The sequence below is a fragment of the Barbatula barbatula genome (assembly GCF_947034865.1).
Source record: "Barbatula barbatula genome assembly, chromosome: 24".
NCBI lineage: Eukaryota > Metazoa > Chordata > Actinopteri > Cypriniformes > Nemacheilidae > Barbatula > Barbatula barbatula.
In genome coordinates, this window is record NC_136787.1 from 11,170,840 (window position 1) to 11,225,059 (window position 54,220).

Genomic DNA, 54,220 nt, shown 5'->3' on the forward strand with positions numbered 1-54,220 from the left:
TAGAATAGAGCAGAGCAGAGTAGTATTGTGTATAATATAGGATATTTATTGTCATTGTACACAGTACAACATATTTGGTTGCAAACCTAACACTTAACAGTTTAAAACAAAAATTTGCAATGTAAATATAATAAACGCAACGACACAACATACACATTAACAGGCACAACGCACGATTTAGACAAACGTTTTGCACATTTAATTGTTTAGTTCAGTATTACACAATGTGAATTGTTAAGTAGTATTGCACATTTTAAATGGTTTAGCACAATATTGCATATTCACATTTTATATCCATATTTTAAAACTGCATAGCTATTTTTCCCTGGAAAAAGTCTGTATCTGCATATTATAAAAATCTGTCTAAACATCTATAATATGACTAAAATGGATAAGATAATTTTGTTCTTTTTTTGTTACATTTTAATAATGTTTTGTTTATTTAGCTACACTTGTTGCAGCATGATACTGTCGCCCTCTACTGGCTGCCTCCATGTATTATCACAGTTCCGTTTTCTCAAAAACGCAAAAAGGAAATGTAAGCAGAAGGAAAGTGAACCCTCTACTTAATCTGTACATCCTGTGTATGTATATGCTGTGAAATGGCTGAGGCCACTTTTTCATACGATCAGTTCTGTTTTTCAGTGTGTCTGGATCTGCTGAAGGATCCAGTGGCAATTCCATGTGGACACAGTTACTGTATGAGCTGTATTACAGGTTGTTGGGATCAAGACGAAGAGAAGGGAATCTACAGCAGCTGCCCTCTGTGCAGAGAGACCTTCAATCCAAGACCTGTTTTGAACAAAAACACAATTTTGGCAGAAATTGTGGAGAAAGTTAAGACGACAAAGCCTGTTACTGCTGAGTGCTATGCTGGAAGTGGAGATGTGGAGTGCAATGTCTGCACTGGAAGAAAATATAAAGCTGTGAAGTCCTGCTTGGTGTGTTTGAACTCATACTGTGAACATCACCTGGAACAACATGAAAATCTCTTCGGAGATAAAAGGCACGGTTTGATGGATGCAACTGTAGGACTGAAGAAGCTGATCTGCTGTGAGCATGACAGACCGCAGGAGGTTTTCTGTCGGACTGACCAACTATATATTTGTTTCATGTGTATGATGGAAAAACACAAAAATCATGACACTGAAAGAGCTTCAGAAGAGAGGACAAAGAAACAGGTACTGTATGTGAAAGCAGATATTGTTTTGCTTAAGGCAAACTATTGATTGTTGTTGAAAAGTGTAGGCCTACAATATACAAATTCTAATATACAGTAGCTATAGTATGAAAGTATTATTTTGCCAAATAAGTAACAGTATTTGAAAATATACAAACTATTATTTGTTGAGTCGATTCAAGGAGAGAATCCGGCAAAGGGAAAACAAGTTGAAGGAGTTGAAAGATGACATGGAGAGTTTTGAGACAATATAAAAAACCATTCTGCTGGCAGTTGGAACGTCTGTGGAATGTCTGTTTTAGGATGAGACACACGTTCCAGGATGAGACACACGTTCCAGTCTGTCTGAAGTCTGAACCCCTCTTTATGTAAGGAAAGTGTCTTGTAACAACTTTCTTTGTTTGACATAACAGCACACTGCACAGGCAGCAGTGGAGGAAAGTGAGAAGATTTTTACCGAACTGATCCGCTCCATTGAGAGAAGCCGCTCTAAGGTGACACAGCTGATCAGAGATCAAGAAAAGGCTGCCATTAGTCAAGCTGAAGGACTTTTGGAGCGACTGAAGCAGGAGATCGAGGATTTAAAGAGAAGAAATGATGAGCTGGACCAGCTTTCACACACAGATAATCATGTCTATTTTCTACAGAACATCAAGGTCTTGCTGCACATGTTTCATTTGTGGTTGACTCATTGGTTGTTTGAACAAAATTGCTAAATTTATAATTTTGTGACTTTTATGTCTTTGTTAACTTTGTGTCTCTGTAGAGTTTCCCGCTTCTCTCTGTCCTCCCTGAATCCACAGACTTAGGGAATATTACTGTCCGTTCTCATATGTCTTTTGATGGTGTGTCGAAAAGCATCTGTCTGCTGAAAGGGAAAATTGAAGATTTCTGCAAAGACGAGATAAAAATATATCTTTAATAGGTAAAATATTTATCATTTTTAATTATTTTGTTCATGTAAATGTGTGAATTGTTGTATACATTGGGTGAATTTGCTGTTTAAAACATCACACATTAAAAATCTGATTGTTTCCATAGCAAGGGACATCCATATCATTACTGCCCCTGACCCCAAGACCAGGGAGGAGTTCTTGAAATGTAAGTCTTAAAAAGTTATTAAATACTGTATTGCCTTGTTTAATAGATGGGGCTCAAAAATGAATATTTGAGCTGTGTTAACTGAAAATAACTTGCGCTGGCATATCAGGGCCATTGTTTTGTCTCAAAATGCACACAGGTAATGTTTTTTTCAATGGCATTTTTATAAAAAGGGACTTAAATATCCTATTTTTACTTAGGAACAGTCCTAGCTTAAGCTAAGCCTTGTTTATGAATCCAGGCTTTTTCTTATATTAAATAAAAATGTAGCAGTGCTCGTAAATTCTCAGGGACCGGAGCAATGTTGAGACATTCCAACACTCACATGCAGACACACCCGTGTGCATATATTGAAAATGAAATATTGACCTCCAAATATAGTTAAGTTACTTAAAACTGTAGAAATGAACAGTGATGACGTATCAGCCACTGGTGGAACGTTCTTACAAACTCAACCCCATATTTCATAACATAAAAAACAGCTAAAATATTTATTTTTCATGTGATTTATTTTTTACTTGATGGGAGCACTCTATATTTGAAAGAACACTTTTCTAATGTATTCAATTTTTGAATTTAGTTTTTCTCTCTAATTATTCTGTTCTTTAATCCATGAAACATAATTTAAAGATAACACTTTTTTGACACAGGAATTGTATTGTTTAACGTCTTAATCGTGTTTATTTTTTTTAGATTCCTGTCAGCTTAGTCTGGATCCAAACACAGCACATAAAAACCTCCGTCTGTCTAAGAGTAACACAATGGTTACAAACACTGGCACAGACCAGCGGCATCCTGTGTAGAGAGAGTGTCTGTGGACGCTGTTATTGGGAGCCTGAGTGGAGTGGAAGTGATTTAAGTTGGGTGGGCATATCAGTGGCATATAAGAGCAATGGCAGGAAGGAAGAGTGTGCAAAGTGTGTGTTTGGGTGTAATAATCAGTCCTGGAGATTATCATGCTCTTTTTTCAACTCGTTTCGATTCTGGCACGAAAACAAGCACACTGATATCTCTGGAATTTCCTCGAAGATAGGTGTGTATGTGGACCACAGTTCAGGAACATTAGCCTTCTACAGTGTTGCTGAAACAATGACCCTCATCCACATAGTCAAGACCACATTTACTTAGCCGCTGTATCCTGGTTTTAGGGTTACTGAAGGATCATCAGTTAAACTGTGTGATCCAACCAAATAGATGACACCAAGATTATAAATAAAGCACAGAATAGTTCACCCAAAAAAGGTCTCTATTGACCTGACCACCTACTGTGGAAAGTCATTTTTGGAGTGAACTATGGGTGAAGCACATGATAAATCAATGGTAGTGGGATGTCTTTTATTTTCTAAGTATTAACCCACTTGTCAAACATTACCAGAGTCAAACATTTTCAATCTCTACCTAATAACTGTTGTTTTGTAAGAAGAAGAATATTGAAAAGGTTTTGGCAATGTTGAATTATCGTTTAATGTTCAGTCTGATATAAAAATAAATTCTGTGCATCTACATCTGTAAATAAAACATTTGCCTCTCATGGTGTGACTGATAGGATTTTATTTTTAAATTCCACTGTACCAATGTCTCCTGCTAAAAAAACAGTAGAATCCTGCTCAAATAATAAAGAGAAAACGCAATGTTTATAATGGGGATTGTACTGGTTTTAACGTAAGCTATAATGGTGTGAACTGGTATTTTATTTGGCCATTTAACCCTATTTTAAAACACACCACAACAAGGAATGTTGTGACGATTTAAAGCAGGGGTCTCCAACCTTTTTGTAAGCGAGGGCTACCAAAATAAATATCTCAAATCCTCTAGAGGGCTACTTGTTGATAAAATCCTTTAAACTTTAAACACGTAAAGCCTTATTTTTACGCTAACAGAACCAAATTCGTTTTTCTTTCAGATATTTTTGCACTTGAATATATTAAAGCTTATAACACTTGCTAATAATAAACTTTCATGACGATGTAGCACTTGGCTGATCGGTAGTCGCAGATTTGTCAACTGTCTTGAGCATTATTGGTGAGCCCTGTGTTTAGCGGGCACTTTTCAGAGTTTATGCGGCCTACCAGGTGCCCACTGGCACCACGTTGGAGACCACTGGTCTAAATGAACAATACTAATGGTCCATAATGGCATTTAATGGAAGCCATACTGCTGTGATGGTTTCTAGCGTATCTTTCAGCAAGAACAAAAATAACACAGTGAGCATTCACCAAAATACTAGTAAGTGTAGAAAAGCATCTGTCTTTGCCACCACTGTCCTCCCAGCCAAAATGACAGAAATGCTGTTCGAGGCGAAACCTGTAGGAGGCAGTAACGCGTTCTCGTTGGCGTTTAGCAACCCCAAGCACTCGCAGAACGACGTACATAAACGCTTCCGGCAACGGCAAAATGGTGGATTTGTCATTATATTTGGCGCCTTGCAAACATTGCCAAATTAGCTCGCTAACGCTATCCTAGATGCGCTTTATATTACACCACTATGTTTAAGAAAGCTAAAAGGTGCAATTTCAGGCGGCGGAACGACTCTGAGGATGAGGAAAAAGAGGATAATCAGCAGTCCGGTGGGCCTGTAGCGGAGGACTCGGCGAAACCCACCGCCTGCGCCGCTCCCGGAGTAAACGTGCTTCACAACCACGGTAACGGGTTTCAGTCCGGTCTGGTAAAACCGAACAAAGAAAAGGAGAAGATCAAAAAGAAGGAGAACCGCGAGGAACCGAAAGCCAGTCTGCTGAGCTTTCAGGACGATGACGGTACGATATATGCGTAGTTGTATCAAATAACAACTTATAGTAACTTTGTTGAAATTGATGCTTGGACCACGATTTAAATGTCATGGCACGTTTTTTGCGTTTTAATAGTTTGTCATTATGGTGTTTTTATTCTGATTGCCATGTCGGGGTGTTTACATCCAATGCACTTGGAGTTTGTACATGGATACGTAAATGGTCGTATTAACGTCATCTATACCTCATAAAATGCACATGACGTTCAAATGAGGACATTGGGTAAATGTATGGATGAATAAAAACGTGCAATAACACGAATGAGTTGAATACCACCTACTAAATATGGTAGTGTTTTTGACGAAATTGCCTTAAGATCAGTTGATGTAATTTGTTTAGACATTTTAGGTGATACTTGTATATAATGAGCACAGATAGTCTAAACGTATTTATCCATTTATCATCCAACTTTAAGTTAAGTTTAATGTCAGAGTTATTAGACATTACGCTTTCATTTAATCCTCTTTTCTGTCTTACACATCTAACTATCTTAGATGACTCCGAGGTGTTCCGTGTGAAGAAATCCTACCACAGCAAAAAGATTGTCAAGCAACTGAAGAAAGAATACCAAGAGGATTTGGAAAAGACCAATGTCGTACCAGAAAAAAGCAGACGCCTTGATGGTACAATGTTTTGTTCATTATATCATATGGGCTGTATAAATCATGAATGGGGCTCTACATATTGAAAGGACAGCAAATGTCTGCAAATTTTAATCCGAATCAGTTTAGCAAATATTATTGTAAGTATTAGACTTTCGACGAGCCCCTGGGAGAACTACAACCCTTGGTAATCTAATCCGCTGGAACATTGTGGATTGCAATTCTTGCTAAAAACTTTACAAAGCTTTGTGCCATTGCCCCCTGTTTTCTTTGTTCTAGGTGGACCGGCTCAGAATCTGGCATTTAAAGACGAGCCGTTGGAAGCCAGCAGTGTGCAGGGAGAAGAGGAAATGGAGGTGGACAGCAATGAAGAACAGGAAGAGGACAGTGATCAAAAGGGTGCAGGTGGAGCGTTCAGTCAGACTCTGTCCGCCCTCAGTTCCCTCAGACCAGGTGAGCAGAGCCATCACCATCAACATCTTGAGACCTGTAGAGCAAGTTGCAGATGTCAGCATGATTGTGCTTCATTTTTATTGTTCAACGCATAAAGGGAAATCATACGTGTTACTCCTACTTAGGGGTATTGTGTTCAAACATTGAATGTTGTCAAACATTGCATGCGGTCATAAATCACAATCGTTTTATATTCCAAACAAAGATTATATTTAACGGGCGTATGAAATTCTGAGGAAACTGATTCATTTGAAGTACGTGAGATGTCATGTTTACACCAATAATACATCTCATACGTTCCCGCAGGTGAGATCCCAGATGCCGCGTTTATCCACGCCGCTCGCAAGCGTAGGCAGATGGTTCGAGAGCTCGGGGGTGACACCCCATTGGTGGAGAGCGAGGTGACAAACAAACGTCTCGTTCACGAGGATGAACAAGGCGGCAGCGACGATGAAGATGAGAAGAGAATTGTCTTCAGTGGCGTCAATCAGAAGAGTCAGAGGCAGAAAATAGCAGAAGAGATTGGTCAGGAACTCTAAATAATAAACAAGACTTAGGAAAAGATGTTTCTTGAACCATAGTCTGACCTTCGTGTTTGTGGATGTGTGTGTGTCACCTGTTTCAGGTGTTGACTGCAGCGATGATGAAGCTCTAGATGATGCTCAAGATGAAGAAGTGAGTCGATGGGTGCAGGAACAGATCAGGAAGGGCATCAGCATCCCTCAGGTGAAATATAATGCACCAGAAAGACTAGTTTTGTTATTTTTTAAATGTTGAATGGTTTGGAAAACATACCCATAATGTCATGTTAATCTTCAGATCTGATTTTGATTTCTGTTATGTAATTTAGGTTCAATCCACCCAAGAGGACACGACCATGTATTACCAAGGCGGTTATGATGCACAGCAGTATGGAGCTTCCTACGCCATGCCGTATACCTACGCAGCCGCCATTGTTGGAACAGATGGCAGCAAGGCACTAAAACCAGAAACTTCAATACCTTATGCGATTCCTTCTAGTGACCTGACCCCCATAACCACAGATCTGGTAAAGAAACGTCTGAAGGACAGGTACGGTCTGAGCTACCCTCGTATCGGCGGTTACTGTAACCCTTCGGTCTCCCAGTTCAGAACTGTCCAGTTTGTTAACGTTGTATTGATGGGAATGCAACAATATTTGATAGGATTATTCATAAATGTTTGTTTTGAAGCCTGATGGGATTTGGAAATGACCTGATGCCTTCTGTAAAACTTTACTGTTCACATAATGAAGATAAATTGTAAGGTGGACGTCCGGCATTCAATTCAATTCAACTTTATTTATATAGCGCTTTCACAATTTGCATTGTTCCAAAGCAGCTTTACAGGGGAAAAAATTAAAAATAAAAACCCAGAAAAAGGGTAAAACACGCTACATGGTGTTTTATATAGTAAATTACATTATTCTAGTAAATAATATCTAATGTCAGCATCTCCTGGTGGTTTATTTAGGCATAAGATCATGTGAAGATGAACCAAGAACACAATACAAAATGAAGGATCTTAGCTCTCTTTATGTTAATGTGCTATTCAACCTGCTAAACTCTGCACCATTTATTTGTTTTCGGACTCCATTAATCTTCATTCTAATTGCTTAGACGACCGTCATTTAGCTCTGGTTTAACATAGCTGACACCTGCAGTCAGGACACGTGCGACCCCAGTAACTCCCTCCTAATTCGCTAATAATTCATAATTTTTTATTCCCCTGTGCACCAGGCTGAACTTCATGCGTCAGGGGTACAGTTCCAGTGCCCGGCGCTTCGAGCACATCCATGAGGAGCTGGAGAACTCTAAAAAGACCATCCAGCTCCTGGAGGGCTCCTCGCAGGAGGCCGCAGACAAATATAAATTCTTGCAAGAAATGCGAGGGTATGTTGGAGACTTGCTTGAGTGTTTCAGTGAAAAGGTGAGAATGAGATCATGATATATGCTTACACACTTTGTTTTGGTGTTTTATTTTTATTTACCTGATTTGATTTACTGTTCATGTTGTTTTTTTATATTGCCAATGTAGATTGCATTGTGATTTGCCTTTTCTCATGTTGTTTATGTTTCAGTAAGGTTTACACACTATGGACTTAAAAATGTCATTCTTTTCTAACTGCACTAGGAAGGAATTTTTTGATTTAGTAAAATTTGTATTTTCATCGCTAAGACATATTCCATACCCTGGTTATGGTATAATGTCCCAATGTCCCATCTCTTTTTCTCACAGCTGATGGAAAATAAAGCATCAATAACAATAACAGCAAGAGATGGGCTTTCTATCTGGCCAATGGTCTCTTATATTTAAACGCTTTGATTCTAAACGCCTGATTTCTTTCAGAAAAAGAAGTGCTATGTACACAATTCCTGGTGTCTTTGGTGGGGCATGGAGAACAGAATACTAAAAAGCCAGTCTTATAACCTTATAAAAAGTATTAATCTCTGTGAAAAGTTTATTCACCTTATAGTTTTTACATACAGTTTTGTGAAGGGGATCAGGGTTAAGGGATCAGAGTTCTCCCATGCCACATCAGTACCGTCATACCCCGTTATGGTTTTCCGGACCCTCTGTCTGTGTTTCAGCTGTCACAAAAACCATCATATTTTTCAGGTGCCTGTTATTCTGGAGCTAGAGGCTGCCATGCACCAGTTACTACGGCAACAGGCATTACGGCTCGTCCAGAGAAGACAGGATGATATTAAAGATGAATCATCGGAGTTTTCCAGCCTTTCAAGTCAGTCCATCTTGAAGGTTTTTATTTTTTATTTGAATGGCCTCATTGTCCCCCTCCCCCCGTTTCCTTTAGCTGCAGTGACTTTAGTATATACAATTACAGTTAAGTGTATATGGGAACAATTGGTACAATGATTTGTCCTATGTGTGGATGTCGGTCAAATGAAAATAAAATCGCTAAATGATAAACCGTGTTTACGTTGAATGTAATCATTGCTAGGATGCTGAACCGGTAAGTTAGGAGAATTTCCAACTGTACAGAGATCAAGAAATACTTAAATACAAACTCGAATTTCAAAAATGCTCTATACTTTTTCTATGTGAGTGAGCAATTGTGCATTAGTAAATGTTGATTCATGGCTGAAAATGTTATTTTAGCTGCATGTTAACAGCAGTTTTTTCCATTTCAGGTAAGGCTGTTATGGCCCCTAACTTGGACTCATTCGGACGAGATCGCGCGGCTTATCAAGAGCTTGCCAAGCAGAGAAGGATAGCCGAAAGAGAAGCCAGACGGTATGCGCCTACATGTTTCTTCGTTTGAATGACCAACGAATGGCCAGTATTCAATTTCATGTAATTCGGTTAATGGTCCAGTGTATGAAATTCTGCACCATCTAGCAGTGAGGTTGCAAATTTCTACCAATGGCTCACTACACCCCTGCCATTCAAATCACTATGGTGGCTGACACAGTGCGTTTCGTAGGCGTTATCCTAGTCCTCTGTAGATTTAGAAATAGAGAAGTTATATAATGTTCAAGAAAGGACACCTTAACAATATGCAAATAGCGTCATAACAAACAACATTATCGTTTCTGTAATTACATTGTTTGCGGACAGAACTCGGCGTAGGCAAGCGCGAGAGCAGAGCGGCAAGAGAGCCGAGCATAAGGAGGGACTGTCCAGTGACGACGAGCAGACATCTACTGACATCACTAGCTTCAACCTTGAGAAAGGTAACCACTCTAGTACACTATATATACAACATCTGATTTGAACTTGTATAAAGGGACAGGTACAGTATTGTTTCTTTGTGGTCTCTCTTCCAGAACGTATATTAAAAGAATCAAAGAAGGTGTTTGAAGATGTTGTGGAGGATTTCCACTCTCTGGACAGCATAAAGACGCACTTCGAAACCTGGAAGAAGCTGTATTTTACGTGCTACAGGGATGCTTATATCGGTCTCTGTCTGCCCAAACTCTTCAGCCCTCTCATTCGACTGCAGCTCATATCATGGTCTCCATTTGAGGTGAGGGAGATGCCTTGTGAACTAACTTATCTTGCCTTAAATTACATCTTTGTATCTTTGTGCTGCTAATAGAATGCTTTAGCTACTAAAAATAAGGGGCTAAAATGTCACTTTTATTTCTTCTGTGTAGGTGGAGTGTCCGAACTTTGAAAACATGCTGTGGTTTGAGTCATTGCTGTTCTACGGCTGTGATGAGCAGAGTGCTATGAAGCAAGAGGAAGATGTAGATAACAGTCTTCTGCCTGCTATTGTAGAAAGGATCATCCTTCCCACACTTGCAGGTCAGTACGCTCCAAAGGGTTCAGTACAATTCATTCATGAAGACAATTTACCTTCCAAATGTGATTTTTGACCTTTCTGTTGGTCTCACAGTGTTGACAGATCAGGTGTGGGATCCGCTTTCTAGCAGTCAGACGTCTAGACTGGTGGCTTTCATGCGGAGGGTGATCAAAGACTATCCTACCGTGCTGCATGGCGACAACCGCAACACGCAGGTCCGTGAACAAATGTGTAATATCTGTTTTGGTTAGACATAAAAATCCTGCCTCCAAACTATTGGTTGATTTTTATTTTTTACATATTTTGGCATTTTAGGATAGCAACAAGTTTTAGTGTCTGTTTCATTATTTTAGGAGCTGTTGAGGATCATAGTCATGCGAATACGACGGACCCTCGATGATGACATTTTCGTACCTCTGTTTCCAAAAAAGTAACTATAAAATAGCCGTTTCACGTAATGCAGAACGTCTGTTGTATTTTATATGGATATTTAATGTTCACCACTTCTTGTTTTCTCTAATCTGTGTGAATTTCAATTCTTTCTTGTTTTTTATTAGTGTGATGGAGAACAAGAACTCTGCTCCATACCTCTTCGCCCAGAGGCAGTTTTGGTCTTGTGTGAAGGTATGACTAGTGTTTTATGCACTTGAGACATTCTGATGTTGTTCATTGCCTAAATTAGTTGCCATGCACGAATCTGTTTACATTATGGTTCTCTCGCTTTCTCTCACTCCCGCTCTCTTGTGCTCAGTTACTGGGCAATATCCTAATGTGGGATGGGATCCTGTCTCAGACGGCTCTGAAGGAGCTCGCTGTGGACAGCACACTGAACAGATACATCCTCTCAGCCCTGCAGTCCACAGACGTCACAGAGGAATGTGTGGAGAAATGTCGCAAGGTAACAAACTTCTTTACACATTTAAATATTTTCCTTTCCTTAGTTTATTGCTAATATATTTAATCTTCTCAATTGTGACATGCTTATATAAAATATAATGAGATGTTTTGGGGTTAAATGTTCTTAAATATAATATGTAATTTGATCATGGCAATTTACTCCTCTCTACTGCCCCCAGGTGGTCGAGAGTTTTCCCATTCTGTGGTTCAGCAGTATGAAGGGTCAGCAGACTATTCCTCAGCTGGAGAACTTTTGCAGATACATAAAACACGTGGCCAGCTCGGTTTATCGCAGCTGTGTGGCAGGAACGGACATAGAGAAAAGGAACGCCAGGTAAGAAGAGGCCACATGGTGATATAACAGAAATAAGTCAAGAATGTGACAGCATAACATTATATCATGAGTGCACTCACTATGACATGGTATTCTATCCTTTACTTTAACTAATGAAGTTATGTTTCTTATAGGGAAGACATAAAGGAGATGGTTAGGCTTCTGGGACGACTCAACGCTTTAGACCATGTGATCGAAGTTGCATCAGAACATGGCATAAAAGATATAAAAAGTCTTTTAGAGACCAAATGACCGTCAGGGCATGGTAACTAACGTGGGACTGAATGATCACTCGCCCCTTTTTCACATTGAACACTTAGCCTGTAAATATTGTGAATATTGTACATTTTGGCATCCATCTTCGAGTCGAATTCTGTGGATTTTGTCCATCTGCGAATGAAACCAAAACACACCACAGTCTTGGAATCCGGTGAAAACGTCATTGGTTTTCTAGTGTTTGCCCTGGGTTTGTGCACTTTGGTGTTTTAAGAGTTCCGAAATCCCTTACCTGTGGAGACCTCTCCATTTTTTACTTTTTTTAACAGACAAGATTGTCTAACGGATGTTTTAAATTGTGACCTCTGTCAGACCGTTACCTGCACATTACATACAAATTGTTTTTTTGGAGAGCAGGTTCCTAACAGCCGTTTTAAACTGATCAAGAAACATGTGTAGCCTTGGATAAATGATCCAGCATCTGTGTTCATCTTAAACAGTTTTTGACCTGTCAAACGTTTTGACGTGCCAACCTCATCCCTAAACAAATGTATATATACTGCCAAACAACAAAGACCACAGGCTGCAGTAAAGAATGTATATCCTTAGTTTTTTTTCTGGACCCTTAAATGTGTCATTACATAAATAAAAGGTGTTAATAGATATTCAAGAACAATTTTTTTCCTCGTATGTAAATTTTTTGTGGAAAAATCTGAGACCATGTTTGATAAGTAAGATCCGAAAACTGTTTAAAACCGCATTGTTTTTAGGTCACTAATCATACAACCATTGTAACTAAATTGTTCTGCTGAATAAATTTGTAAATTTACACATTTTTTTCATTTTAAACATGAAGCAACAGTTTTTCAGGACCCTTAAATGTGTCATTACATAAATAAAAGGTGTTAATAGATATTCAAGAACAATATTTGTCCTATTAGGTTAAATTTTTTGAGAAAAATCTGGGACCGTGTTTGATGAGTAAGATACGTAAACTATTTAAAACCGCATGGTTGTTTGATTAGTGACCTAAAACAATTGTAACTAAATTGTTCTACTGATAACATTTATAACGAAAAAAATGTGTAACATTTTGAAGCAACAGTTTCTTTTACAAGGACGAGGTCTTGGACTTTTAGATACCACTGTATATTTCCAGGTATAAAGCCAAATTGAATGTAAAATACACAAACACATATGATACCGAAAATGCACATGTAAATATTTACTTATATTTGTACATGCAGTTTGCATATAAAACACTTTCTAGTCGTGAACATTTTTACATAATGCATTAATAGGATCTAACAGCGAACAATAGGTTACAGCATTTATTCATCTTTATTAATGTTAGTTGATGCCAATACAATTCATATTTTTACTGTGCATTAGTAAATGCTGAAAAAACATACGATTATTAAAGGCTGTATAGGGATTATTTTTGTCAGTTCATGTTAGATAATTAACTAATGTTTACAAATACAACTTTCTTGTAAAGTGTTTAAGGGACAGTTCATGGAAAAAATAGAAACATCTATTACCATTTACACACTCAAGTTGTTCCAAACCTGTGTAAACTGTGTTGTTGTGCTGAACACAAAGATATTTGGAAGATTGTTTGAAAACTAAACAGTTCTGGTGCACTGTTGACATCCGTAAAAACAGAAAAGTCAATGGTACCCCAGAACTGTTTAGTGTCTTCTTATGTGTTCAGGGTGAGAAAATGAAGACATAGTTTTCACTTTATCCCTTTAACAATTTTCCACCTGGATTTTATCCTAAGGGAGAGCAAGGCGTTTGTATGTAAAGTGTCACTAAACGGGTTTTAAGCCATAGGTCCTTCTTAAAAAGAGAGCAAAGCCTTCAAGAAATGTGATTTTGGATGCTGGTGGTCCTCTTATCCACGAATTGCTCTTTTCACACGTTTTATTGTCATATTCCATGTGTTGTGCGATGCAGATTTGTAGTCCACTCTCACTTTGTCAATCGTGTAACCTCAAATCTGAAGTCTGAAAGTCAGGCGGAGCATTACAGACTTGACTGAAACCCGATCCACGCACCTACACATCACACATGACCGCACACACAACACCTGTCAGGAGATTCAGCCCACAACCTCCCGAAAGCGTCAGTCGCTGCACGCATCTATCTGAGGAAGTTTTCCTACAGTAAGAGTATCACTGGATCTACTGCATCCCGCTCGCAGCCATCAGCTGAAAGGTAAGACCAACATCAACTCTTGTCGAAGCTTTGTTTTAAACCTAAGTGCATTGTTTTTCTATTGTGCGATAGCAACTTAAAGGTCCCGGTTCGATTCTAGGATCGCGCAAACTAGTGAACCGTAAATATCCAATGCACTTTGGATAAAAACGCAAACGCTTGTTTGTCTTTTTAAAGCGCGAGCGAGCAGGCGGCACATGTGCTCGGTTAACGGGGCAGGAAAACGAGGACGGGGCGCACGGGGTCTCCTCCGGATTTGTTGTGATCGCGGAATTAAATAGCGTAGAGTTGCTTTTCAAGTGTTTAAAACGATTTTAGGGTTTGTTTATGACGTTAAGAGTCGCGAGAGGCGCGATTTCAGTGCGTCGGGTCGCGTTGAGCTCTGGCGCGGGCGTTACGGGCGTGTGTTTTGACCACTTTTGAGTGTGTTATGAGTACTCTCTGTCCTCTTTTGCATGGCTGTATAGACAGTGCATTTATATACTACTGTATGTCGTATTAATACTACGTGCTATGTTTGTTTGCATCTAATATTATTAAAATATGTATTTAATTATACACACAACTATGTACTTTGTATATTAACTGCTTGTTGCTTAAGCTTTTAGGTTTTTTTTACAGGCATTCATCAGGTAAATGTATTTATAAATAAGCCAGAGTCCCTCTCTCTCCTAGTAACGTTATCTAGGCTAGTGATCTAAAAGAGACTTCATGTCATAAGAGCTGTAGAGACTTGTTAAAGACTTTTATTACCAGCGCTCAAAATAGTGAAAGATTTTCAGGCAAGACTGAAGCCTGTTATGTAATTTATATTAGATGTGTCTTAGTTTTGTATCTTAATTGATAAAGTAAAAGAGACTGTATATGTAAATGAAATTCCTCGATCGTTCATTGCAAAACAAAGCCCTGTTCCATCAACACTGACCGTCTTTTCTGGAACGCAAGTTATATTATAAAGTGTATTTATATATAAACAATGCAGGTGCTTTACCACCAGGAATCCTTTTCTGTTGAATGGGGCCAGTCGGGGCGTCTTTCTCCTGTAAATGTATGTGAGCTGTCCCTTCTTTAGACCGGGTGGGTTTTGAAACGAAGGGCACTTTAATGCTCGAGATTGTTTTGGTTAATCCTGCTTGTAGGATTCATCGATTTAACTGTTTTTGGATGAACCTTTTTGACGGACACACGTTGTTTCGTGTTGATCGCAGTTGCTTGTGTCATACAGAACAGGTCTGATGATCCTGGATGGTTTATGTTGTTATGTTGTGCGTTTGCCATCTGATTTAGATCTCAATCTAAATCCGCCTCCCGTGCTAAAATTATTTTGTATGTGGGTGTGTGTTTGTTAATGCATCCTACCCCTCCTTGCTGGTCCATGTAATAATATTATTATAGTCCTGTACAGACCTTGCGATTGTCCTTTATTTGATGGTGGTTTCTGTGGTTAACCAACTTACCACCAGTTTTAGATTTGTTTACATCAAACCCCAAAATAATCACATAAGTCTCGCACTGTAGAAGCATATTGGTATGCACAAATATGCATTGTTCATTGGGCGAAACCATAGGGTGTTTAAAATAGAAAGATGTGTTTTTGTTATTTACCTTTTATTGTGATTCTTGACTTGCCTCAAAATGATAAAATTGAGCCATATGCATGGATGTTTGACCCCAATGTATAAAATGTGTCACATATAATAAGTGACAACCCAACTATAGCTTAAATAAACCTCCATTGTTTATAAGTGATAGCTTAACGGTTTCAAGCCTGAACTGTTGAACACCATGGGGATATTCCAGAAAACTGGTTATGTGACATACCCGGGTAACTGTAAATTAGCTGATAACCTCAACGTTCGGTTCCAAAAATGGAGATAAGTTTCAGGGTATGTATGTAACCATAGCAACATACTCTCTGAAGATAACCTGCTCCGGACCTTTAAAAAATAAAAAAATCTTTATTTGATGCATTGGGTCAAATATAGGGTTTGAGAGGTAGATTTAAAACTCAAAGGTTGCAAGTTTGATTCCTGGGCCGGCAGGTTTACAAGGCTTTATACGGTTACCCCAGTGGGATCACATATGGCATGCTGTTCAGATATTTCAATTCTTATTATACATTTAAATCTATTTACATAAAGTAATTTTCCTTAATTCCTTAAAACATTTTTTTACAGAATAATCCGGCAGAAAATCACCAGTACATTTTCCTTCATTTCACGGACATTTCCGTTAATGCAATGCAGTTAACCAACTGTAAAAATGAATACAGAAAATTCCTTCATATCAATACAGTATACTGTGTCCTATTGTTTTCAGATTTATTTTCAGTGTAGGTATATATTAATGGAAATAAATGGCTGCCTGGCAGTGAAGGCCAGTTTGGGTAACTATCATCTGCTGTGTGATTTATTAAGATCCATCACAAGGTTTATAATCCATTATTAATGCTTATAAACTATTACTTACTTGAACTCCTTTTTGATTTTTGCTAATTGAGCAAAGCTGATAGATGAGCCAAGAAAAATGTCAGTCATATTACTCTCTCTGTACATGGATTTATTGTGAAAATCACAATATGCACAGTCCAGGATTAGTGTCAATCCAAACAGAAAGTTATTTTACGTTTGGATTTACACTGTGGGGAGTTTGTGTTTTTGGGAAGGTCAATGGCCATTCCACAGGTGTTAAACTGGCTCTATTCCGACAATAGACTGCTAAAACCCGTCTGTCCTGTGTGCTGTCCTTTCTGAATTGTCAAGAAGAAAATAGATTTAAACCAATCTGGTTTGAGGCAATTATTGATGTATGCATTGAGTGTATTGTTTTACGTCTTTGTTTACAATAGCAAAACTTTGTAATGTCAATGTAAATCCTGGTCATGGAATCCTGTGTTGACATTTCCTATTAAAAATGTAGGTTTGGGCTGGCTGTTTGACTGAATAGCCAATAGTAAATCTGTTTAGATCACATTGGGGGTGGAAGGTTTCTATAGTGTTTGAATACATATCTGTGTGGTTAAAGATGAGTCATCAATATTTTTGGTCTGTTTTCCAGTAAAGGATAGATCTGTATTCTGTAAAAGTGTAAAGGAGTACAGTTATAAAAGGGGTAACAATAAACTCGTCTCACGATTTAATGTTAGAATGTTAATGATACACAACAATTAAAATCGCAATATTTTGAAAAATGAAAATGTTAAAAGGAAACTGAAACATGAAACGGAATTTTAACTCGAAGACTACACCTAAAGTACTAAACTAAATCCTAACATTGAACTTCTTAAAGCAGTGAAAAATTGAATATTATGTGATGGGTTAACCATTGGGATTTTAAAGAACTTTAAACTGATTTCATAGTAATAAAATCTGTGATGCATAGGCTTATATCATGCCATGATATATCTTTAAACCCCTAACATAAATAGCCAGTGTTTAAGTTTGACCAAAAATCACGAAATTCTAAGAAAAACAATCTATAGGAGTTGTTGTTTCTCGCAAAAGCTTGTGACACCTTGGCATGCTTGTGGTTTTGTTCGTAACTTGTTTTTGCCATCTTGTTTACAGTTGTACCAATAGAGGTCTGACAGTGGGGGTATTGTCACACCAGCAACTGGCCTCACACGTCTTAAGTAAGTTTTTTACATTTCTTCCTAATACCATAATCCATGAATGTTTGTCACATTCTAACATGTTCCAAAAACGGTCAGCAGTCACAAGTTTATGGGCGAAGAACACCGCCTTAAAACCGCCAGGTACATTGTACCCACTGTAAACGTGCTGCAGTTGAACAGACTTTGGCAAAAACACGTCAACAAAACGTGTCCATTTTCTTTCTGGATAGAGTCCTTGATCTGATTTTCTATTCAAACACTGTTTCTGGAAGCATCTTGTCATGCAGTTATGATACACTAAACGCTGTGATGTCAGAATCTGTATTGATAGTGTAGGTTCAGTTTCTCTGGTGTAATATTTCACAGTTCACATGCTGGTATAATTTCATTGCAGTAATGAACTGTTTATTAAAGGGAAAATATAGGGATAAGAAAGTAAAACCACAGATGAGACTGAGATCAATTTAATATCTAAATTGTTTCTCACAAGAGATTTAATGGACAGCAGATGGAAATTTTTGCTCACCCAAAATAAACATTTTGTCATCATTTATTTACCCTCATGTCATTCAAAATGTCTTTCTTCTTGGAAACACAAAAGAAGATATGTCTCGGTGATTTTGTTTTCATACAATGGAAGTCAATGGGGCCAATGTTTTTTGGTTTCCAACATTCCCCAAAATATCTTCTTTTGTGTTCATACATTTCTTCTGAGAAAGAGACCCAGTAATCTCACATACATCTCCATTGGAGTTTCAAAAGATATCTCAACAATGCCGCAAAATAAGTTAACTTTACAAAGTCTGAAATCAAAAGTCTATATTGTAGAAGATTTCAATATGATTTCTCATCAAATCTACCCACACCAAAATTGCGTAATCTACATTCATTTTACAGCTCTATATACTAAAGTATTGTATTATTTGTTTACATTTTTGTAATTCTCCTAAGCAATTTAGAAACATCTGAGACTATGCTGATGCTTAAATGAAACATAACTGAGAACTCCATCAAATCTCATGAGCTAAGAAAGAAACCTCTGAGCTGAAAGTTCTCATCTAGGCAAGCGTCCCTGAGCTTAATCTTTACTCGTCGGTACCATAAGCATAACAGAAAGCTGTGCAACTATTGGCGCCACCGACCACACCCCCACTCTGCCCACCTGCTTAATTTAGACAGATACACGGCATGTGCGTGTCTATGGTCACCTCACTCGTGAAAGCCAGCGTGCCTGAACGAGCTGGATTGCGAAGATGATGCCAACCCTAACCTTGCTCAACCATATTGGCAGAAGCTATTGGGATTTATTTAGATGTGATTTTTCCACGTCAAACATGAGTACATACCTGGCTGGCACTTGAGTGATGTCCTCAGAGAGGAAAATTTATTTATGTTCACTTTCACATCTGAGGAGTATCTTTAGTTTTTTCATAATTTGATAGTTAACTTTGTACATGAAGTTGCATATGAGAAATAAAATCTGATGGAAATGGCTGTAGTTCAGATAATTTGGTGATCTTTTAAAATAGTTCACTATATTTATTATTTTCTGCAATGTTTCACTTTCAACTTAGTTATATTATTGAGTTGTTGTTCTGAAAGAGTAGTTAACGGAATTTACTTGAAACTGTGATTTAGCAATCATTTCTCCATCACATGTGAATGTTAAAACCATTTGTGGTCTTGCCGTGTACCGCATCATGGAAGAGAGACCTCTCAACACGTCTTGCGTCACTCCAGTAGAGCGGTTCAGACCAGCTCACTAACCAGAATTCACAGAATGCTGGGATATCTGAATGAGGTCCAACTGGCGAGCTTGTGGTTAGATTACGTATGACTTTGATTAACCTTTGGAAATGAATCAAAGATGGGAATCATTTCAGAAGTTACCAGACTTTTCCAGGTAAGAAGAATCCCTTTGGTACCACATTTAACTTGTATGCGACTTGATTTACGTTTTAATTCAAATTATTTAATGAATCCTTTTTTTTCAAAGATAGTGTAACAAGTTCAATGAAAGGAAGGAAGGAGGCGGGAACCGGCGAACATAAAACAACTTTTAATTAATAAATAAAAACTTAAATAGACAGCCGGCAGCCCCCTCACGGTCGAATGCCGGCAACACACACAAACCACAACTAAAAGCCAGGCCCGGTCCTCTCTCACTGACGGTCCTGTCGCTCGTCTTCTTATGCTCCCGATCTCCTCCGTGATACGAGACCGGTGCGCGTACAGCTGACGCTCCTTATCACTCATGCCTCGATTCCTGGCTCTCGTCCCGCCTACCTCACTACATATAGTAATCTCTATAAATCATCTCTTGATAATACACATCATCTCACAAAAGACCCTTGCAGGCAAGATGTTACGGCATTATGTAGACATTTTCACGCAAAGTGACTTTCCAGGAATACAGAAAGTCATTTTGTCAGCTTGTGTGGGAACTCACGATCATTTTTGTGTAGTTAGTACACATGCAGCTTTAATTTAATGACCTCATAATAACTGAGAAAATGCATGGAAAATATTTTTCGAAATGAGGTCAAACCAGTCGCAAAAGATTCAGATATACATATACTTTTATAAGGTCTTTATAACTTGCTGTCTACTAATTTCCTTTGAACATGCTTTCTTTATGTATGTGTTGGGAATTATGAGAAAAGCATGTGTTTACAGTTTCAGCAACAGGTTTGTTCCAGTGAGGCCCTCATGCCATTCTTGTGTGATTTAGATGTCAACAGTTGAACGTGCAGCGCTGCTCGTGTGACTCTGTGAACTTGCTTCCATATGTGTTTGCATTGTGTGATCCATGTTTGAGATCTAAGACATCCGATAGCCCCCTTAGCACCATGGGAGAAGAAGAAAAGGTCGTCACCTCCTCGTCTGTGGAACTTTCCATTTAAGTGTGGCATGGCAGGAAGTGCGTTCCCTGTGCTGTTTAGAGGGGAACTGGGAAAGTAAACTGGGCCATGAATTACAGCAAGAACTTAATTTATGTGCTTCCACACAGTGTGCAGAAGAGTAGCTTCTAGACGAACACGCTAGTCATAATTGTTAAGCTACAATACATTTTCTAACGAAAATATGTATTTCATATGTATTTCTTAAGTCATATGAACAAGGATAACAGAAGTGAAATCTTTACAACTTCAGTAACTGTCCTTTTATTTTAAACATATTTTCATTAGTGAACTGAAATAAAATGAACTGGTTTCCTACGTATTTAACTCATTTGAACACAAACTTTTTTTCTTAACGCTGAATTATGTAATCCATTACACCAAACACTAATATTTACTCGTCACATATTCTTCAAATGTATTTTTGATGTTCTAAAATGAATCCAGAATGTGCTACATAGTATCTGCAGTACAATCTCAATAGGCAATAATATTAGTTGCTTCACTCTTAGAAAGATTTATTATTACCAGTGTAACAACTTGGAGCCTTTGAATATACGCCGTTCTCCCACAGCCTGCGAACACCACACCCTCTCATTCTATAGCAATGGGGAACATTCAGATTCAAATTCATACGTCGACGTCCAAAAAGGAGAAGCACTTCAGGCTATCCGTTCAGGGTACATTAACAAATATGAAAAAATGCAAAGTGCAATCTTGCACTTAATAGACGCACTTAACAATGCTCACCCGTACTGCTGTCGGTTTGCCGAAATTGTTACGTTTTCTTACTTTTACCATTACTCTTACTATTACTTTGTGAAAAATCCCCTTAGTGCAATGAGAGAGGAAGTGACCTAGCTGGCTGAGATTCTAGCGGAAGTACGGCATCATCCCGTGTGCATGTACCCCACTGCATGTATTTTTGCCTTTCGGGTTTTGCTCTGGATTACGCAACACGTCAGTTTGTGTGTGTGTGTGTGTGTGTGTGTGAGCATGATAGATTGGCCTCCCGAGTGGGCCTCTCCAACTCTGCCACCAGTCACACTTTATGGATTTCTGTTGCTCAACAGTTGGGAAAAGCTTGCAGTGTTTTAAAAGAGAACTGGAGACTGATTCATGACAGGGAAGTTGTTGGATACTGCCGCCCATTTGTACGTACATTAGAGAACAAGGACTGTTTTCAGTCTTGTCCTTTGGGAATCGCAATGTGGTTTTCATTCAAGAGTGTTTCGGTTGAGGTTTAGAATACAGTCCTGTTTTCTCATGGATTGTTTTATCCTTAGACTCAGTAAATCAGTGCTCTCTCTATTTTCAGTTCTACCGGGTAACTCTCATCCTCTCTACAAATATGGTGTTTTGTGTCGTAAAGCTGAAGGAAACATTTTTGACATGCCTTAACACATAACCTGTCTAGAGGAAAATGCCTTGCCATATGACTGGTATAGTGTGCAGATTCATCCGTTGAAAGGACTTTTGTGAATAAATTACAAATAAAGGCTCAATAAATGTCTTATCTGACAGATGTTTGGACATTATTTCAGTGTTATTTTAAATGTTACACAATCATTTTGCAATGTTCTTAGTAGTAAGACTTTTGTTCATGACCAGGAAATTTGATTATAGTAAATAGACTCTCATATACCTTCAAACATATTTGGCTTTTTTATTTTTATATTCTTATTCTGACAGTAAAATGTGACTAGGGGTTGTCGAGCTCCAAAAACACTGAAAAGCAGAACAAATGTGAAAACAGAATTTACATTTTGGTTTGAACTATTCCTTTAATTTTCATTTCATCCGCAACTTACAAACTGTCATGTCTTTCCTAAAAACCCTAACCTTGTCTTCCTCTTTCAGACGAACTACATTTCCAGCCAACATTGTGAACAGTGTGAACCCTCCACATTGGTGTGTGCGAGGGATAGAAATTGACTGAGAAAAGCACAGAAGAAAAATAGGTGCACAAAACAGCCTCGCGTCATATCAAGCCGACAATGGTTTTAAAGAAACTTCTGAGTTTGGGCAAGCAGCTGCTGAGAGTGAAGGTTGTGAATTGCAACTCAGAAGAATCAAGGCTTTCTCGATGTCTGAACACTTTTGATCTGGTGGCCCTCGGCGTGGGCAGCACCCTGGGGGCCGGGGTGTACGTCCTCGCCGGAGCAGTCGCTCGAGAAAATGCCGGACCGGCTATCGTTCTGTCGTTTCTCATCGCAGCTCTTGCATCGGTGCTTGCTGGCCTGTGCTATGCAGAGTTTGGGGCGAGAGTGCCCAAAACAGGCTCAGCGTATCTGTACAGCTACGTCACCGTGGGGGAATTATGGGCGTTTATAACTGGCTGGAACCTGATACTTTCATATGTTATAGGTAAGATAACACACTGAGGAGTTTATGTTAAGTTTATATATAGTGTCAACTTTTACGCAATGGTACAATCTTTCAAATGGTTTCAGGTACCTCAAGTGTCGCCCGTGCTTGGAGTGCCACATTTGATGAGCTGATTGGAAAACATATTGAGAGTTTCTGCCGTCAGTACATGAGCATGAACGCCCCAGGCCTTCTGGCCGAGTACCCAGATATGTTTGCTGTTTTGATCATCCTCACTTTGACAGGTAAAGCATCTTATAAAACAAATTCTGTGCTACAAACCCCTGGAGATTTAACCCTAGTTATATTTCATTTTTCTATGAACTTTGGAAAGTTTGATCTCTATTGATCACACCTGTAGAAGACAGCCAAAATGCAAAAAATAATACAATTCATTTCTAAAGCATATAGTTTATATATTCATATAGTTTCATGCAATATTGTGTACAAACAATTGATCATGACGTACTTATTCTGAAAGAGACAAAAGGTGTAAAAATTTAGCAGTCATTTGTGTTGACGTTTGCTCCGTAGTGTTTTGAACTACATTTTGTTTGCTGTAGGCCTGCTGGCCTTCGGAGTTAAGGAGTCGGCCATGGTCAATAAAGTGTTCACCTGCATCAACGTTCTGGTACTGCTTTTTATGGTGATATCTGGACTGGTCAAAGGAACGCTGAAGAACTGGAGACTGAACCCTGATGAGATTCGTAATGGAACCAATTCCAGTCTTAAGTGAGTTACATTTCTGGAAATTGATCTTGGAAATGAGAATTCTCAAGGTTTATAAGTAAAAGGCAAAAAATGGGCAGGCCCAGAGAGATTCGGGCAATGTTTTGTATTACAATGAGACATCAAGACGTAGATACTGTAAATAAAAAAAGCCTTTCATACATTTAAAAACATTAGCAACACCAAAGAGAACTGCAAAAAGTAATGTTGCATAAATAATATAACTTTCCTTATATAGTTGCTTTATAAAAATCTCTGTTGAATAGTTCCACAGGGCCCGTGTTATCAGAAGAGATTCTTGGAGAGGGAGGTTTTATGCCTTTTGGCTTCACAGGGGTCTTGTCAGGGGCGGCTACCTGCTTTTACGCCTTTGTGGGCTTCGACTGCATCGCCACCACAGGTAACTAAAAACATTTTGAACGTCTTATCTTTAAAATACGTCACTCTTTATAAGGAAACTATCTTTGCAGCAAGGTCAAATATATGATGCATGACCACAAGCATTAGTAATGATGTTAAATTTCATTAAAGGTTGTCTAACAAGTGACAGGGTACAAAACTAGCCCGACAGTAAAACTATTATTTAACCTGCATTTGCGTCAATGTCACATTTGATCAAGGTTGTTTAGAGTGTTTACAACTGGATTCGTTGCATGGACATTCAGTCTACAACATGCCTTTCATGGCGTGTCACTCCCCTGCTTTTCCTCGCATGTGATTGGTTGGAATGTTGCAGGGTTTGTCCGGGCACATCTCTCTCTCCCTCTAGCTGTTGTGAATGTCGAGAAAGAATAAGTCTCTCCCAGAAACCCCCCTCTTATACATGCCGATCAGAGATGTTAGTTTACACACATGTCTGACTGTGCTTTCACTGGCACTGCTGGCAGGAACACACTATACCTCTGTTTTACCCTCATTGCTCCTCAAGGTCAAATCACATTCACGCGTACTGCAACTACAACTTTCACATTCAGGACATGTGATGAACTTAAAATGTATATTTGATGTTAAACAATGCTGACGTGTAGTTTAGAATGCGTTAGGTAATTCTAGTCATGTCATATCTTTTCAGTTAGAAATTATGTTCAGGTTTTCTTAATGTACTGCTTATAGTGTTTAGGTAAAATTATATATTGTTTCAATTTGTTTCGACAATATTTCTCCCTAATTTTAGATAAAACACTGGACGAAATACATGTAGAAATGCAGAATTAATTAACATTTCTCTGGAATGCCTTTATTCCTGTGGCTGTATATAAATACATTGCTTGGTACATATCTTATTTATATAGATCGCCGATAACCAATTCTTCAATTTTTAATTTTGCACAATATTGATTATCCATGTAATTTGATATGATGCAACAAAATTAAGTCCCTTGTCTTTTAAGTCCCTTGTCTTCTAAAATTAAGATTTCTTGTCAATAATTTAAAGAGTTAAACTAGTTTCTTGTAACAAAAATTTTCTCTTAAAAAAAAAAAGACCTGGTTAAAGATGTATCCGTACGGGTTGTCACATGGTCACGCTGTTTTTCTTCCTCCCTGCAAACTATTTTTATCACATTCTTTCCAATTGAGTCCTGTCACCCAACACAATATGCGTCTAATAAATAGTAATATGTCTACATAATAAAATGATAATCCATTTTACAGGTGAGGAGGTGAAAAACCCTCAGCGTGCCATTCCTATCGGAATCGTCGCCTCCCTTCTCATCTGCTTTGTGGCGTATTTTGGAGTGTCTGCTGCCCTCACCATGATGATGCCGTACTACATGCTGGATAAAAACAGCCCCCTGCCTGCGGCCTTTAAGTATGTCGGATGGGAGGGAGCCACTTACGCTGTGGCGGTAGGCTCTCTCTGTGCCCTTTCCACCAGGTAAGCACCAGTCCTGTAAGTCAGGGCTGTAACTTATATTTATTTACAAGCACCATGGTCCAGTCCCGAGCAAATCCACTCCTGGACTTTCCCTGTGGTGCAGGGTTAATTATTTTGGACATGAAACATGAAACATTCCTTGAAAGGAACATATGCTATTACCCACACGGCTGGTTACAGTTTGAGCTCAGTCATTGATAGCACAACCTTTAGGAATTTGTCTTTAACTCGATCGTTCGGTTTTGCTGAACGAACCTTAGCAACCCCACAGAGGTCATCAGAGTACAGTCTGGGACTGGACCCAGTGTTTGTGAAGGTTTGTGTGTGTGTGTGTGTATATTTATCTGTTCATATGAGCCCCATGCTAAAAATATACAGGGAAGTTTGGTGTGCTGAAGTATGAATCTTGTTTCTCAGTTAAAGCCATGAGTGGAGATAAGGCCCCACGGCAGATACTTTTTACCATAAGAGTCATTAAGTTGTAAAAGTCACTATTGCTATTGACGGTTTCAAAGCAACAACATAAACCAACGTTACTGCGCATGCATGCTTTTTTGGCCCAAACTTAACTTCAGGTACACATCTGCAAAGTCCATGTAGAAGAGATTATTGCTGATGACGAGAAATAGAAATAACAAGTAAATAACATTAGCTGGTAAGTTAAAAGTATTATTTTGGGATAAGCATGGCTAAACTTAAATGTGACTTACACGACCCATTAAACAAATTGTATTTTTAAAAATCCTAAACAATAAATTTTTTTATTAATCTTAATATATATGAAATAAAAGGAAGTTAACTTTGGGCCAGGCGCATGCGTCTGATGAAACCGCACAAAGGCACAACCTAGATATGCAGCAGCTAATATCTGTTTACTGTGTTTTATGTCAAATGCATTGAAATACTAATAACTAATAACCAATAGACAGTGTTTTCGGGCATGATCTTCTCCTTTCAACAATGTTTCAATTTTGTTACATACTAATAAAACTTTAGTACTTGCAGAATTGTAACAGACGTGGTGGCATTCTTCTCTTTGGTTTTCATTCGTTTTAACTAAATTGTTATCTGTTTAAAGGTGAAGTGTGTCATTTTTTAAGTTAAGACATGTTCTTCTTTTACACTTTAATACACAGCTTTTCATAGGTAAGGCTCACAAAGCAAGACTTCTGACATTTAGAAATGTAAATTATAATTCAATTTGAAGCTTCTTTTAAACTAAAATTGTTGGCATGTGGATATTACGTTTTGTTGCTTAAAAAATGAACAAGCTTTTATCAAATATTCCCCCTCATGTCATTCCAAACTTGTATGACTTTATGAAGATCACAAAAGACAATCTTTTTTAAGAGTTTCTATAACATTTACCCCATTGACTTCCATTGTATGGACACAAAAGTACTTAGACATTTCTCAAAATATCTTCTTTTGTGTTCTACAGCAGTGAGAGTCAAATACATGTTTTAAATGACATAAGACTGAGTAAGTGCTGAATTTGTATTTTTGGATGAACTGTCCATTTGAGTTTCTACTCATTGTAGCAACCTGCTTTGTGTTGCAACACAAATTCCATGTTGACTGGAAGGACTGACTCCTAAAACTTGCGCATCACCCGCTGATGAAAGTTTACGCGATCGAGAAAGATCTTGCCATTTCTGTGCAGTATGTATTTAAGAGGTCAGCTTCTAAGACACAGGGGGGTGGTGTGGGAAACCTGCTTGAAAACAATCATATTTTTTGCAAATCTGTTCGATAAGGCCAATGCTACAAAAATTACACCCTTCACCTTTAAAATCATAATTTCACAATCTTTCACAGTGCCAAGAGATTGATTCTTAAGCATCGGTTCACCAGAAAATGTTAAATAGCTGTTCATTTACTCATCCTCTAAGCATCCAAGATTTAGGCCATGTTATTTCTTCAGTAGAGCAGTAAAGATTTTTACCATAAATGAATTTGCTTAATGGTCCAGCGTATAAAATGTAGCGACATCTAGTGGTGAGGTGTCCACCAACGGCTCACTCCATCCCTCACTCCTCCCTTTCAGAGCACTGGCTGGCACAGGACTAAGATGTCGTCACATTTTTGCTATCTGTTTAGGGCTACTGTTGAAACAAGATGACGAATTCCATGTAAGGGACCCCCGGTGTATGTAGTAGATATAAATAGCTCTTTCTAAGATAATAAAAGCACATCGCTTCATTATCTTATGGTTTATACACCTGCATTTCTGTCAATAGATACTCCAGAGAATACACATTGGACCTTTAACGAGAACAAAATATGTCTTTATGGGCAACAGGGCAACATTTGTTATTTGCATTTTATGAATTCCCATTTTGCCTAAAAATCTTTGTTTCTCAAGTTAAACAGATTTAGATTACAATGTTCCCTACATCTTGGATGATCTAAGGGTAGTAAAGGAATAGCAAATTTTCATTTGCCGGTGAACTAACACCATATGCTCTTGCAAATCGAAAATCAATGTGCGTTTCTACAAATCCTTATTTCCTGCTGATATAATGAAACTCCTGATAAATGCAAGGTTTGTGGCATGTGTACGAGTGCCTTTAACCATATAGAGCTGTTCATTCATGACGTCAATTGAAGTGAAGATTAACCTGAAGGGTCTGGAAACTCCTAATGGGTTTTGAACCAGGGAATTCAACTGCAGGCCCTATTTGACTCATAAATGTCCAACTACTTTTCTAAAACCCATTAGATGTTTCAATCAGATATTTTGAATTGAAGAGCTCTATAATCCGAATGTTATCAAGCCTTTCATTATAACACCCCAGCAGCGTGTGAATGCAATCTTGTCTATTTTTTGCATGGCATGGTTTGTTTTTCACCTTTCGTGGCAGCTTGCTTGGCGCCATGTTCCCCATGCCACGTGTCCTCTGGGCAATGGCTACCGATGGCCTGCTCTTCAAATACATGGCTGGAATCAGCGAGAGAACCAAAACACCTCTACACGCCACTGTAACAGCAGGCTTTCTTGCAGGTGAGAACGAATATTATCGCTACTAATATACTGACGTCGCCATTCCGGTAAAGTGCATCCGCCCCCCTGCAGCATGCTTCTGTATTGACGTGCATGCAACAACCGCGTTTATGCCACGCCGAGCTTGTCTGCCCCGGGCCGGGTGCCACGACTAGCCCTCTTCAGCTACGATGGGATTTGTGTAACCAATTTCTTCGTTATTAAACTGGAATGATCCCTTTCTGCCTTTGACACAGTCTCCGGCAACTGTCCAGCTGGTTTATGTGTTCATATCTATTTTCTTGTTTGCTCTCTTCCTTTCTTTGTTGCCTTGCGCAACCATCATTCCATGACTAGTCTTTTGGGGTCCATGTTCCCCCTCCCACGCATAATCTTTGCCATGGCCCGGGACGGTCTGCTCTTCTCATTTCTGGCACGGGTGAGCGAGAGGAAGACGCCCATCGTGTCCACCCTATCCGCCGGGGTCATGTCGGGTAAGAGGAGAGGGCGAGGGAAACGTTTTTTATGGATGTGAAAATGAAAGGTTCACCTCCTTGTTGCTGTTTGAAACATCAGCCTGTACATATGTAAAGGGAGGAGGTTGAAAACTAATTGTTTATAAGACAAACATGGAGAAGTTTGTTTTTCTTCTTTTCATAGTAATTCCAGTAGTTTCCTGGAATAAAACTTGTAAGGCAGAGTTTCTTGTGTTGGAATTATTTGCTTTGTTGTGCAACATGATATTCGTCAGTATTTTCATACTTAAGTCAGTGTGTACAGAATTTTCTTGTGTAAGGATATTTACATTGTAATTGTATATACTGTAGTTTCTGAATGTATCATCCATATCTGCTTTACGCGTATTTAAAATGTAACTACTTTTGCTTTTATAACTTGTTAAGATTATAGCTTGACAAAAAATAGTGAGCTAAAGATTAACCTTTAATACAATTTATCTGTCCACCTCTGGAGGCCAAACGACATTTACATTTAGCAGACGCTTTTATCCAAAGCGACTTATAGAGCGTTCAGGGAGCAATAAAGCAATATGTCATACAAGAGCAATAATAGAAATAGGTGTTAATACCAAGTTACTAGTTTCAACAAAATATTTTATATTGATTTAAAATTGGTTCTCATTTGTCTGTCAAGCATTCACAGAAGAGATGGGTTTTAAGTAGTTTTTTACTAACTAAACTAAGGATTATACTATATATTGTATATACTTTATACTGTATACTAAATTATATTGTAAGAATATAATACTCATGTTTCTACTGTTATGTACTTCATTCCTAATATGTACTTCATTAGTTTAATAATTATTATATAAAAGTGTCTGAACTATTTTTTTATTTTACAGCAGTAGGCATTAAAACATAAATATGATTAATAAATTTTAATATTAGTCAATTTAATTTAACAGTTTATTTGGAAAAACTGGTTTTTCATGTTATGTTTTTTTTTGTTTGTTTTACTGCTGTATTTTGTTTATCAAAACACTCAACAGCAGTTTAATTAATTAAATTGAATATGTTTATCTTTATTGAGATAATATAGTAATCTGTTTTTGCAAATAAACTCTTCAATTGTTATTCATTAATTAATAAAAATGTATATTATTCAATTATTAATAGATATATATTTTTATTATGATCATATATAATTTAATATTCACTTTATGTTTAATACATAAAAAGGTATGTAAAAAGGAAAATGATCAAAGAAGAAAGGGAGGCACAAAATGTAAGAACATTTATGTAGTTGTTTACAAGTTATATGTTATAGATATAATGAGAGAGTAATATGAGTCATGTTGGTCTAAATGGTTCTGCATTAAAATAGGTTATTTCTGTACGGAAACAAATAGCTCAGATTCCTAAATTAGTCATTGTCAATAGTCCAGTATGAAATGTTCCCTCCTAAGAATAGACGTCCGTTACTATAGTTTCTTTTCTGGTCCCATGCAGCTATCATGGCTTTCCTCTTTGATCTAAAGGACTTGGTTGATCTGATGTCTATAGGAACACTTCTGGCCTACACGCTGGTTGCCGCCTGCGTTCTGGTTCTCAGGTCGGCATTTACAATAACTTTCTTTCAAAAGCATACAGTGCCTTGAAACGAATGCATTTAAATTGCCCATTTCCAACATGACCATTGAAATCATTTTGTTGTGCAGGTACCAGCCGGAGCATTTCGGTCAGATGTATCATGTAGCGAACACACAGGACGAGATGGAGATGAGCGAGTCCATAAGTACACCTAGTTTAGGGATTTTACCCGGCATAGAGGAGCGTTTCAGCTTCAGAAACTTGATGTTCCCAGACGCCACAGAACCATCCAACCTGTCCGGCTTCACGGTTAAAGTCTGTGCGAGTCTCCTTGGTATGAAACACTGTGATCTGGCTAAAAAACTCTTGTTTTAGATTCTGGTGACGAGTCACGTTTATAAATGTAATATGTGCACCAAAGATGCATGTGCATCATTTGGTATTAAATTGATTTATGTTGGTGATTAGGATTTTAATTTAAGGAAATAGAATGAAAAAAAATTATATTCACAGAATCACTTGCTAAATATTGGTATATCCAGGGTAGATGTTGTTCATGTTTTCTGTTTTTTTCCAGGTGTTCTGATTCTTACCTTCAGCATGTTAGCTGTTCTGGGAGGGGCTGTAGTGTGGAATATAGTCTCTCTTGCTGTGCTGTTCAGTCTGTGTCTCAGTCTTACGTTTATCATCTGGAGACAACCGGAGAGTAAAACCAAGCTGTCTTTTAAGGTTAGACCCCCGGCGTTAACGCTTGTAACTTGACCTCTAACAAAATACCAGGATGTAGAGACCCCCATTAAATCATAATAATAATAAATGATAATAAACAAGCGTAAATTAAGAGTTTGTTTCATTTCAAACCCACAGGCCTTAATCTGATGTTGTTTAATAACATAACAAAAGACTGCCAAACAATAGGTATAAAATCTAGAGAACTACCTATACATCGTATGACATCATAAATAGGCTGCCTCCTAAGATACCTTGTTTAAACTAAATTCTAGGCCAGCATCACATGTACCCCTTAAAGGATATTTCACCCAAAACTTAAATTTCTTTCATCATTTATTCACCCTCACGTCATTCAAAATGTATGCATGACTCTTTCTGTGGAACACAAAAGAAGATAGTTTGAGAAATGTCTCTACGGTGAAAAATACCAGCTATTAATATTTTTTACCTTTCTTTTTGACAGGTTCCTTTGCTTCCTTTTATCCCAGTGGTCAGCATGTTTGTAAACGTGTACCTTATGATGCAGCTAGACAGAGGCACCTGGATCAGATTCGCCATCTGGATGTCTATAGGTAAAGCACAGAAACCGACCTAATTTACAGTAATAACAAACACGAGTTACTTGTGAAGATTACAACTGTTCGGTGATTTGAGAGTCATGAATGAGCGTACAAACGAACACTGGCACGTACGCGGTCAATGATTTGTTCCATTATCCCTCTGTTCTCCTCAGGATTTATAATCTACTTTGGGTATGGAATCTGGCACAGCAATGAAGCCGCGCTGGCCCATTCCAGTATTGAGGAGGAACTTGATGTGTACAAACCCACCTGCAGTCTAAACAGGGACTCTGTGACCCCAGAGAAGGAAGCTTTTCTCTGTAATGGACACGAATCGAGGCTGGATGAGGATGGAGATCTTTAAGTGCGTGCAGCAGTGTTACGTTATTTACTAGAACTTCTCATGAAAGCACAAGGATCTGGAGCTCTATGGCTGAAGTAACCTTCTGGTGATGGAGTCTGAGGGGCTCTGTTAAGGGGCACCGGGTGGTTAGAAACAGTATTTTCACTACAAAGGGTTTTGAAATGAATATATGTCGAGCAATCAAACAGTGTTTTAGTTTAATAGCCGCTTCTAGCGAACTTGTGCCTTTTGTCTTATTGAAGCAAAATGCGCGATATCAGTCTTTGAGGGTTTATAAATGTGAACCATGAAAAAGGAAGAAAAAAAATGGATTGAAATCACGCTTTGTGTTTACGCTTTGTGTTTATGCTTCATGTGTAGAACTGTGTTGCGTCTCTGAGGCCCTTTTACATTAGAAACCTCTACTGGCTTGAACTGCCCTAATCCAGAATTGGTAGGTTTTACCGGTTTACCCACACCAGACCTTTAGGTTGAAAGGCCACCTGGTGGTGGGGGAGAAAATTGCAATTGTAGTAAATTGTGTCACAGTGCTGGCTACTGTGTGTTTGTTGCAAATGTAGTCTGCAGAGGAAGTGTTTTAGTCATTTAATGTGTTTGCACATATTGTGTCCACATATATACATAAAGGTGAAGATACGCTAGTATACACAAAGTTATTGGGACGCCCCCTTCTGATAAACTTGTTTATCTATTCCAGCAATTCCAACTAAAAATAAATGTATGCTATGCATACATTTATTTATCATATTAAAGGATTATGATAAATAAATCATAATCCTTTAATATGATATCATATATACAATATCATATTAAAGGATTTTGTTTCCATTGCTCAAGGATTATGCTCATGGAAATGACTAACGTAGTCAAACTTGTTCATTAGAATGAGGCGTCCCAATACGTTTGTCCATATAGTGTATGAAGTGTAAAGATTTGACTAAATAGGGTTAGGCATTTATCATGGGAATGATTAGATGCTTATTTAGAAATATCAGAATTGATTTTAGCATGCAGGTGAACTTGTATATATATATGTAAGTAATACCAAGTGAAGATCTGAAGAACGGAAGATACACAAGATTTCCTATATTCCCACCAGCATGGTTGGCATCTGTCCTAACCAGTCAAGGATCCCTTTTCATCCGTATAATTGCCATAAAACATGTCATCAACCAATCTGATCTCAGGGTTATTTAGGACTATTTTAAAGGTTCAAATAAACAGTACTTCTTGAATTCATATCGACACGTAAGGCTGCACACTTGTGTATGCTCAATGCCTCAATCTGAAAGTCATGATTCTTCACAATGAATATTCTTGTCTGTTTTATTGTGTTTTTATTCCATGCAGTAAATGATTTGTAAATAGCAAAATAATACTCTGGGTTATGCTGAAAGCAAAAAAGTGTACGTTCAGATGTGTAGGTCATGTTTTGGTTACATGGACTTAAATAGATTAAAATGTTTTGTTTTTATGTGTGATTATGTTGCTGAATCTTTGTGTAGAGATGGTGAACCATGTTCATGTGGTTCGTTTGAACTCTCAAAACCTTGTAATTACATACACAAAGCTACAGTAACTTTATGGCTATGCACCTGCACATTCAACAGAGTTACGTAAATAAATGTGCATAAATAATACAATTTCCAATAAAATATATAATCAATTAAAATAAAGAAATGAAATATGTCATATGAATTCATTATACTTATACTGTATAAAGTACTACGTACATATTTTTAGTAGAACACTATACAAGACATGACAATTTATGCGTAGTGAAAATTAAATGCACATGTGTGGTATGCAATTGAGGAGCCATGTGCCTCTGATTTCAATGAGCATTAATGTGAATGAAAAACTGCAAACTCAAAAGATTTGTCAGTTTGTGTGCTTATTTTGGACCAGAATGTGGTGCATCCGGTGTACATAACAGTTCTCCTCCGGACTGGTTTAGCCTGTAGCCTGTCTTTACTGTTAATTACTGTCTATTGTTTTATTGTGTAGCTGTAAATAATAAATGCATTTTGGAATTTGTATTTTTGCACTTTTTTGCATATTTATTTGTAATTAGTACTTTATTAAACTATTTACAGTTAATGTAAAGTAAACCAAATCACTAACAGTTTAGTAGGACTCCATAATATTACTTGGTTTTCTATGTTGCCATGACAACAGCCGGCTGGTGACGGATGCGTTACGCAGTGTGGTGTTCTGCTTGCAGTTCATCGCTGTGGCCTGCAGGGGGCAGCGGTGTTTACAGAGTGAAGGCTAGAGTACCACAACGCAGCATCCTGGACGTGAGAAAGGTGGGCAGGCAGGAGAGAGATGCTGCACTCAAAACAGCGTGCTCGAGCGCCGATCCTTCAGTCGGTCGGTCGGCTGTGGAAGAGAGCAGGTTGGGTAAGGACAGAGACATCTGTGAGGTGAGTGATAATGAACCGGAATAGTTTTCGTGGCTTTTCTGAAATGTGTTGCTGTTCATGCTTCGATCATTTAATATGAATGCGTTTTATCTTGCTTTTTGTTTTTTCAAGACCATTTTGTTGACGATATAAGATCGTTTGGAGAAAACAATCTTAATGGAGACAACACCTAATGGTTATTCGAATTTACATGTAGCCTATTATTTGTATTGAACTTTTTAAGAGATTTTATTAAGAGTGCATAAATCTGTAGGTGTGCAGTTTATATTATAGTAGAAATTGCAAATAGTTTTTGGCAGATTCATTAACCTTTCTATTATCATAGTTTAACAAACAATGTAATGGAAAATAATACTGTTATTATGGTGTAAGACCATGGCAAATTTCTATTTGCTAAGCAGTGTTCCCTGCAAATAAATAACATCTAATATTTAAGAGGAGGCTTTTATACATAAACTATGTGATCAGTTAGGAAATAACAACAAATTAAATAGTTAGGAATGTGGTTTAGATCATTGTTTTTTGTTTAATATTTCCTTCTTCTTTAATTTTCCACATCATGACATTATGTTCATTTGACATATGACAATTGTGGTTGATAAAATAAGGGCAGGTGTAAATTTGTAACGTTTGCATGATGATAGACCGATGGATTGCAAAGAACATAGCTAACATCGACCTTGTTGATGTATTTATCTGTCAATCTAGATAAATAAATGTACTTAATTGTGGGTGTTTATATAAAGATCTAAGGAAACGAAGATTTTGAATAAAAACTAAACTAAAAATACAGCTAACTAACACACATAAACCGTAAACACTGAAATAAAAGAAACACTTTTCTCTCTGCTGATGAGATAAAGCTGTCTAGATCCTCTCTTTGAGGGCTGCTGCGTCTATGGGACACACCAGAATAAAGGCACAGCCTCAGGCACAGCTTGGAACTGCCTAACTTATCCTGGAAATGAACTTGACGATAAACATTTTTTTTGCATTCAAAAATCTTTTCAGTTGACTTTTAAATAAAGTACCATTTTATGCCTTTTTCTTTTGCTTGGGCTAGACCATCGTGACATCTACACAAATATAGAATCTGTTGCAACTTGTGGGTCTGGCAGATGTTTTTATTCAAAGCAAATAACATCGCGTTTAGGGTTTATGTACTGTACATGCACTGCATTGCATGACTCAAACCAATGATCTTGAACACAGATAATGTTGTTTCTCAAGGGTTTGTGGGGGTTTATTTTGTTACCAGCATTGCTCAGATGGCTAAAGAAATCCGACGGTGTGTTTTAAGGAGATGCGATTTGCCAATAAGGCTTGAAAAGGTCTTGCACTTGTACATGATTGTGATCCAGTTGTGAATCAATAGGATGGACAGGATTTAGACTCCGATGGAAAGGAATTCAAGTAAATTTAGGCTTCTCAACCCTAAACTGGTCTTCCAAGCTTGACCTCTCTGTGACCTCGAACCCAGCTCTGAATTGTCAACCACTATTGAAATCCTACCCAACACAGGATTGCTTCTTTAAGATGCGATCACAGATCAAAATGTTCACACTTTACCTGTTCTGAACCCCTTCTCTCCTGCAGTGAGGTCTTGTAAAATACCCTGTTTCTTTCCTATCTTCCTGTGGCAGCTTTTATCCCCTGTTTCCCCTCGAGACGCCCGTGTGGCCTCTGATCTTTCAACTGGATCCGTCTACTCTCCCTCTCGCATGCCCATTTTCGTTCCTTCCCTGCTTTTAATTTATTTAGCACGGCTAGTGCGATTGTGCTTCGCCTTTGTCACGCAAAGTGAGTCGTGAATGCTGGGATCAAATATTGCTGTGTTGTGCGATTTCTTGTATTTTGCTCTTTTAGCTGGGATTGATTTCATGTTGTCGGTGTATGAAATGATATGTGTCCTTGAGACTGAGGGAAATGGAATATGAACTGTAAGCACGGTGTGTGTGTTTCTTTGCTTATGCTTCTCAGGTTCTGAATGCAATCTTTTGTCAAATGTAATAGTTATTCCTTTGTATTAAGCTCGTAACAGAATACAGCAACTTTGCACAAAAAACCCCCCACAAACTTTTGTTCTCTTTGCTGCGTGCTAAATCAGACCTTCTTACTTTAGTTAATAGTTTTAAATGCGTACACAAGTGGATCATCTCAATAAGAAACAGTCATGCTGAAGAAAATATCTTCCCCCGTTTTAAAAAGCCCATCTCTGGAGGATTTATTCTTTTCGTTTTATGTAGATCGTTTATTTTATGTAACTCTCAATGTTGTTAGTAAACAAGGATGCAATTAAACTTCCATCATGCATATGATACATTGCACCGCCTTGAGGAAAACCTACTTTTTTTTGTGCTCTGCGTTTGGGGAAAGATTGAAAAATGACTCCACCGGAACCGGCTCCCAGACATCACGCTCTCGTTCACATTTCACGACCGGAGATAAAATAAAGCAACTGTAAAGCATGCGATTTGATAAGCTTGAGCATCAAGGCCTTTCGTCTAATGAACGGCCGGCAAGGATGGGTGCGTAGAGCCGCTTGGTAATCTCTAGCGCTAAAACCGTTCGAATGAGTGGGCTGAAATGGTGCCATTTGTTTGGAATACACATAAGTCGAGCTGTAGACTCACTTAAAGGTCTGGCTTTTTCAAATAAATGGATTTCATGAGACACTGTATTAAAGAGCGAAACATTTTACAAGATTAAACCTTTAAGATTGTTTAATTTATCGCAGTGATGATTGTTTAGTTTTGAGAGTTGTTTGGCAATGTGCTTGTACATATCTGGCTAATGCCTCCGAATGTTTGTGTTTACACAGGTGCTTTGTGTATAATCTATAAGTCAAGAGTGATTTGCTTGTCAGAGCCTTTTCATGCCGTTAAATTGACGTACCGTTGTGGTCTAGACTGGTTAAAGCCTGTCATTTCTCATCGCGGTTATTAGTTGTTACCTTTTTGAGAGAAAACCGAGACTAGTTGATAAGTGTTGACTGAAAGCTTCTGATGTTTTCACAGAAAATGTTTGCGCTTCGGTAATGGAAAGCCACGGCTCAGCCTCCTCTGTCCTTCAAATTGACCTTGATAGCTCAGTTGCATGTTGTGTCTACACACTCTTGACTTAGTTTACATCCACAGATGTCATTTCCTGTGCGCCAACTGAAAGATATTTGGCGTTGCTCTTTTTTCTGTCTCACACTTGTACTTTGAGACATTTGAGTGCAGCGTGGAGCATTAAGTTGGCGCTGGTTACTGTACTTTATATAAAACAGCAGGTCAATTTGGGGTTATGGTGCAATTTTTACCCCCTGAGGAGCAAGTTACCCTTGTCACCTTGCGCGGGCATCACACTCTTGGTTTCGTACCCTCTAAAGCCCTGAAGTATTTTCTAGCATCGCTCTCTTCTCTCTCTCTTCATACAATCACATCATCGCTGATGGTCCTAAAGGGATAGTTCTTCAAAAAAATGACAATTCTGTCATCATTTACTCACCGACCCATATAGTACGTTGTTATGACTTATTTTCTCAGAATTTACTTGAAATTATTTTTTTATTATTGTCTTGGTGCTTCAAGACATGGTTGCTATGAATTGTCAAAATAGTCCTTCCCCGCTTTTTCATTTGCTCATTAACAAATTGTTATATTCTTGAATGACCTCTCTCTTTCTGTTTTTCTTTTCACCTCACTCCTTTGTTTTCATAGGTTTCTCATTTCCTTCATTTTGATCACAGTCTCCTTTGTCTCGATAGGAAGCGGCTTCTCTCCATCTTCTAATGAATCACGTCACTGTAACGGTTATGGCCCACCGTCTTGGGCCAGACAGCCGCTGAGGTCAGAGCCGGGAGAGAGCTTTAATGAAGATCTCACTGACCATGGACACTGCATTCGTCTGATTCCTCCCTCGCTTTCTTTGTCAGCTGATATTTAGTTCATGGTTTAAAAAAGAGAGAATCCCATTTGGGTGTTGAAAACATGGTTTTGGGGACATGGGATAATGTGGAGGGATGATTTATGAGAGATTGTGATCGGTTGACAGCTCAGCGGCGCTGGGCTGTAAGGTCTGATGAGTGAGAGGTTACGGTACGAACGCAAAGGTTAAACGTGAACGAAGGTGAATTTTTGAGGAGTGTACGACAGGTTCCACTGCATTCCTTCATATTGTATCATTGGTTGAATCATTTAGCATTTTTATGACCGGTGTATGTTTCGTTGAAGATGAGAAGTGCGAGTGAGTTGGTGGGTGTGTGTGTGCCTTTGTTGGGGTGGGGTCTTGATGCAGTCACTCGTCTCCTCCGCACTGTTCTGCACGAGGCATTGTGTGTGTACTCAGCCATGCCTTTTTGTTTACAATTCTAATGTATGATGGGAAAAAGAGAAAGAGTCTAAATCATATAAAGCTCTGTTTCATATTTTATAAAGAAACAAAGCAAGACTAAATACAAAAATACGAGCGCTTTGTCTATTTTGAGAAATAATGAGTATGTTTGTCGTTTGTTTCATGACAAATTAATTGTTGTCCTGAAATTAGATGGTTTTGTTGCAGAATATATGTAGGGTCAGACATGCAGCGCAATCACAATGGAAGAATCTCAATAAATCTGTGCAGTTATTTGCAGAGATTTGCTGACACCCCCCTGATTTCCCCCGTGTCTCCCCAGACGCTCTGCAGAATATTTTAACCCTTAAACCTGTTTTACATTCCACCTGTGCTGAGGGAGGGATACGCTTCACCCCAGCCTTCCAGGACAGTCACATACCTTTGTTTACTGACGCCTATTGTCTGGAAGAATCGCAAATAAGACAACTTAAGATAATAAATAAATAACACTGAACCTACAATTCTGTTTACATATCAAGAAATTAAACAAGAATAATATCAAAATCGCACAGATTAAGCTTTATCTGTTACTTCATTAACCATATAAAATCCTTTGAGGTCTAATTGTTGGGAAAATATATGAGTATATATAGTATTTACATGTACTATACCTTGCATATACATCATATATATATTTATTTAAGTGTATATAGTGTATTTATAAAGTGTGATAGAAAGAGTTTGGTTTCAAAAATCATGTTCTTTAATTTTGAATTCCAATTAATACCAATCAAACTGCTGTTGTTTTGTTTTTATTTAAGCCATAAAAACTAATATACAACTAACTAACACAATACAACACAATCAAAACATGATAAAATAATAACAAAAATTTAAAACTGAGTTTTCTCATTTTGGGACCAAACTCTTCATATAGATATAGATAAAGATGTAGATATAGACACAGATAGAGATGGATGGATGGATGGATGGATGGATGGATAGATAGATCTGGATTTGATTTTACATAACAGAATCTTTTTCTTCATATAGATGCCCGGTGGTCTTTGATTCTGTGTTGCATTGCAGTGTGTGATCAGGGGACCGTGACTGACGGATGTGTGCGTGCTAGAACAGAGGATCCGGCATCAGGACAAAGATACAGCCCACATGTGGCAGGGTTGTGCAGATGTATTCCCCCCTGATGGAGGGGTGTCTAAAACCGCATGCTACTTCTGTCTGTGTGTATACATACTGAACTCTCTATAAGCTGTGTCTAGACAAAGAGCTGCCCTCGCTTACCCTGTGACTGAATGAGTCTCGCTGCAGTCATAAAATGCATCTGCCTTCCTGGGCGAATCAGTTGAGCTGCTGGCGGAGAACAAGAGAGACAGAAAAGTGGAGGTAGAGAGGGGGTGTTGGGGGAAGGGTTCGAATCTTTCTTTGTTCCATTTTTCATGAAAATCCTGTGCGGGACAGCCCCATCCTGTGAGGAGATTGCAGGAGTAATTACTGTTGCAGCTTTTTATAGGAGGAGAGGGGGGGGGGGGGTTCAAACAACAGGAGGAACAACTGAGGCTAAATTTGGTTTCAATTGATTTAGATTATCTCTGGGCTTCAACTCATCTGTCAACACAAGTGTCACGCACCATTTTGATCTCCCCACGAAACGCTTTGTGAATCACGGAAGGGTTTTTGACTATTTATTCATTCAGACAACATTTATTGTGTATAATAAAGTGTATAATAAATAAGGACCAATGTTGAGCCTGTTTGAACTTTAAAGGCACAGTTCACCCAAAATAAAAATTTCTTTCATCATTTACTCACCCTCGAGTTGTTCCAAATCTGTATACATTTCTTTGTTCTGATGAATTTTCCTAACACAATATTTGGAAGAATGCTTGTAACCAAACAGTTCTTGGACCCAATCGACTGCCATAGTAGAAAGAATTGCAATGGTAGTCTGGGACTGTTTGCTTTCCTCAAATTAGCTTTCTTCAAAACTTCTTTTGTGTTCAACAGAACAAATAAATGTGTAAAGCAATTTTTCCTACTGTGGCAGTCAATTGGGTCCAATAACTTTTTGATTACAAGCATTCTTCCAAATATTTTTCTCTGTGTTCATCAGAACAAACAAATGTATACAGATTTGGAACAACTCGAGGGTGAATAAATGATGACAGAATTTTCTTTTTTTTGGGCTATTACAAGAGTTTTACCTGCACACATTGTGGGACCTCGGGTTGGCATTGACACTTTAATCTATAATTTTAGTTTAACGTTTTAATAATGTTACTTTAGCACATTAGGGAATATTGGCGCATCGTGTAAAATGGTCTTTCATTTTCTTGAACATGCAGTTTTTAATGCATTTTACCACATTTTGCCTCTCCCAAACATTGTTGCATGCTGAGCCAATATGACATTCATAAAGAAATAGAGGGATGGAAAAACGCATGTACGTTTTTTGTGAATGTGCTTTGGGCATGATGTGATGTTTGTGCTTGAGACAGAGCGAGAGGTGTTTTGTGTCACAAAGAAAGTTTCATTTTCTCACTGTGAGGTGTGAAGGGGCAGTAATTGTAGGGCTGAGAGTCAATGCTTTTGTTTCTGGCTGGAGAACCAATATGTGCTTTGTGTGCGGATGTGTGCTTGTCTTCCTCTGTCAAATGTCAATCACACCAAGCAAGTGTGTGTGCGTGTGTGAAGACGGTCCATGATGCAATTAGGCAAGGAGTGCTGGCATGATAAGCTGCCACGTGTCTTTGATGTGTGAATATCGTGTAAGTGCGTGTGTGTTTAGCGCGTGCCCGCAGGCATTATGTTGGTTATTGCCTGAGTGCAGAAACATCACCATGCCGTGCATTAGTTGACATTTGAGGCGTTTGCATACTGTTATAAATAGTTGTACTGTTGACTGTCTGTCTTTTCTATGATTAAAATGATTTATTGGAAAATGACATTTTTGGAGCGTTTTCCTGCTTTGTAAATGTAAAATGTGTGCGGTACAGGAAATGTGCAATCGCTATCTGTAACCTCTGTGTTGAAGTGGATTAAACTGCAATTCTTTGTGTTTTGTCTACGCTTTTTTGGTTTGTAGGAAAAGAACATTAGGTAGATTTCAGAGATATAGGATGTTCCAAGTTAGGCAATACTAGAAATGTAAGACAGCATTGTTTTTAAGTGGGTGCTGTTTTCATTACGTGACCTTCAATTCAATCCATTGTGTTCTGTGATATTTAGTGTGGCTGCGGTCTCATATTCTCAAGAGCTTTAAGAGCTTTTCATGAGCCTTTTGAGCTATAAGAACACAGATTTAGACACAACAGAATAAGATACTGTCAGCATGTGATTTATATTGAAGCACTGACTTGTGATAGTTATGTCCTGTCCAGTTTTACAGAAATGAAATATAATATACTAAACTTAATAATAAAAATAAAGACCTTAGATAATTAAGCATTAGGTTTTAATTTCCTCACAATGTGCCATTTCTGTCTACATAAACTGCAGCTCCCTGAATTCGACACGTTGTTTTTACAATAGCCCTAAACGGACAAACTGCTCCACAGATCGCGTTTCGAAAATACGTTATCTCCTTCAGCAAAGAAGCGAAAATGTGACAACATCTTTGTCCTGTGTCAGCCACCGTAGTGCCTTGAAAGGGAGTTATGAGCGGTGGAGTGAGCCGTTGTTTACAGCTTAATTTCACAAACTGTAAGTTTATTATCATTATTTTCAATCTTTGACATGGCCGTAATCAGTCAATATTACAGTTATCAAGATATCTTCACAGAATGCTTTTACATTATATAGGATGACTTTAGCTGTTTTTTTACTGGCAAGACCACACTTTCTTATAAAACTTTTAAAGACCCACTGAATCCAAATAATCCAAATGTGGAGCTTTGTTGATGTCGTTTCTACTGACATAGAAAGTTTGAACATGACATACTGAGTTGCCCCTCCCCCCTTGTAAAACAGCCTATAGCGTTTAGTTTACCTCACAGTCTGAAATCTGATGAGAAGCAATGATGTCATAGAAATTGTCATTACGTTTTGAATGCATTTTAAATGTGAATTTTGTCTGTTTGTTCGTTTTGAAGCAAACTAGTTTGTAGATATTCTTAAAGTTAAGATATTTCTAATAAAAGCAAAAAGTCTTCCATTTTGATGTCATGGGATCTTTAATGGGCATAATTGTTTTGCTTAGTCTGCTGTATACAAGAAAATTAGCTTTTTGTTCACATTGGCATTTGATGTCCAAATTTAGCAGAGGTCGCAAATTGAAACCAATGGCTCAGTCCACCCTCCCTTTCGAACCACTACGGTGGGTCTTACAGGACAAAAATGTCGTCATGTTTGCCGAAGTAGATTACGAAATGTGCTATGTAGAGCAGTTTGTCCATTTTGAGCTACCGTAGAAACAACATGGTGAATTCCATGTTCCGCTGTATGTAGATAGAAATAGCTCATTCTAAGGTAATAAAAACATAACGCTTCAATATGTAATACTAGATCTGAATGCATACAGTATGTCTTATTTCATTTCTGTCAATAGATCCAAAAAGACAGCACCTTTAAGCCCTATGGTATTGTATTGGGGGTTTTTATTTCAAGTTGGACATCCTATAGCTGTCGCATTGCTATACTGTTGCATTGAATATTTATACATTCTTTAGAAGAATGTGCTTCAGACCGATTAAACCACAAATCCCACATGTAATAAAATGTACTTGTAAAAATTCTCAGAACGGGTTTAAAAAGTATCACCAGGATATTGTGAGTATCATGCTTAAGCACAATGTGTCTTGACGTACATTGTAGTGAACGAGAGGCAATATACTGCATCAAGTGTAAAAAGGAGGAGTCTTAAGTGAATCTATCTACCCTTAAGAATGAATTATTTGAACCTTCTCCTACTGAACTTTATTAAAATCTTTTTCCTTTAACTTCATCATTACTGTCAAAACACTCATCATTTAGGACCTTTACAGTACTTGTCAAACAACCTATCAATCAGCATCTGGCTTAGCCTGAGATGACTGAGGTATGTAAGCCGATTCCATCAGACCTGTGTTGCTGCGGAGGGCACGGGTGTGAACAGAGACGTGTAATCGTTCTGCATATCTCCTCATTATTCACATATCTTTCTCAGTCCGTGGGATCTGTTTATCCCACGGAAATCTTATTTCAGACTCGCCAAGTAATAACTCTGTCTATTTCCCCCCACCAACCTGACCTTCTGATAAATGGATGGGAGATTATGCATCTGACAAATAGATTTACAAGTGACATAATTAGGATGGATTCGGTGGCAGGGGCGCAGTAGGCAGATCCGCTCGTAGCTCTCGGCAGGAGGGATTCATTTAGAAGCCGAAGTGGGAAATCTTGTTAAAGACAGCGGCAGGGATTTTTTTCTTTTATCACTGCCACCGCAATATGACTGTTTCCCAAATCTGAGCAGCACAAGAGGCTAATGAGGAGTGTGGGATGCGTTGTGCTTCTCGGTTTTGGAGTTAGCTGTGGAGATTTGAATAAGTAATGTAGGAATTAGACGATTGTGCGCTTGAGGGCCTTTTCTGATCCTTCAAGCTCTCAAGTCTTACCTGTGCCTTTTTTATTGTCCGAGAAGCAAACAAATGCTTTCATATCATTTGCAACTAAAACCCAACAGTTTATCCGTAAATGTTCATATTTTAAAATAATAATTTACTATTCATTTGAAAGTTTATTATTGACTTGAAGGGGAATCTAATTAGTTTTCAAATGTATAATTTAAACCTTGTGTCAAACTAGAAACTTTGTATTAGTACCTATTGTATTATTGCTCTTTGTATGACATATCGCTTATTGCTCCCCGAACTCTTTGTAAGTCGCTTTGGATAAAAGCGTCTGCTAAATGACTAAATGTAAATTTTGCATGACTTCAGGAGACTTGAACTATTGTCTTATATTTAAATGTTAAAAGTGTATGAAATTTAGCAGCATCTAGCGGTGAGGTCGCGAATTGCAACCAATGGCTCACTCCACCCCTAAATTTCGAACCACTATGGCGGGTCTCACAGGACAAAGATGTCGTCACGTTTGCCGAAGAAGATTACAGTTTGTCCATTTTGGGCTACCTTAGAAACAACATGGCGAATTCCATGTTCCGCTGTATGTAGATAGATATAGCTCATTCTAAGGTAATAAAAACATAACGCTTCAATATGTAAGACCACATCTGAAGGCATAGTTATGTACAGAATGTCTTCTTTCATTTCTGTCAATAGATCCAAAAACAGAGCACCTTTAAACTCTATGGTATTTTATTGGGGCTTTTTATTTCCAGTTGGACATCCTATAGTTAACTGTTGCATTGAAAATGTATTCATTCTTTAGAACAATGTGCTTCAGCCCGATTAAACCACGAATCCCACATGTAATAAAATGTACTTGTAAATATACTCAGAACGGGTTTAAAAAGTATCACCAGGATATTGTGAATATCATGAATAAGCACAATGTGTCTTGACGTAGCACCTTGTTCCCATTTTTTGGGGGAAACAATAGCGACTCGGTCACCTGTTCCCCTGGGAGAATTAGGCCGATACCATTTGTGCTTTGGTGAAACATAGCCCGTAGCTTTCTTCTCAGATCAATGAGTCCTTCCAGCCGCACTGCAGGTGCTGAAACTGCATTAGCTGTTCACCCATGAATCTCTGCATCTCTGACCCCTCTCTGTGTCTCCATACCCTGCTGAATATTCAGAGGAGACACAGAGTGGACTCAAACCTGGCGTGAACAGAATCACATCTGGTTCTGCTAACAAACAAGTTTCTATATCTTTATGCTTGAGCACCTTAAGACATATCACTAGTTCTCCAACATTCAGATCCTAACTTCAGGTCCATGCAGCCATATGCTCATCTACACAGACTGCCAGCCCCGCATGAGAAAATGTATCAAACCTTTGGATATGACCTCATTTAACCTATACATATATGATTGTAGAGATGTTTCTGCGAAGATGAATTTTACGTGTTTCTTTTTGTTGTTTTAAAATGGAAAATAGATTTTACACCAAGGGCTATGTTATAGCAAGCTGTTTTTTTGACGCAGTCACCTGAGGCGTAATGTTCATGTGACTAATCAGTATGGAGCCAGAAAAGAATTACAGAACATGTAACATATCCCATGGTGTGATGTAAAGGTTCTTTTTGAGTATTTGTCGCTGGGGAAATATGTGCTTTAAAATAATGCAATTATTATATGAACACAAGAAGGTTTTTTTTAGTATTTAAGGGGGACTTGTGTTGCTTGCATAAAGTGCCAGAAGACAATTGGCTATAAGGTCCCTTTTAAATGCTCTTTGTCAACACAGTCATACAGGAATTTGTGACAAAATTCATGGACACACATTATTTGTGTCACAACCTTCTGTGTCACTAAGCACGATTTTTTATCTAATGCATTTAAATACGCAGTATCTCATATGTATAACGCAATCCGATTGGAATTTGTACCCCTTTTTTACGAGGTGTCTCATTCATGTGAATTCATACAATCTCATTCGTACATTTGCCCCGTTGACAATGGTTTTGTGGGGTGGGGTTAGGGTGGGCTTTTTCTTATTGTTGCTTTGCCACCTTGTAAAATGCATACTATTTAGAAAAATTTGCCTTTGTGCCTGTGATGTTTGGGTTTGGGTCAAGTAAAGGGGGGCTTATACTATAAATGTACACCTTCCCCTATATAGGGTATAAATATAAATGTATGTACACACGCATTCTGTGTTCTTGTGCTGAGTGACAGGAAAAAAAGTCAGGGTAAGGGTTTTGCTGACTGACTTGAAAAAGAGGGGGAATTGACCATGAACACAAATCAATAGATTTAAAATTTCATGACTATGTCCCGAACTGACTGTCCCTAGACCGGGTTGTATTTTTATGACTCCAAAATGGTTACTGCATCACCCTTGACCTTCTTTATTACATTAAGGTTGTTTGCAAAAGTACACGGCAATGTGTGAACAGTATCCCATCTCAATGTTTACAACCTTTGTTTTAGTAATTAGAAGGTTGTTTTGTTTGCCAATGTTATTCTATTGTGTGTGGTTGATAGTCCATGCTAGTTTGTGTGTGTGCATATGTAATTTGGAGAGCAAGGCAATATGAGTAGGCACAGTAGGGCTCGACTCGGCAGGTAAGAATCTGTTATTGTTGGCCCAACATCTTTCTCTAACCAAGCGAGGATAAGCCTGCCCATCCCACACACTGGTTCCTGAGGATAAATGCTTTTTTGGGGGCAGAGTAATTTGGTTAGAGAACATTGAGAGATCTAGATTCCTTCCTCTCGCACCACTAATTCAATCACCTGCCCCAAACCATGTTTGTTCTCTTTCTCCTAGGGCTGCATGATGAACAGACCTGACTTACCGTTTAGTGGCTTTCTTTGATTTTTTTTCTTTAATCCTCTTTGTGGATCTCCCTCCCTCCACTCCCTCTTTTTCTATCCTTATAAAAATAATGGACCCCAAACTGAAAATTCTGTCATATTTGCTTTTGACATCATTAAAATCTGTCATTTGTCATCATTAACCCCATACCGTTCCATCCCGGTATTATTATCTTTCTTTGAGAAACACAAAAGGAGATTCTAGGAATAATATCCAAGCTTTTTTGCAATAGACTTCAATGCCAAGATGGTGAAAAGTTCACTAAATATTTCGATAAAAAGGTTTTTTTTGGGAAGCATAAGACCATATATCTTGATCATCCTATAAAAAAAGTTTATTAGACCACATCTTTGCTCAGCGGAGCTGTTGATGGCTGTTTGTTGTAGGTATGTTGTCACTGTCATTTGGCGTCCGTCGACATGTTTGACTGCGACAGTTTGAGCTGCCTCTGCATCTGTCTCCTCAGTTCTACATAGTTCGTCTTTGTCTCTGAGTATTGCCTCTGGTTTGCTGGGCTGCTGCTTAATTCTGCCTTTTGCTCTGGAGACAGTAATTTATCAAGCGCCAAACACAGACAAAGGGAAGAGTGACTAATATTCAACGCCAGATAAGCTAACGCTTTGTGCATTTGCTTGTCAGAGACAGTACCGTGTGAAATTTGTTATCAAACCTGCTCTAAATATTTTCATGATTAATGTAACCTGTTATAAGAGAATTCCTGATCCATACCATGTGTAAATAGTGCGTAAAACCGCATGTAACGTTCTGTATTATTTTAGACAAACAGCTGGCACTGAATTTTGATGCACTATGTATCACAATGATATTTTACAAGTTCTTTTTATCATTTTACTGTAAAACGCAAAGCTCGTCACTGTCTTTTTTTTATACAGCCGTCCAATGGCAGCGTAGAAGAGGCGGGACAAACACTACATTGACCAACCATCATACACAACAATGGAGAAGTGGTGACTGCATTTTCATATTAAAGGATTTTCTATTTAATACGAGACGGCTAAAACAAATATTATCGTTTGTTTTAGATGTAATGCAATGTGTATTCACGATTTAAGGTTAAAAAAAGTTGTATTTTCCACATACCATGCATGTTTGTATCTCCTCTTTTCCCCGCCTCTCTGAAACACGCAGAGTTTTTACTAAACTGATAGCTCCGAAAAGCGATGTGTGCTATGATTGGCAAGTTAACCAGTGCAAATACTGCAAGCATGGTACAGAAATTTAACGCCTCTTACCATATTACTCTTAAGCTTACCCAGCTATTGTACTTAAAGGTACGGCCACCTTACGTGCATTTACATTTTGCCGTCTTAATCATACCACAAACTGACGTCGGTTTTTGGGGGTGTTGTTACAAGAGGGGGTCTGGTTACATTTCTGATGCTGTCTGATATTATAAAGGGGCTGTTTCCTAGACAGGAAAGCTTAAGCCAGGAATAGGGTATTTAAATCATTTTTTATTAACATAACTGGTGTACATCTCCAGAAAAAACAATCACACTAAGATATGTCAGGGAAGTTTTTTACGATCAAGACACCTCTAACATTTAAGTTCGTCTGGGACTAGGCTTAAGCCCTGTCCGTAAAACGTGCCATATCAGTATGTGGAGTGGTAATTCTCCCACAGAGATACACTAAAAGCGGAGAAGAAGACTATGAGCATGCGCATAAACTTTGCGTGCTGCGGTGATGATATCATCGTTTTAGAAAATACACGGATCTGCTGTACACATGAAAACGCAAGGGTGCCATTTTTTTATTTGTCTGAACGAATTACGATAGAAAATCTTCACGCATACAGCTATTCGCGTCTCCGTGTGGATGGCCTCTAAATGTCTTCTCATTTAAATAGTCTTAGGTTCATAGAATCTTCAGACATAATAGCCGAAGACCAGAAAGACTACAGAACGGGATTTCGGATAACTGTGTAATTTCACTTTAATGGGATCATTTTCTTATATCTCTCCCTTGACTGACTTCCATCAGTGGTGAAGATTAGGGTCTAGCCCTGCTGTAAGCTACCTATTTGGGTGACTCCTCCTGAACTGAAAAACCATTCCTCACAGATAAATAACCCTAGAATGAGGCGGGAGTTGATTTAAATCACAGACACACTGGAAGCTATTTTCAGTAGACAATGCTAGCTGAGGACACTTTAGTGTCACGCCGCACCTAAAGTGTGTTTGTGCAGAGCTGTCCAAACTGGCATTAATTACCTGCTTCTGTCCCAGGGACTGTTACCCGAGAGCAAACAAATCCTGATCTCTGATTGGCCACAGAATAAAAGAACAACAGCAAATGTCACCTACAGGCCTATTTATAGGTTAATTTTCTCCCACCGTCTGTGAACTATTGTGCCAAAAAAAAAGAAACAGTGTGAAGGGTGGTAATGATCAGGGTCAGGTGTTTAAGGCACACGGATGTCAGGTTGCCTCTGCTCATCACTTACCCTCAACTTACACAAAAAGGAGTTCTCCAGCTAGGAGAGTCTGTGTGATGGGGTTGCCATGGTAACGAGACAAGACCTATTGTTTCCTAAGAATTATTCTCATAATAACTGTTACTAGGTAATCCCATTGTCTGGCATTCTTCCTGACATCCATAATGTGACAAATATTACGCTAAGCTCCAAGAATGTGTCTTCTAAAGAGACATTAACAATAAATCATATTTTAACCGTATCGTCTGCCACAATCTGTGGTTTTGGCAGTTATTATTACAACAGTAAAAACCTAAGAGCTTAATATGTTGTGTAAGATGCTTTTAGAATCATTGTTTCGTGTATTTGTTATCATATTGTATCTTTTTATCATTTGTTATACCATTGTTAATGTCTGTTTTCGTAGCGTGTTTTTGATTGGCTAAGAAATGATGCTAGGAGACCATCTTTCTGGTAACTTTCCATTGCGTCTGATATCCTTTCAGCTCTAAACAAGCACCTCTCCTTGAGGAGGTCAAAGCCCATGAGACACACACATGCGAAATAAACACGCACAAAGAAGCACGTACAGGTGTACCAAAACATTTATTCACCCACGTGCCTTTTGAATCCTTACGATAGCTTTGGATGAGGCTCAGATTGACATTTTGTTCAAAGTTGTTACTGCATGCAATATTTTGACATCTGTCCTACTGTAGGTGTTCTTGGCTAGCTTGTGAGAAAAGTAGCAATGTTTGATAGCTTTCTTTTCAAAGGCCAATTGCATAAACTTAGCCACTAAGTTAAGACTGTCTTAACAACTGGTCCAACTGAATAGCAATTAGTTATGACTAATAAATCTTACATTTTAATTTGACCAATCTACCTTTTTATGTGACTGACTTACAGAAGTTATAACCAATCTTGAAGAAAAAAATTGCATGACTAACGTGTAAGACTAATGTAAGTCCTTGATGCAACCGGCCTTGATCTTTTCGATGAATTGTGTGTGCGCGTGTGCGTCTGAAAGCCATTAGCCTTCTTATATTTGGTTTATCTTGAATATCATCATCCATCACTTGTGTAGGAGTGATTCTTCACCCAAAAATGAAAATTCTTTTTTTTGGGTAGTCGCCCTTCAATGCGATGGTGTCATAATCTGGGCTGTTCTTGTCTGAAGCTCACCAGCCCATTCCTGTCCTTTAATAACATACAGTACAGCATGTGACCAGGTTGAGTTTTTTCACACTGAATGATCACATTGGAAATCACACTGTATGATCAGACTCTCTAAAGGCCCAATTTGTTAATGACATAATTTATCTCATGAATGCGCAATAGGTGGTTTAACCTCATTTAAGTATCATTTCATCATTTATGTGTAAAAAAGTATGTTAATATGTACTACATATAAAGAAGGGCTTTTGTTTTTTTATAGGTCGGATTTGTTTTGTTTTCTGTTTCTTTTTTAGCATTTTAAGTAATTTGATTTAGTACATCTCATTGGATCAAAATGTTGGGACAGTTCGCCCAAAAAAACAAAGAAATGTATACAGATTTGAAACAATTTGAGGGTGAGGAAATGAAGAATTTTTAATGATTGAGGGAACTGTTCCTTTAAAGTAAAGCTTCCCCCACATCATTTCTCCATACCATGTTAGGAAATGTCAAGAATTTTCTGTTAAATACTCCCATTTTAACCCTCCCCCTCTCATTTAACACCTCCCCCTCCTTTTCTCACCATATATATATTTATCACATTTTTTTCACCCCCTTTGACACCATATGATTCCCTTTAACACACCGTGCTCATTCCCACATGCTTGACCTAGCAGTCATGTTCTCTCTGTCTCTCTCTCTTGTCTAACTTAATCTCTATTTCCTCAAATATTCATACTCTTGCCCTTTGTCTTTTTATATGTCTTTCACTCAGACTAGCCTAAACATTTCAGGCATTCTGGGAAAGAATACTGCTGCTGTATGCCAGATGGTTCTCCTGGCAATCGATTCGGTTCAAATACATCCTTATAGTCAGCAAACCGCATGCAAATATGTATCCTCCTTTGTTACAAGACCTTCAATTATCTCTCGCATGCTTGCAATCAGTTTGTGAATTGTGAACTGCAATTTCCACACTTGGTTTTCACAAAAATTCAAATATGTAAATAGATAATTGAAGAACGCATTATTTAGGATTTTCATTATATGAACCTGTACAATGTATTTTAGCGGCAACAAAATAAACAAATGTTATGTGGCCCAAACTTAACTTTCTGCTCGACCTCCGTAAAGAATCATTAACTGTTGAGTAATTTTCATTTCATTTAATACAATGAATATACAATAAAATAATAATTTAATTGAATATATTTTTGTCACAAAAGTGAATAAACACACATGCATCTAATGCAGACTAATTTCACCTAAATAGCAATCTTTTACAGTACAGTAATACAAGTAAATCAACGTCTACAGTATTGAGGTCTTGTCCGTTGATAGCGGATAAATTGGGCGAATTTCCAGCCATTCTGTTATCTGTATCCGGAATGAACCCTGTTTGAAGTCAAAACATGACTAACAATCTCACTCGCTTGTCACAATGTTTTCAGGCGCTGTCAAATCTCGTCCCAGCGGAGAACAAGATGATTCTGAAAGATAAACTAGAGCACGCTCGACCTGCGTAAAAAGGCGTCCTGCAACGCGTTTTGGTGGAAATGTACGAACCTTTGTAGCTGCTGCTACATCAAGGACAGGAATTTTCTATAAGCGTGCACTCCTGGGATTTCTGCGTCAGACGCAGTTTTCAATATTTGTGTAAATTTGTGAATTGCTCATCTCATCTTATCTTAGCTCATTGAGGTCATCTCAAATTTTTGCTTGGGTGTGCAAAAATGCTGTATATGTTAGTCCTACACATTGTGCCTCTACGGTACAATAGACAGAATATGTTTGTATCATAATGGTGCCGTGTCATATTGTCTTTTCTCACATGAGGTCACCCTTACAATGTTAGTCAAACAAAACAGCCCCAGCTTATAGTTTTTCACCCTCTCTTTTACTCTAAAACACTTTTTGTAAATATGCCCATATAACTTCTGTGTTATCTTAGTCTTTGCATGTGCATGGAGTAGCAATGTTTACTCATTCCACAGATGTGCAGTCGGGTCCAATATTCGCAACTGCTCCATTCTTCACAAGCAGACTCTTTCCAAGGCCTGCATTCGATTTTTAAAATGTACTTTTCAATGGATTATCCTATGGACCGAGGAAAAACTTATTAGCTCTACAAGTTATACTGTATATTTGTGGAGCACAGTTTGACAGTTTGATTCCTCATTATAAAATAACTCACAAAATGTGACGTGTGGCATAAGTGAGCATGAAAACCTTTCATTGGCCCTTATAAATGATCTTGCATGTGAAAAAAAATACTAGAGATTCCAGTTAGTTGCTCAGAAGTGGCCAGATGCATTCACATTTAAAGGCAAAGTTCACCAAAAAAATGAAAACTCTGTAATTATTTACTTGTCGTTTCTAACATGTTTGGCACAAAAGAAGATATTTTGAAGAATGTCTGTAACCGAACAATAGCAGTACCCATTGACTATTCTATTTTATTGTATGGTTTACCAGCGTTTCTTCAAAATATCTTGTTTTGTGTTTTCTGGAAAAAAGTCATACAGGTTTGAAATGACAAAAGAATGAGTAAATATTGACAGAATGTTTATTTTTGGATGAGCTATCCCCTTAACTATCTGGATATTATGGACACCTTAAATTATTCCGGTCGGTCTCCTCTCTCATTGCTTTGGCCCCTTCTGTCACATACTTCTTCTACTGACTCTATAGCATTTATTTTAGCTCTCTACCTCGATTGGCACTCACATCCTCAATTCATGACAGTTAAAGAAGAGCTTTCAAGTGCCATTAGTTTCGCTGAATTAGGCCTGAGCCTCCGCTCGGTTCTGCTTTTCATGCCCACCCTTGATCGCACCCCTCCCCCCGTGTCCAAAGGACAGCAGAAATATGGCGACAATTACCATGAACCGTCAATAATTTCTCAAACAGTGTGTTTTCAATTTGATTAAGCCTATCTCCTTAGCTCATTGTATCGATTGAGTAATTTGAAGGCGCTCTGTATTCATTTTCTGTTATTAGGAGATAAACATCAGAAGGGGAGAGCTTGTGCCACGTCTTGTCACATTCTACCATGCCCTAATATCACACTTGATAAAACCTGTCTTCATGATTGGCTGGCATGCTCGGTCAGACTGTAGCGTCTTTTCCCGCTTTGATTGGCTTCTCTCAGGAACCCTCGTGGTGCTGTTTGGTGCAGATTTTT

General features: G+C 38.2%; 3 protein-coding genes across 4 annotated transcripts; all 3 read left to right on the forward strand.

Moving 5' to 3' along the window:
- Positions 1-547: 547 nt before the first annotated feature.
- On the forward strand, positions 548-3,438 carry LOC306889163 (E3 ubiquitin-protein ligase TRIM47-like). Its single transcript, XM_079447889.1, has 4 exons — positions 548-1,181; positions 1,594-1,836; positions 1,947-2,000; positions 3,224-3,438. Exons 1-4 carry the CDS (start codon positions 603-605, stop codon positions 3,407-3,409), a joined length of 1,062 nt encoding a protein of 353 aa, XP_079304015.1. The 5' UTR covers positions 548-602; the 3' UTR covers positions 3,410-3,438.
- A 1,201-nt stretch (positions 3,439-4,639) lies between these two features.
- paxbp1 (PAX3 and PAX7 binding protein 1) lies at positions 4,640-12,772 on the forward strand. The gene is made up of 18 exons (XM_079447858.1): positions 4,640-5,037; positions 5,565-5,693; positions 5,952-6,125; positions 6,432-6,650; positions 6,751-6,851; positions 6,976-7,196; positions 7,883-8,072; positions 8,763-8,886; positions 9,296-9,398; positions 9,723-9,838; positions 9,932-10,131; positions 10,262-10,412; positions 10,504-10,625; positions 10,764-10,840; positions 10,968-11,034; positions 11,162-11,308; positions 11,487-11,641; positions 11,776-12,772. The coding sequence occupies exons 1-18, from the start codon at positions 4,767-4,769 to the stop codon at positions 11,891-11,893; spliced, it is 2,685 nt and encodes an 894-aa protein (XP_079303984.1). The 5' UTR covers positions 4,640-4,766; the 3' UTR covers positions 11,894-12,772.
- A 1,124-nt stretch (positions 12,773-13,896) lies between these two features.
- slc7a1a (solute carrier family 7 member 1a) lies at positions 13,897-34,290 on the forward strand. Of its 2 annotated transcripts, none has more exons than XM_079448566.1 (13): positions 13,897-14,077; positions 17,644-17,708; positions 22,451-22,957; positions 23,044-23,202; positions 23,521-23,689; positions 23,953-24,086; positions 25,340-25,562; positions 28,427-28,566; positions 30,516-30,618; positions 30,725-30,930; positions 31,174-31,325; positions 31,792-31,900; positions 32,062-34,290. In XM_079448566.1, exons 3-13 carry the CDS (start codon positions 22,588-22,590, stop codon positions 32,250-32,252), a joined length of 1,956 nt encoding a protein of 651 aa, XP_079304692.1. In that variant the 5' UTR covers positions 13,897-14,077; positions 17,644-17,708; positions 22,451-22,587; the 3' UTR covers positions 32,253-34,290. The 2 variants fall into 2 exon arrangements, with proteins under 2 accessions (XP_079304692.1, XP_079304693.1); XM_079448567.1 differs by lacking the exon at positions 28,427-28,566 and adding an exon at positions 28,903-29,039 and having other exon boundaries at positions 13,914-14,077.
- The last annotated feature ends 19,930 nt before the right edge of the window (positions 34,291-54,220 follow it).

Bases quoted from the DNA above. Each gene is read 5' to 3' on its own strand.
- LOC306889163 (XM_079447889.1), top strand. From the start codon at position 603: ATGGCTGAGGCCACTTTTTCATACGATCAGTTCTGTTTTTCAGTGTGT. The intron at 1,837-1,946 runs GTCTTGCTGCAC...GTGTCTCTGTAG, and splicing joins ATTTTCTACAGAACATCAAG to AGTTTCCCGCTTCTCTCTGT. The intron at 2,001-3,223 runs GTCCGTTCTCAT...TGTAATAATCAG, and splicing joins CAGACTTAGGGAATATTACT to TCCTGGAGATTATCATGCTC.
- paxbp1 (XM_079447858.1), top strand. From the start codon at position 4,767: ATGTTTAAGAAAGCTAAAAGGTGCAATTTCAGGCGGCGGAACGACTCT. The intron at 10,132-10,261 runs GTGAGGGAGATG...TCTTCTGTGTAG, and splicing joins TATCATGGTCTCCATTTGAG to GTGGAGTGTCCGAACTTTGA. The intron at 10,413-10,503 runs GTCAGTACGCTC...TTGGTCTCACAG, and splicing joins CATCCTTCCCACACTTGCAG to TGTTGACAGATCAGGTGTGG.
- slc7a1a (XM_079448566.1), top strand. From the start codon at position 22,588: ATGGTTTTAAAGAAACTTCTGAGTTTGGGCAAGCAGCTGCTGAGAGTG. The intron at 23,203-23,520 runs GTAAAGCATCTT...TGTTTGCTGTAG, and splicing joins GATCATCCTCACTTTGACAG to GCCTGCTGGCCTTCGGAGTT. The intron at 23,690-23,952 runs GTGAGTTACATT...TCTGTTGAATAG, and splicing joins GGAACCAATTCCAGTCTTAA to TTCCACAGGGCCCGTGTTAT.